We start from the raw sequence: 72089 nt of genomic DNA on the forward strand, positions 1-72089 counted from the left end.
TGTGGTGTTATCCACATCCATTTGTTGCTCGTCTCGAATTTCTTCGAGAACCACTTTACTCCCACTTGGCTTTCTAGACAGGAATTACTTTTCTAGAAAGACACCATCGCGAGCAACAAACACTTTGTTATCTTCGCGATTGTAGAAGTAATACCCTTTTGTTTCTTTTGGATAGCCCACAAAGAAACACTTGTCTGATTTAGGTTGTAGTTTATCACCTTGTAAACGTTTTACATAGGCTTCACATCCCCAAATCTTGAGAAAAGACAATTTTGGAGCTCTTCCATTCCACATCTCATATAGAGTCTTTTCAACTGCTTTGGACGGGCTTCTGTTTAGTATTCTAGCAGCTGCTTCTAATGCATATCCCCAAAATGATATGTGAAGATCAGTAAAGCTCATCATGGACCTCACCATATCAAGTAAAGTCCTGTTCCTCCTTTCTGACACACCATTCAACTGTGGCGTTCCTGGAGGAGTTAACTGTGAAAGTATTCCACAATTAATCAGATGTTCATCAAACTCTTGGGTTAAATATTCACCACCACGATCTGATCGTAATGCTTTAATTGTTTTCCCAAGTTGGTTTTGTACCTCATTCTGGAATTCTTTGAACTTTTCAAAGGATTCCGATTTGTTCTTCATTAAGTAGACATAACCATATCTACTTAAATCATCAGTAAAAGTAATGAAGTAGTTAAACCCACCCCTTGCTTTTGAACTCATTGGTCCACATATATCCGTATGTATGAGTCCCAAAAGATCACTAGCTCTTTCACCTATACCCGTGAAGGGTGACTTAGTCATTTTCCCAAGCAACCATGACTCACAATTTTCAAATGATTCATAATCAAATGAAGAAAGAAGTCCATCCTTGTGTAATTTCTGGATGCGCTTTTGGTTCATGTGACCAAGCCTACAATGCCATAGGTAACTTGGGTTTGAACCATCTGTTTTCTGCCTTTTATGATCAATATTGTAGACATGGGTTGTTTATTCTAATACATACAAACCATTTATTAATTTGGCATTAGCATATAACATATTTTCTTTCGAAATAAAACAACACTTGTCTCTAATTTCAAATGAAAATCCTTCAGAATCTAAAATAGGAACTGAAATAATGTTTTTAGTTATTGTTGGTACATAATAATAGTTATTAAGCACCAAAATAAGTCCAGAAGGAAGTCTTAAATGATAGCTTCCAATAGCAAGTGCAGCAACTTTTGCTCCATTTCCTACTCGAAGCGTTACTTCCCCTCTTGCTAACTTCTTACTTTCTTTCAAGCCCTGCACGTTATTAACGATATGAGCACCACATCCGGTATCAAATACCCAAGTGGAAGATGAAGTAAGATTAATTTCTACAACGAAAACATCAAGTAACTCTTTACCTTCAGTTTTCACTGGTGTATAGTGGGGACACCCTGGTGTATGGCATGGCAACCTACCGCAAAAGAAGCATCCGCTTCCTCTCCTCTTCAGGAACTCCTCAGCACGGTTAAGCAACAGATTGATCAATGTCACCGAAGATCCCTCATCATTATGAGTGAGCTTGACAATCTCAAAACCATCATGGAGTGAGAACAAAATAATATCATGAGCAGAGTCATCGTCGATCGGTTTCCCAAGGACATCCATTTGATTGAACATTTCAATCAATTCCCTTACATGGGCCCTTACTGACTGACCAGGCACGAGTCTTTTAGCCATTATTTTACAATGGACATTGTAAGCCTCATACCTTACACTGTCAGTCCAGGAATAGTAAATCTGAGGGATCGAGTTAACGACCTCTCTTACATTTTGATCATTTATGCCTCCACTTCCTAGTGCTCCTATGCCACCTCGACAGATAGCACGAAGACATTTGTACAATATGGTTAGCTCATAGTGCCTGAATCTTCTTTTCCAACAAGTTGGAATAGATTCTAAAATGAGCTCTCTTATTTTCTCTGCAGCTGAAACAATTTCAAATGCCTTTCAGCTCCATTCTTCTTTGTGTATTTGCTATCAACAGGAATGTATAAACGAGATTCAAGCCCATGGCTTGTGAGAACATTTCTCAACTCCTTTTCCCATTCCCTAAAGTTTCTGAGATTCAGCCTTAGGTTAAGTTTCATTGGTAAAATTGTGTTGTCGTATAAGTTATTCATCTACAAACAAAACAAACGAGGCAAAGTTCAATAATTATGTTTTATAAAATTTTAAAGTACCATAAGCGATTATAAAACTGGTAACTTTAAAACATTCATTCAATTTAATTGATCCCTATTGAATAGAATGATTCCAAGATCCTTTATTTGTGCGATAATTGACCGGACTGAGGCCCTACCATCAACTATTGCATTTTCAAGGTGAGTAAACTCTTTACTGATTACAACTCTTTGTAATTCTTGGTTGAATAATTAACCATCACATGTTTAATTATTACCCTTAGCTTCAAGGTTCTAAACTCTTTAGGTAACCTCGTTGAGTATAACCAATTAAAAGTGTAAAACGTGATTTACCCCCACTCCCTTAAGATATAGTATGACACCCAGCTGAGGCATGACTTGCCATAAATATCGAAGGTTTCATCGGGTTTTTAATTGGAAAAGCAACCTCAATATTACTAGGTCCTAGATTTATTATGTTGTGATTATTTAGTGAACTCTAGCGCATCATCAAACAACATAAATAAAATCTAACATGCATAATCTACTAATGCGTAAATAAAACATGACATAGTATGGCCCCTTAATCCTAAGAAAACTAACAAAGCAAAAGCTCCCACTTGAACCTTCATGGATCTCATCCATCTTGCTCCTTTGGGCCTCCACTCCATGGATTCTTGGATTAACTGCAACCTGTAATACTATTCTATTCTATCTACTACTTAAATAAAATAAAATAAATTACAAAAATACTTAACGGTACGCAGACCGTATTTAGATTACAAAAATACGAAACGATGCGCAGATCGTATTTAGAATCTATGGGCCATACTAGTCTATATAGTAATATATAACATCATATATTATAAAATGCCATATAATAAATCACTCATCATGCTTTCCTAAACTACAACATCGAATGTTCACAGTAAAGGAAACATGGCTCCTAAAATATCTCATATTTTAATTAATTACTGTAATTAGATAATATCATATATTATTCATAACCAATTATAAAATATCATATATTTTAATTTAGGTATGAGATAGAATCAAATCTTATTTTAATTATGGAAGATAAATCATATTTATTTTTCATGATTATCCTAACTTTTAGGAGATTCTATCCTAATTACTTGCCAATCACATATTTTAAATCAATTAATATCCTAAAATAATTATGGGATAATCACATTATTTAATCAATTATTATCCAAATAGAATCTTTTGCTCCATAATTATCCTATCTTTTAACAACTTTAACTTTGTTAATTATCTTTTCAAAATCAAAACTTATCTTTTAGGGTGTGTTTGGCATTGTTTTTTGTTTTTAGTTTTTTGTTTTTTTGAAAACAAAAAACCAAAAACAAGAAACAAGAAAAAGGTGTTTTCAATTTTTTGTTGTCAGTTTTCAATATTATCATGATTTTAATGGATTTGTCTAATTTTTGTTTTATTATATGATATATATCATATGAGTTTGAAAACCAAAAAACCAAAAAACAGAAAACCACAACGATGCCAAACGAACCCTTAATTTTTAATTTTGAAAACTGATTTTATTCAAAATAAAATAAAAATAATTTTTTTTTTTAAAAACCGCGTCAGCCACCGTGGTGTGGCCAGCCGAAGCCGGCCACAGTGGCCGCACACCTTGCGGTGTGCGCTGCCCCTGCAGCGACGCTCGAATAGCAGCAGCAGCACACACATCGGGGTGGTGCACTGCTGCGTTGCCCCTTTGACTGACCCGTGCCCAGCCCGCCCTCCCTCTTGGACCACCACCGGTGCGGCAGTTGCCGTGGCTGCGCCACCCAGCCGCGGCTGCCGCACCTCAATTCCCTTTTTTTTATATTTAATTTAAAACAAAACACTTTTATTAAAATTAAAATTAATGTGGTCCACCAAATTTTAAAATTAAATCATTTTCAATTTTAAAATTAGGGTTTTTCATGAATTTAATCCCAATTCAATTTAACTTTTAAATTAAATAGGTTGATCATGAAAAATTCATAATTTATCATGAAATCAATTAGATTAAATTCTTTAAACTTAAAATTTCGAATTAAATCAAAATCAAAAAACACAAATTTCACAAATTAGGGTTAATGATTTCGAAAATTTCGAAATTATTAAGGGGGGGGGGTTCGAATTTTCGAATATTGTAGGGCTATTTTCGGATCATTTGGGGCTAATATGGAGCAAATTAAACAACTTTAATGATTCTATATTGTTAAATCACATTTAATATAATAATTGATCCATAATTAAATTATTCTCCCTCCTAATTGAATTAAAATTGTGGATCAACAAAGGTTTAATACTCAATATATGTAATTGCAAGAGGCTAACTGATACCACTGTAGAGAATTATAGGTACTACGCAGCGGAAATAATCATGAATCATATTCATATAGCACCTAACCAAGGATCTCATGCATAACACATAAAGAGTAAGAATTATACCTTTGACGCGTGATTCCACTAGCAATCGAGCAAGAACAAGGGAGACAAAGAACCTCAAACGTGATTCCTCTACTTGGTCCACAGGCACAGATTAAGACCTCCACTAATGCTAGTTAGTCGCGATCGAACTCTTCAATCGACCTTGAACTGATGTTGGTGAGTAATGGGTTGCGTGAGGTGTGAGGATTCGGTGGTTGATGGTGTTGTGTTTGTTGTTGTAGCTGTTGGTGTTGGTGAGGAAAGCAGGGGTGGTGAATTGGTGGGTGCGTGAATTGGTGGGCTGATTTGTGTGAGGTTGATGTGATGGAGGATAAGGAAGGTGGGGTGTATGATAAGTTGGCAGCAAAAGGAGGTAAGGGGCAGCAGCTTGCTTGGCTCAAATTATGTGCCTTGAACCTCGGACCTTGAACTCGAATATGACTTTGAAACCCGGAACACCAAACTCGACCTACAACAAAAACACGAGGGTAATACCAAGAGATAAAATAAAATAAAATAAGATAAAATAAAATAAAATAACTTAAAAATAAAATCAAATGAAATTAAATAAAATAAAGAAAACAAATATGAAAATAAAATAAAATAAGAAAATGAGAGAAACTACGAATTATTAACTAAAAATACGAAAATAAACTAAAAACTATTAAAAATTACAAAAATACTCAAATTAAAGATCAAATAAGGAAAATAAGAAAGTGGGATAAATAAGCCTAAAACTAGGAAAATTATTAGAAACTAAACCCAAAAATAAGTATAAAAATACCCTAAAAGTGACATAAAAGTCACTTATCACTTATGGAAAAACTCACAAAGGTGTTTGTGGACCTCACATGAATGGTAAAATGCTTTCAAAAATAATTTCACGACAAGGGTACTATTGGTTCACTATGGAACATGATTGCATACAATATGTTAAAAAATGTCTAGAGTGCCAAATGTTCGCTAATTTACAACACCTTCCACCATCCGAACTATACAATCTCACTTCCCCTTGGCCTTTTTCAACTTGGGGAATTGACATAATTGGAAAAATCTCTCCAAAAGGAACAGGAGGGAACGAGTACGTATTAGTAGCCATCGACTACTTCACTAAGTGGAATGAGGCTGCTTCTTATGTGAATATCACTTCTAAACATGTCGCAAAGTTTCTCGAACGAAACATATTTTGTAGATATGGAGTTCCACATGAACTAATTAGTGATCAGGGATCTCAATTCAAAGCTGAAGTCGAGACCCTCTTAACTCGTTATAAAGTAAAACATCATCACTAATCCCCATACATACCTCAAATGAATGGAGCTGTAGAGTCGGCAAATAAAAATATAACAGTCATCATTAAGAAAATGGCAGAAAATATAAAGACTGGCCGAATAAACTACACTTTGCATTATGGGGTTATAGAACGTCTATACGAACATCAATAGGAGTAACTCCATACTCCTTAGTTTCCGGAATGGACGCAGTTCAACCAGTCGAACTGGAAATACCATCCCTACGCATCGTACTTGAAAGTAAGCTACCGGAAGCTGAATGGGTAAGAGCGAGGTATGAAGAGCTTTTATTCCTCGATGAACGACGATTAAGAGCTTTGCATCATGTACAAGTCTACCAAAGGCACATTTGCGCGTCATTTCAATAAGAGAGTCAAACCTAGAAATATAAAAGAAGGTGACTTTGTACTAAAGGAGGTTAGGGGTCCACCAACCGACCCAAGTGGTAAATTCAAACCTAATTGGATAGGTCCCTACTGCGTAATTGAAATCTTATCAGGAGGAGTCGCAAGATTAAGGGATATCAGAGGAGATGAAATTCGCAAATTAATGAACATTGATCGACTTAAGAAATATTACATAAAAAATTCGGATAAACTCGTTCACTCATACAACCAATCTTAATTAGCATTCAATTGAAAGATTCTAAGTGTTATGCATTTTGCCGAATAACACGGTAAAATACATAACACTTGGGGTCTAAGTGTTCAATTTTTTTCGAACATCAAGAGAAAATCTTCACACTTGGGGGGGTGTAATAATACAGAATTTTTAAAAAAATTCGAGACATTCGTAGCACAGGTGTCGCGCGCAACTGGAATAGTTGCGCGCGGATGTCACGCGCAAAAGATTTCGTTGCGCGTGCCACCTAATGACGAACTGCGAACCAGAATTTTTAAGTTTGAATGAAGTTGCGACTTCTACTTGCGGAAAAAAAGGGAGGTGTTTCTTAAATATAACATATACTCGAAAAATAAATTAAACTTTTATTTAATTCTTTTTTAGCAAGGTTTGATTAATTTTTCATTTAATTTCTACATAAGAGATTAAAGTAAAAAAAAAACATTATAAAAAAAACGTTAGAACTACGCAAAGACCTGATTTCGTAATGCGATATGTAGGCAATATTTATGATTCGGTCATATCAAAATATAAAAATATAAATCTCATTTTATTTCATTCAAATTTCAAAGAAAAGAGAGACATTGTTGAACTAGATTGTAAACGAAAAAAAAAACATAGTAGTGATTACACTTTATTCAATTTAAAACTAATAGCGAAACTATGTAACACTCTAAGGTTTTACTATATCCTCAATTGTCACGGACGATGGAGGAGTAGTTTGCATCCCAGTATTTTCAGAAACCTTAGAGATTTCTCCTACGCTCTTCTTCTTAGCCCATACATTGTTCTTCAATTTGGGAATTGGGGTCTTTTCAACCTTTTTTCCCTTTTCTGAAGCCTTCGTTAGCATCCTTTTTCGAGTTTGTTGAGAAGGTTCCTTGATTATCACACCTCGTTGCGCGGGTTTGGAGGGAGCTTTCCTTTTTATTTCCTTCGAACGCGCCTTAGGAAATGAGAAGTCTAACTTTCTTCTCACCCCTTTGTTTTGGCCACTAGGAGGAGTAGATGTGGCAGAATGCATTAAGGGCATAAGTTGATTGCGAGGCGTGACGGTTTGATATTAAGGTCGAGCCTTGTTTAATTCGCCCTTATCCGCTGCATTCATCCAAGCTTTGTAAAAGGAAGATAGTGCAATACTCGCAGTAGGATTTTTTACTACCTATCTAGGAAGACTTGACCAATAGTCCATCCAACGAAAAATTCGCTCGGGTCTAAAAGTCACATCTTTAGGGGCATCACAATCTTGCGGGGGAATAATTTGTTTCATCCCATATTGTCTCATTACCCTGCAAGGAAAAATATAAATAGTACTAGATAGGCCTAAAAGCCTAATGTAAGGGCAATTGAGACTATTCCCAATCATACTATTTATATTCCACTAAGGAATCACAAACCGTATGTTAGGAACTCCATGACAGAAAAACGACGTCCATTCCTCTTCATTCTTATGCTTATAAAAGATTCGACGTCCAGGTAATGTCCTTACTCCATTAGCCTCAAGGTTTTGTGGATGATCAACAATTCGCAAACGCTCCATGAGCCAAATCTACAAAAAAAAAAGAAGAGGAAAAAAAATCAGTTTGCGATTTTAACACAAGCAGGTGGCGCGCGCATCAAACCCTGTTGCGCGCGCCATCCGCGCGCAGCGCAGAAGATTGCACTGGTCATACCAGCGCAACTTCGTAACTTGCGCTAGTAAACGACGAAAAGAAAAAAAAAACGTAAGTGTAATAGGAGTGGACTTCCCGTTAAACCGTTTTCGTTAGGGTGTCCTCTAAGGCGATTCAAACATAGAACGGTTTCCACCAAAGCCAAAGGAGCGGGTGAATGACGTCCCTCTATTTGCTCTACTATGGACACCATGGAATAATCTCCTTATTCTTTGCCTGTCATAAGTAAACAATTAACAAAGAGACAATAACATAAAGCACCAATTTTTAAGCGTTGTTTGTCATGTTTTCACGAGGGGCGACAAAATGTTCAATAAATTGAATCAAGTTCACGCCTTCTTCAGTTCCAATATTGGTCATATCATTGTCGGACAAGCCAAAAAATCTTTGGAATATAGGTTTGGGATCCGACAAGGTAGGCGAATAGGTCACAGGGACAGTATTTGTAGGGAAACCTAGCAAGGCCTCGAAATCACCGTGTAGGGGGAGAATTTCGTCCCCTTTAAAAAAGAAAAGATGGTGGTTAGATTCCCAATGGTTGACTGCGGCATGAAGAAAATCAAAGTGAACCACTAGTTGCATATAATTCAATAGAGGGTCTAGGTGGTAAATTTTGAAAGCTAGTTTGTCCTCGGTTGAAAGGGAAGTGACCCATTGCTTCAAACGTTCACTACGTGAAAAATGAAATTGGCACCGGTTCAGACCGGTGCCTTAATGTGGAGGGTGCCAATTACCCCTCCTTTTGGCACCGGTTAAAAACCGGTGCCATAAACAGGTTTTGGCACCGGTTAACCGGTGCCTATAATACTAAAAAAAAATTATCCCTCCTTTTGGCATCGGTTAACCGGTGCCAAAAATGTCCATATTTTTTTTCACTTAACAATTAAATCAACTAAAAAAATAACATCACAATATAAATCGAATTGGTTTCAATATAATCCAAAATTTACAATTTATAATCAAATCCAAAATTAAAATATAGATCAATTACAACTAACATATAAATAAATAAAAAAATTACATTATAAATCATAAAAAAATTACAATATACTCGTAAATCAAAAAGAAAATTACAATATGAACATATCAATATTCTTGCATAATCTGTACCTGCACCAATTAAAACAGAAAAAAAAAATCAATTGGTAAAAATAAGCTTAAGAAAAAATAAAAAAACCTAGAATTCAATCCAAACAATTCAAACCCAGAAAAAAAACATTAATTCAAACCAAGGAAAAAAAAAACCAGAAATTGAAATCGAAATTAAAAAAAATATCAAAATCGAAAAAAAAAACCAAAATTGGAATCGAAAAAAAAACCAAAAAATCGAAAAAAACAAAATCAAAATCGAAAAAAAAAACCAATTAAAATTGAAACCCAAAAAATAAAATCAAAATTGAAACCCAAAAAACCAAAATCAAAAATCAAAATCAAAATCAAAATTGAAGCCCGAAAAACCAAAATCAAAAACAAAATCCCTGAAATCGAAAAATCAAAAACCAAAATCAAAATTGAAACCCAGAAAACCAAAATGGAAAAAAAATCCCAAAAATGGAAAAAAAAAACCAAATCCGAAAAAAAACCAAAATCGAAAAATTTGAATCGAAAAAAAAACAATTAAAAAAAATAGAACTTGAAAAAAAAAACCCATAAATTGTTGTTGATGTTGATGTCGGTGGGAATTGCGGCGGTGCTTGAACTTTGTGGTGGTGGTGGCGGCTGTTGTTGCGGTGGCAGCTTTGGTTGCTGCAGATCTAAGGGGAGATGAAAGAGGAACGAAGAGAGAGAGAAAGAGGAGATCGAAGGGAGATGAAAGAAGATGGAGATGGAGATGAAAAAAGAACGAAGAGAGAGAGGAAAGAGAAGGGAGAGGAGAGGAAATGGGGAATGGAGGCGGAGAGAGGAAAGTGATTAGGGGTTTAGGGTATAAAGCATCCGGTTTTTTTTTTTTTTAATGTTGGACCAGTTCAGTGGCACCGATTCAAACCGGTGCCCTATGTATTTTTGGCACCGGTTTGAGCTGAACCGGTGCCATTACTCTTGGTCTAAAATCCCGCCCATTTTTAGGATGGTTTTTGCCACCGGTTTGGTCTGAACCGGTGCCATTTGGGGGTTGCCTTTCTGTATTTTTCTACTAGTGGTTGTTCAAAGGTCTTCACCATTGTTTAAAAAAAAAAAAAGAGAGAATGATAATTTAGAGAGATTAATTTTTTTTAGTTTCTTATATTACTATGCGAATGAATGCGAGATGATCAAAAGCCTACACAAAACCACGTTTAAATAGACCCAAGAGGGGCAAATTTGACTTAAAGGAAAGTTCACCAACAGGTGGCGCGCACAACTCATGAGTTGCGCGCGACATCCGCTCGCAACTAATTCACATGCGCACGACAGCCGCGCGTAACTCACGCAGTTGCGCGCGTCTCTCCTGTCGCAGCATGTGAGTTGGATTTATTTCCGTATTTGGCTCACATAATGACGGAATCTTCACGAAATCTTCAGACGAATCATACGCTTGCCTTTTAACCCTTTGTGTCCCTTTTCTTGCCTACTTTATTTTTTTTCTTTTTATTTTCTTTTTCTTATTTATTTATTTTCCTACTTTCTTATTTTCTTTTAATTTTATTTTTTTATTATTTTCCTACTTCCTTATTTTCTTATTTATTATTTTCTTATTTTCTTATTTTCTCTTTTTTCTTCTAATTTGTTTTCTGTAGTCTCTACATAGCTAACTTTGTAAGATTAATGCTTTTCAAACTCTTCTTAGTTGCAGCTAACTTTTTGACCACCTGGAACATGGAAGTACCACTAACATCAACATTCCAAGCTTTTTTCACTGCATCTAAGAAACTAGGGGCATCTACCCTCATGTTAAAGAATCTAAATGGTTTCCTCATCTGCATCCCTCCCTGAAACCACCTTATAACATAGGGGCAATGATCCATTAACCTCTCAAGATAAAAAGTGGCCTACATATTTGGGAAAGCATCCAGCCATTCATTCTTAAGTAAAACCCTATCAATTCTAGTACTCACTCTATCCAATCCATTCTACTTATTGTTCCAAGTATAAAACATACCACAAGTCTGCCAATCAATCAGGTTTGCATCACTCAAACACTGTCTAAAAGGTTCCACCTCTGAAAAGGAAATGCTAGAACCTACCCTATCATTGAGATGGAGAACATTATGAAAATCTCGCCTAATCAACTAAGGATCATGAATACTAGCAGCCAACTCCCTGAAATGATTCTAAAGATCTCAAACTTGTTACCAGTTGCCTTATGAACAATCCTGCAATGAACTAACTAAACCTCCACTCTAATTACTGTCACCTCAAAAAACTAAGGTAGCCAAACCACCAAAATTCTGCCACTATTATACTTGCCATAATTGGAACATACAGACCAATCACTTCCCATTCTAGCAAATATCTTCCCAAAATTCTTACTCTTCACCTTAGTCTATAGGAGACCGAACAAGCCTATTCTATGTTGCCTGATGAACCATAGACATCACATAACTTGCTAGAAAAGTTCAGTCCCCTAACATTCTAAAATCCCACACTATCCATTAAACATGTGAGAGCATTCCCCCTCCTCAAATACACTAAATCTATCGCCACTACTTGATAAGTGACTTTTATGTCACTTTTAGTTTCAAATAATTTTCTTAGTTTTAGGCTTTATTTATCTTATTTTCTTATTTTCCTTATTTGATCTTTAATTAGAGTACTTTTTAGTTTTTAATAGTTTTTAGTTTATTTTCGTATTTTTAGTTAATAATATCTAGCTTTTCTCCTTTTCTTATTTATTTTAGTTTGGCATTTTATTTTATTTTGTTTTATTTTATTTTATTTCCGATTCTACCCTCGTTTTTTGTTTTGTTTGTAGGAACGTTCGGGTCTGAGGGGTTGGTTATAATCAAAGTCATATTCGAAAGTCCAAGATCAAATGTTTTAACAAGCAAAGTCGAACTCCCTCACATGCTCACACACCAACACTGCTGCCCACCTCTTATCCTTCACCACACAACCAACAATCCTACACCACAACTCAACCTCATCTCCCACTCCCCTGCTTTCCTCAACAACACCAACAACAATAGCAGCAAATCAACATCACTCACAATACCAACATTACCCACAAACCACACATTCCCACATCTAGACTCACGCAACCCCACAACCACCACCAATCTCAGCCTCCACAACCGCCGCAACCACCAACTCCACCTCACCAATCAAGGTCTCCCCTTCTCCAGCAAGAACCGCAGCAACCCACCTTCATTTACCACCGCAATAAACCACTTTCAGCCACCCAAATCAGTAGCAAACCCATCTCAACCACATCCACCCAATCACAACAACAACAACGCAACTAACACCACGCACCGTAGCCTCCGTCAGCCACCAAAACCAAAACAACAATTGCAGCCCGCAATTCGCCCAACACCGAAACCACTCACAGCCACTACAAAGTCCGAGCAGCTGTGGCATCAACACCAACATCGCACTCACCTGCTCCCATAAACCGCACCTGACCACCAACTCACCACTCGCATCTCAGCAACAACAAAACCAAGCAACCTCCACTCCCAACTAAATCCCAAACCACCAGCAATCACAACCTCACCAATTAAACCACCCAACATCACTAGCACTCACAATCCTAGATTCGCACCTACCTCAATCAAACACCACCTCCACGCAGCCACCACCAGCCGCCGTAAACAGTAGCGTTACAAGCCAAGCCAACGACCTCCATACAAAGCAACCCCCAATACGAAACAGCCCAATTTAGCCCCAATTCGATTGGAGCTACTCGCGCCCGCGCAACACTGTTAGAAGGCGCACAAATGGAGTTCAAAATTAGAGTTGAGGTAGTAGCATTTGCGCGACCTCTGCGCGATGTCTTCGCGGGCTCGCAAATTTGGGTTCAATCACGAGCTTCTCACGTGAGTTTAATGAAAATTGAACGGCCTTGATTGATGACGATGAGGATTAACGGTGGTGATTCTGTGATGATGCGTGGTGATGGTGTTAATGGAAGATCAGAGCAGCCATGAAATGAAGGGGGTTTGGGGATTTTTGTGGCATCTGATGGGATTTTGGGGGGTTTTTAGGGTTTTATTTTCCAATTTATTTTCTTTTTTATTTTATTTTATTTTATTTTAGTTTAGTTTTGTTATTTATTTATTTTAGTTAGTTTTCTTTATTTTATTGGAATAATTGAAATTAATAATCCTACCTTTCACCCATCTTCTTAAAATAGTCCCACTTTTAAGTTAACTTATAATAATCCCAACTTTTAAACCCATATTCTTTTAATGGTCCTTCATCAGTTTTCACTTATAGTAGCAGGTTTCCTAGCCTACGTGGCAGTCACCTATCTATGTGGCATTGACTGTTGGTTAATTTTTAATTTACCTTTATTTTTCTTTTTTCTCAAATTTATTTAAACCCCCTCTTCCCCTTCCCTGCTTCACCTTCTCTGTTATCTGTTAAGAATTCCCCATAACCTTTTCTCTTCTCATTCGAAATTCTCTCAACTTCTCACTTTAATCTATTGGAATATAACCTTGAAGGTCTTATCCACATATTTGCCCAACTATAATGGCGAAGGGTGTAGAAAATTCGTATGGGTCAGGGTCTTCTTCAAATTCTAGGGCTTCTAGTGTAAGATATAAATATGGCGTTGCAACTGCTGTGGGATGAAGTTTATAGGTTGTCCTTTTTGGCCGGTGAGTTTTAATTACTGCATTTAATATGCTTTTTTTTTCTTGAGGAATTTTAATTATTGATTTAATCATGCGTTGATTCTTAATTATAATCCTTAATCAATGCTTTGTGTGTAATAGGACAACGATTGTGGCTTTTTTAGATGGATGACTGTGATTAATGCAGTTGAAGACCTTCAACATCAACTATTGCAAAAGGAGACGAATGCATTTGAATTAGAGTATGAGAAAGGACTTATGGAAGGACCTTCTAGCATTGATGTTTTCCTGGCTATTTTTTGCATTTATGTTGTTTTATATGAAGTAGATTAGAGCATTGTATTGAGGTTGAGTAGCTGTATTAGTGAAATTTACTACAATGATGGATATCCAAATGTTGATGTATGTAATTGCAAGTTTGGAATGAAAATCAAATTAAAGTACTTTCTGAAAAAATATTATACAGAGAATTGCAATTTAATAATATAATCATTGTTTCATGCTGACATATATAGCAATGAGCAACTAATTATTCTAAAAAAAAAATACATATATAAGTCTAATGCTGTCAAAATGAATTGCAACGGCTCTGATGTAGTCCATTTAGCTACTGATGTGCTTGGTTGATTGTAGAAGCTTGACTAGATTGTGTGAGTGTATCACCCCTTGTCTGATCCATCTATAAATTATTGTAAAAAAACAAAAAAAGGAATTGACTTAGTTAAGTGGGGAAAGTGGCAGTAGTTACAAGAACAAACTAAACAAAAAAAAAAAAAGTAAATGGAAAAATACATCACCAAACACAACAAATCAATTCCAAATTGACAAAACCCAATCACAATTATATAAGGGTTTTGATAAGTTACCTGTAATTAGTACTAAGCAAGTCCACGAATTTCCAATTCCCAATTGAGAAAAATCAATCTACCACAATTCCCAATTCGCAATTGTTGTTGTTCGTACAGTACACCAAGTCCACGAATTTCCTCCTTTTCTCACAACAATTCAATTCACAACATTCAACTGCGCATCGAAGAAACCAGAAAATTAAAAAAAAAAAATTACAGAGAAAGAGCAGTCATTAATGGCGCTGGCAGAGGAGTAGTTGGAGAAGATTAAAGAAAGTCTTGATTAGGGAGGGAAATTAAGTCAGTAAAGAAATTAAGGCTTGATTTCCCGATTACCAGTCACAAGGTTTGTTAAAAGAATATGGGTTTAAAAGTTGGGATTATTATAAGTTAACTTAAAAGTGGGACTATTTTAAGAAGATGGGTGAAAGTTAGGATTATTAATTTCAATTATTCCTATTTTATTTTCTTTTCTTTTGTTTCTCTTTTCTTTTTTCTTTTATTTAGCTTAGTATAAATACCCATTTTTTGGGTAATTAAAGGGGAATTTTTTTGGGGAGGATGCTATTTTCTTAATTAGTTTAGGAGAGCTTCTCTCTCTTAGGGTTAGATTGGATAATTTTTAGAGAGATAAAGTAGATTATTGCTCAATTTTCTTCCAAGTATTCAACTTTGTTCAAGTTTAATTTTCAATCAAGCAAGATTTCAAGTTTTCATCTTTCATTAATCCTTTCTTTAGTAATCTCTTCTCCTTTCTTTTAGTATTATTTATTTGTTTTATTGTTACTTATTCTTGTTAAACTTATTAGTTCATCTAGTTGTTATTGATTTTAATCATGTTTTGTTTTGAGTTTCTTGAGTTTATTTTTAGTTTTGATATTATGTTTAATCTCCCTTATCTAGGCTAAACTTCTAGCTAGGGGAAGGGGGTGGAAGATATGATTTGATATTGGATGAATGATGATGGTTGGATTGAACTTATGCCATATATTGATGAAAGACATTATTTTTATTAGCTTGAGATTATTGTTGCACTCTATTTGATGTTTTCTAGTTTAAATGCATGAAAGTGATTTGAACTAGATTAGGATCATCTCTATTTTAATGATTGCATGAGAATGAGTTATTAAAGTAGAGTTTTTATGAATTGTGTTTCTTTATTCTCTTGATTTGATTGTAACTAATAGGATGCATGAGAATGATCCTTATTAGTGTAGACCTCTTTTATTGATTTGCATAGACTATTGCATGAGAATGAATTGTTTAGGTAGAATCTTGTGTTCTTCGGCATGTGTTTCATGATAATCACCATTATTCCCCTCTTTCTAATCATATTCGACACCTCCGTATCCCTAGCGTCATTTTCTATTGATTTTAATCATCATTTTCGTGATTATTTGTAGTTTTAGTGTCCTTACTCAACAAAACCAACAAAAACAATCCCCTTTTCACTCTTGCATTAGTGATTATTGATGTTGAATTAGCGTGCTTCCCTAGTGGTTCGACCCTTTACTTGCCACTAACTAGTTTGGTGTAGGTTTAGGTATTATAAGTGATTAATTTGGTTAGGGTAGTAGCTTAACGACCTATCTAACCCGTGATCACTACTGCTGATCATAAAAATTCCATTCTAACCCCTAGGAAGCTCCATCGCTTTCATCCCTACATTCAAACCACTTGCATTCACTTCCTTATCATTTGTCCTGTTCCCAAGCATATAATCCTTCTACTACTTAGGATCAGGTTGTTACATAGGTCTCCATTCTTTTCTTGACTGTGTTTTTTGTTTCTTTCTAGCCTGCACCTTATGATTAGGGAATTGAGGATCAACATGTCCCATACCCCCACACATTTTGCACACAATTGGCCTCCATTCATAATCCACATTTTGTCTCACATTATGTCTTTTCTCATCTAGAAACTCAATGAAATCTGGCAAAACACCATTAAATTTCACTTCCACCATTATTCTAGCAAAGTCCAACCTCTCTTTAGTGGCAGTTGCTTTATCAGTTTTAATAGGCTTACCCACAAGGGAAGCCAGCTTCATAAGAGAAGATTGACCCCATAATTTCAAATCCAAGCCAGCCAACCTAATCCAAACTAGCACCTTATCAATACTCTCCTCAGCAAGATTCAAATCAGCAGACATTTCTTCATGATTACAGGTTTCCTGTAAAAAAGAATAGGTCCAGCTCCCATTGCCTTATATCTCCCACTAATAGATTTAAATCGCACCAGGAACACCCTATTAGACATTAAAGAGACGTTATCCACACCATATTTAACCCACACCCTTCTCACAAACCCATTAATGATCAACAATGGAAGTTTAGCTCAAACAATATAGCAAACAATTGCAGAGCTCCAGAACTCAAATTCAGGTTGCACATCATCAAGGGTTATCTGAATCTTACCCTTATCCCCCTAAAAATTAGACCCTCTCCCTCCAAATAGGTTCAATCCCTCATCCCTATTATTCCTAAATAAGCTATCATTCCAATTTAATCGAATAGGACAAAATTCATGCAATACGGGGATTGTAAATCTGGGTTCACATCTAGGGTCACAGAATTCGGAATTGGAGTATTCATAGTACGATTAGTGTTCTCAATCATCAATAAGGGGTTGGGTTATCATAATCAAGCACACTATCACAACATGCATCATTCCTAAGCTCATCATCAATGGCGGAAGCAGAGGAATATATTACTTGAAGCCACTGATTAAACTCAACCTGGTGCAGCTGAAGATCCTGTAAAGTTATCTCTTCCACCTAAATGGTGCTCTATATTACTTCATCAAGCCATCTTTGAACAGAAACATCATCCGATACCACACTCTGTTCCTTCCTCTTTGTGAAATTGCGCGTTTTGAGTAAAAAAATCTACTTTGCCTTTTGCTTTTTCTTTGATTTTGATCCCAAATTCATACTTCCCTTTCCCTTTTTTCTCATCGCCATGAAAAGAGGTCATAATCGATGATCAAAATCGAGGGTTGCTTGAGCTCTAAGCTTTCTCTCTCTACTATCATTTAACTTTTATCTACTTCCATGTGATTCACTTTCATTTGATTCAACAAGCTTTGTTGAATGCATTTGACTTTCATCAAATTTAAAAAGCTCTGTCTGAATGTGTTTGATTTTTATTTGATTCAAAAGGCTTTGTTTGAATGCGTTTAACTTTCGTTTGATTCATAAAGATTTGTTTGAATGTGTTTGACTTTCATTGGATTCAATAAGCTTTTGTTGAATGCATTTCACTTTTATTTAATTTACAAAGCTCCGTTTTAATGTGTTCGACGTTCATTTGAATCAAAAAATTTTGTTGGAATTTATTTGACTTTCAATTGAATTAAAAATCTTTGTTTGATTGTGTTTGACTTTCATTTTATTAAATTAGCTTTGTTGAATACATTTGACTTTCCTTTAATTTAAAAATCTCAGTTTAAACTTGTTTGACTTTCATTTGATTGTAATAGCTTCGTTTGACTATGTTTGACTTTTATTTGATTCAAAAAGCTTTGTTTAAATGTGTTTGACTTTCATTTTATTCAAAAATCTTTGTTTGAAGGTGTATGACTTTCATTGGATCTGATAAGCTTTGTTTGAAGGTGTATGACTTTCATTCGATTAGATAAGCTTTGTGGAATGCATTTAACTTTCATTTAACTTTTGATAAGCTTTGTTGAATGCATTTCACTTTCATTTAACTTTCATTTAGCTTTGTTGAATGCATTTAACGTTCATTTAATTTTAAAAGCTTTGTTGTTGTGTTGATTTCTATGATGATGATGCATGTTGTTTGCTCCCGTGAATCTAAAGCCCTAATATCTAAAACCCTTGAATCCAAATCCCTTCAATCCTAATATTTTAGTTTAGCTGATTAGTTGCTAGTTTAGTGTATAGTTACTTTAGATTTATTTGCTTATTCTTACTTTATTTTTGGTAGTTTCACTTGATTTTTTTTTTTTTGTAGTTTCTTTTTGTTTAAGTTATGCTTTCTTTTACTTTATTTTGAAGTTATTAACCGTTTTCTTTGTTTTTTTAGCTCTATTTTCTATTTTTTTTTTCTCACTTGGGTTTGATGATGATGCTATTGATTCTTGGAGCTTAATGAATGTGGTTGATCTATCGCTTTATTTCTATTAGCATTGCTTAGAAGCCCGGTGAGATCATTCTTTTTTTCTTTCTTTATTTATTTCCTTTACTTGGATGCATAGATTAGGATTAGTTTTAGGCGAAGTGAATGGTTCGAGGATGTATTCTTGTAACACCTTAGAGTGGTTGGGGCATTGACGTTGTTGTCGAATGACCAAGTGTTTGACGATTGGGAATTATGTCTTATACTTGCGTTATTGTTCCTTTCTTTATTTTCCTTTATATTTGTTTTCCTATTTTCTTTATTTTTCTTTACTTTTCCTTTCTTTTCTTTTCTTTTTTTTTTCTTCTTGTTTTGAATAAAGGTTTTGAGGCTTTATTTTTCTTTTTGTTGTTTTTCTTGTTAATTAGACTATATACCAACGAATTTTTACTTTTGAATGAACATCTTCCTAATTGGTAGTGGTATGCATGGTTTGAGAATATGCTTGGTTGATTCTAGGATGGTGTATGCTAAGGTAGCATGTCTAAGAACTAGGGGGATCATGAAACCCGTTCTACTTGTTTGTGGCATGCTTGGTAGTTGTTTCCTATGGTTGATTTACACCTATAGTGAGTTTTTTGCTACATCCATGTAAGGTTTACAATTTTTCAAGCCTTCTACAATTAAATGCATGAGCGACATGGATCCTTGACTATTGTGGACCTAATCCTGAATCTTGACTCATAATTCTCAAACACGAGACCGAACCATCTAGGGAGGACAAAGACATCTTTTCGGGGTGGTAATTATTCTTTTCTGGTATAATCTTCTTTATTTTTTGTTCTTGGGTTTACATTTTCCTACTTGCTAAACATTTGAGCCTTTTTCCTTCTTTTCAAGCCACATCTTTAGAACTTTGAGCCTTTTGTTTCTTTTTATTCCATTTTTGGTTTTTGTGAAGCAATTGATCATGTTATTGGAGATTGTGGTATATGAGTTTGTATATTGGTTCTTATTTGTAAGCAAGCTTTTGTTTTGTATATCTTGTGAATATTGGCAAGTGAATAAATAAAAAAGCCATCCAAAGTTAAAAAGGCAAGGACATTCAAATGCAAAGTTGTAAAATTCGTCCATAATTAAAAGAGGCGAGGACAATAAATAATGTGAAAACATGAAAAGATGAGAAAAAGCAAAGCTCATTCAAACGCTTTGGCAAAAATTGAAAAAAATAGAAAAAAACGAGAAATTTCAAAAATAATTGTATGTGATTCTTTTCTCCTTTTCAAGCATTGAGGAAAATGCTTCCTTTAAGCTTGGGGGAGAAGCGTTTATATATGCTTTTTTTATATATGATTGTGGATATTGCTTTGAATAAGCTTGGAGGTGTTAGTTTGTTTTTGTTTGGTGATTACTTAATTATGAGGAGAAGGTTTGATCACCCTTTTGCTTGACTAATTAGGAATACCAGTAATTTCTAAATTTTAAGCCTACCCTCACCCTTTTTCCCTTACATTACAACCTTTAGGAAAGCCATTTTTGACCTAGACATTGAGTCACATATCGGGGGAGGGGATTATGAGTTAAAGCCTAAGGAGAGGGGATTACTTACTTTTCTTTTGATTTCTTTTACTTTTGTGATTTGCCTCATGATGTTTGTTAAGAGTTATGGGTTAACCTCTTAGGAAACCCTTATGAGAGCATCACACGTCCTCTAAAGCGACTTAGAGGTTCAAATGGCTTGTCTTTAGTTGCTAAAATTTACCGTGATTCCCAGAAAGTGAGGCTTAGTGTAAAATCTCTTCTTATGTCTTTCTTTTTCATTTTTGAATAAGTCTTTCATCCTTTTTCTTGCTTCCTTGGTTTTGCTCGAGGACAAGCAAAAGTTTAGCTTGGGGAAATTTGATGAGTGTCATTCATGGCACTCATTTGTTCTTTTTGGGATGATTTTAGATTGCCTTTATATCTCTTTTCTTTCTTTTTTACTTAGTTTTGCTCTTTATTTCTTTTGTTTGCTCTCTACTTAGTTGATTTTCAATTTTCATGCATTTCTTGGTTTTTCTTGTCTTTTTCCCTATTATTTGTTTATTTTCATTCGTTTTTCAAGTTAAGATCGTTGTCCAAGGATTCCCGAGATTTTTTCCCGAGTTTTACATTAATTAGGATGCCTATTGTTCTCCATTTAAAGCTTAAGTTTTGAGATGTGCAAGTTCCTATTGACCTTAAGCCGTGCATTCAAGCCGTGGGGGCACCTAATCTCGTGTTAAACCCACCGTCGAGTTGTTATAGGGTCTGCCATGCTCCGTGTTCATCAAGCACACGAAGTGGAGTGCACGAGGAGCATCAAGATGAAGAAGGAAGGAGGCTTCCCTGTTCCCAAGCGTAGGCGTGCACGACTAAGGCGTGGGTGCGCGTGGCCCAGGCGTGGCCGCGCATCCTGCTCCCTCTGCTCCGTACCCATTTTTGCGTGGTGGCGCATCCTGTTGAAGAAGGTCGCGCCTATACGGGTCTATTTTGGACGATCCAACTAACTTCTCTTTGTTAGTTTTACTATATATAGACTTTTCTTCTATTTTTAGAGACAGAATTGTTATTAGAGATTTCATTTCTAGAGAATTGTTATTAGAGAATTCAATTTTTTAGAAAAGGAATTAGAGAATTAGAATTAGAGTTTGTAGAGAGAGAAGTTTAGAGAGAAAAACACTCGTTCTTAGATTTTAGAGAGAGAAATTTCATGGTTGATGATTGATGATTCTAAGCACAATTTCCTTTGATTTCACCAAAGTTTGTAAGGATTTCTTTTACTTTAATGTAATCTTTAGTTTTTTATTGCAATTGTTTATTGATTGTTCAAATTTGTTGATTAGTTGATTGAATTTGGTTTGATTGAAATAATGATGATGAATTTGTTGATTAGCTTAGTTTTGATTTTGATTTCTTCCATGGATTGTGAGTAGTTTACTTGCTAGGGATGTGCAGAAGCATGTTTGAGTGATGGATCATAGCTAATTGGGAGTTTTTATTGATTTACCATTGTGATAAAATTGGTTGATTGATTTTGTGCATGTGTGTGATTAGTTTAAGAGTAGCTAACTTTAATTGCCATGCTAGATTGCACTGTGTACCTACATTGATACGGACCATTGATTTGTAGCTCACATTTATCGATTGAGCTTGGTTTGTGACGTTCCTAGTAGAGTCATTCGTAGTTGGCGCTAGTTAGACCCCTAGGAGATAGCTTTTTGAGCTCTTTTGATTGCATTATCTATCATCCCTCGTAATACTCGAATTGATCAATCTCCAACCCGATTATTTTGTGTTCATTGCAAGAATATGTGGATCCTAAATCCCTAGTGTTTGGTATATTGATTTAATTTATGTTTCCTTATTTGTTTAGTTTAACTTAGACAACCTACATTCTGTTTACGCTTAAAGATAGCTTGACTTATGCAATAGCTAACTTCCCCCCATTCCTGGGTTCGACCCTTAACTTTCCTCTATACTTGTATTTAGGTTTGTTAAGTGTATACAAATTTAGTTTGACCGAGGGAGGATTAGTTAACGATCTAGTCTCACCCCTCGTAAAAAATGGCGCCGTTGCCGGGGAGTGACGTAGTTGTTTGCTATTGTTGTCGAGTCTATTTCATTTTATTTAAAAAATGCAAAACGATTTTTCTCTTTTAGGCTACACTTGAAGCCGTGCTATTGAGAGAACAAGAGGAAGAGTAAATTGTATGCATAGGACAAGAGGAAGGACTTTAGTACCTTTTTATCTGGCGATTAAGAGAACAATCGCAAGGATAAGATTTTCTACACGATCCTTGAGTTCTAGGTCTTCAAGTGAAGAAGAATTTCAAGAAGAAGAACAAAGATGCATGGGTAAAGTACCAAGAGTTTATTTGAAGGAGTTGGGAACTCCCGGTGCTTCTAGATTCGAGAGTGGCATTGCTCCACCAACAACACCGGCTAATGACTTTGAGATACGGCCGGCAGTTTTAACAATGATTGAACGAAGGAAATTTAGTGGTGTCAAGCACGAAAGCTCACTAAATCATCTCAAAGAGTTCGAGAAGTATTTCAATACAATCAAGTTCAATGGGCTTTCTCAAGAATTCATAAGACTCAAGCTATTCCCTCTTTCTCTAATCGAAAGAGCTTTAGAGTGGTTAGACAAGGAAGTAAAGCCTAATTCCTTGAGAACTTTGGATGAGGTCACTAAAGAGTTTCTTTCTTGTTTTTACCTTCAAAAGAAGAATGCCAAGGCAAGAAATCTAATCGAAAGTTTCAAGCAAAAGACTAGTGAGAGTTTGTATGAGGCTTGGGAATGATACAAGGAGTATCAACGAGAATGTCCTCACTATGGAATCCCGACCTACCAAATCATACAAATCTTCTATGGAGGATTGAGTCCTCAAGGGAATTAATGTCTTGATGCCGGAGCCGAAGGTCCAATTATGAGCAAGACCAAGGATGAAGTTATCGATACAATTGAGGATGTAGTTCGTCACTACATGGATTGGCAAGAGGAAGAGAGAGAGTCTACAAGCAAGAGTGGCTCAACGGTCTATTCGATTGATCATCTCAATGCAATTAATAACTTGTCTTTCTAAATTTCAAACTTGGGGAAGGAGATGACATTGATCAAGGCCAAGCTAGAGAGTGCCTCTTCAATTGCACCAAGTCTTCCCTCCCACATTAAGGGGAGAGGTACATCTTATAACTCTACTCCTCCTTCTACTTCAAGTAATATGCCAAGTGGTTGTGTCTTTTGAGGATTCTCTAGTTTTACTTGTATTTTCTGTACTTTGAATTTTCTCTAGTTACTTTCATACTGTAGACACCCATTTGTGTCTCCCCAAAACTAAACCCAGTGATGAGTACCTTTCGCGTCGAATCATAGTCGAAAAAAGTGAAAGTGTGGAAAGTCTAGTGTTGCGGATAGTTTATTTCTTTTCTTTTTCTCTGTTTTTGAAAACCTATTTTAAGAAAACAGACAATCTAGTTTAGTTTGGTCTATAGCAAGGGTCCAATAATGGTATAGTTGGATGTGGCTTGAAAAGAGCTTTCCAACGATATATTATAAGCCCAATTCCGATGAATAATGAGGAAGTTATGGCCAAATTACTAAATTGGGCTCGATATGATCTTTATATGCGGCCCAATGATCTAGAGGAGGGCCTAATATGGATTTATTATTCCTTATGCAATTAGAATTGATTCAAGTCTTCTAGATTCTTCTAGAAGGTTCTTTTCATTCCACATTCAATTAGCATTGATAAATTGACTTTGGTTGACTTTTTGAAGTTTTAATCAGAATAAAAGAGTGTTTTTAAGGAAAATACGATTTTTCCCTTCTATACGGCTAAAATTTATCATAATTAAGAAAACGCGTAAATTTAATGATTAGCGCCTTGCGCTAATGTCCAACGTCTGCCGCTAACTTGTTTTATTCTCATCAAAACTCTGATTTATTTTTCTATTCGTCCGGCTGATTTTCTCTATAAATAGCCTCCTAAAATCTCTGTTTCCCATCATCAAATATCATCAATTCTTATTCTCTCTAGCTTTCAAGAATTCTTCTCTCTCTCTAGCTTTTTCTACAAAATTCCGCATTCACAAGACCAAGAAGCACCTAAACAAGTTTGAAGTTGCCTTCGCCCTAGACGTGAAAGGTTGTAATTTCTGAGGGTTTGGTCCCAAATCTCTATTTCAATTATTTAATTTAATGGTTTGTTTATTATTTTCCTTGAAGTTACTAACGCATGTATTTTGTTATTAGAAAGAGATAAGAAGCATCTAAGTAAGTACTTTAATTGATTTATTGATATTATGATATAGAAATCATGCTTAGGTTGTTATTATGATTCCTAATGTCATGTTAGGGTGTTTTGATCTTCCTAGTATCATGTTTAGGGTAACAATTATAATTTCTTATATCAAATATGCTTATTGTGATTCCTATGATGCTTCCTATTCTTTCTAATATATTCATGTTAGTATCATGTTAGGGCTAAAGCTCTAATTTTTATTGTTTAGTGACATGCTAGGGTTTGTAATTAATCTTGTTAGTATCATTCCTAGGATCTTGCTATTATTATGCTTTAACATGATTAATTTAATTATTATGATAATTATAATTATTTGGATTATTATGATTGTTATGATGAATATTATTATGTTGCTTGATATTATATTATTGTTATTGATTGATCACGCCTTTTATGCATTTTTACAGGGAATTGGTACTTGTAATCATGCTTTATAAGATCATTAATAATCTTGTTTAGGGTTAATATGATTAGAATTCAAGTGATCGCCAATAATAGTTTTATTTGTGAATTAATATTCAACCAACATAGATTAAACAGGTTTAGGGTTAATCCTATTAATTGCATGTTAGTCAGAAAGCGCACATGAATATGATCAGAATAAAGTAGAGGCCTATTATTAGGGCAGGTTCAATCTCTTTTAGGTTGGATTTGTAACTTCATCCCCGAACTACCAGTCATGGTTCCAAACCTATTGGAGTTGACGATCTCCTAGATCGTTAAGGGGTGTAACCTTCACCTCGTGAACGGTTTACAAGTTCCTAAAACTTGTTGGCGACTCTTTTGCTCTATCTTCTTTCCCTTTGGACGCCACCGTACTTTAGTGTATGATCACAATGGGGTTAAAGTTTCGGGTAATTCTTGAAATATTCCCTACAGTTTTTGGTGACTCCACTAGGGAGGATTTCTATTTTAATTCCTGAAATTCATTTCGGCAATGATTTAGAATGAGTGGATGAGACTCGAAAAGTTCTAAGTATTTCATGTGCATAATTTTGATTAACATTATTGTCATATGCATAAAAAAGATCTCATTGGAAAGACCATCCGTAATGAGTTAAAACATAGGATTTTTACACGTAGGAAATTTGAGGAATATCTTTCACAACAAGGATCGAAATAATGCTGCGCGAAACTGGAAAATTTTATCGAGCACAGAAAGCTGCTGAGGCATGTAGGAACTAGCGTCAGAAAATAGAGTCTAGTGCCACTTATTTGACTCTGGCGCCAGGCGACAGTCTCTGTCGCAAGGCGCCAAAGCCAAATTGTGGCGCCGGCCTCTGTTCGCTGGCGCCAAGTTCTTCCAATACCGAGCAAGAAATATGCGTTCTAATTTTGACCAGTTTTTAGCACTGTTTGCTCGATCCTACTTCTTGATTGAGTTTTTCTCACTTTTCTGAAACCCATACGTGTTCTAGATATGGACATAACCCTCTGGGAATTCATGCTCCATCTACCTGATTGAACGCTCTGTGCAACAAAGGGTACATCCGAGAATGTTGAATTCACCAAACCATGAAAGCGAATTTTTGTTTAAACTACCGGTGTCCCATCCACTCGCGCCAACCCTTCACGATTAGGCTTCCGCGCAATGCATGCAGACAATTAACCATGGACCCTCTTTGACTAACCTATATCCCAAACTTTAAAGAACTACAACCATGGTTAGGTTACGAACTCATTGCATCATATCGTGCCTACTTGACTAATTGTGCATTATTTCTTGTGCATACTCTATGTTCTTTTCCTATTCGTTTGTTTGACTTGTGTTAAAACTAAATAAACTGATTAATGACTAAAAGAACTTTTCCTAATTAATTAATTAATTAATTTAAGTAATGAAAGTCTAGTAATTTAATTAGAGTTGACTTAGTACGACTTTAGGCACACCTGTAGAGTAGTAATACCGAAAGCAGTTCCATATCGACGTTCCAGCAATGACGTCGAGATTTAAGCTGCAACGCCACTCTGTGGAGCGTAGCGCCGGGCGACAATATTGTCATCTGGCGCTACACCGCAAAGAGAGGCGCCAGTCCTGTTATTTTGGTGACAGTACGGTTTATTGCTCGAGCCATCACCTTGTGTCTAATTGAACAATTTGCTAATGAATTCGGTTAATTTTTACTGATGATAATACCGTGTCAAGTCATTAATCGAGTCTAGGCACTAAGTCCCATGGTCTTACACAAAAGTCAAAGCATGTCACTTGCACTCACCAAGTAAAGCACACACTAATATGTATGCACACTTTGACTATGTCTAAGAGAGTCTTGTATGCGTGTATTTTCCTTTATTTTTTAGGGGGGTAAGTCGGATATTAATCCTCCAATTTAAACCACTTGAGTGAACCCTATACTTGATTCCTAAAAATATAAAAACCTTATTTTCGTCAAAAATATGCACCCTATTTTTGCTTTTTTCTTTTTTAAAACCTGTAAAGTCAAAGTCAATTTGAGTCAAGTCATTAAAACAAAAATAGTTTTATTTACAGCGCGTGGTCAAGAAAGGAAGGGCGTTTGATCAAAGAAAACCTTTTTATTCAAATTCAACTTTTCGATAAATCAATCGCTCGAAAAAGGAAGGCTAAAAAGATAATGGCAACTCAAGAGGAAGTTAATGAGCTCAGAAACCAATTGATTACTGTGACTGAGGCGTTAAAGGTTTTAACCCTCAATATCGATGATCCTGTGAAGCAACAACACATGGACGTCATTCAAGAAAGTTTGAGCAAGTTGTCTAGTGACTACAAGTTTCAAGGAATTAGCTCACAAGGGGTCTCAGTGGACAAGGATCTTCTTCCGCAGAATTTCAATGCTAACAACATCTCGAAACTCAAAGCGACTGACAACCCTTACTTTTACCTAAGAGCTTTCGAAACAATAATAAGCATCAAGGGTATTGACAAGAAGGTGTTTCCCTCCTTGTTTTCTCTATCTCTTGAAACCGTTTACCAATAATGGTTTTTCTCTCTTGAGAAAGAAAGAACCTCTACTTGGGAGTCCATAGTAAACGCTTTCATTGATATGTAAAAGTGCAACATTCAAGTTGAAACTGACTGTAGGGAACTTGAAATTCTCAAGCAGAAGGAGAATGAAGGTTTCACTTCTTTCTTCAACAAATGGAGAGAAACCTTTTCTAAGATGATTGAAGTACCAAGCGAGAAAGAATCTGTGAGGTTGTTCATCAAGAACCTTCAAGAGAAGTACTCCAAGCATCTCAAATACAAGAATAATCTCCATACCTTCAAGGCCGTCTATAACATTGAAATTAATATTGAAGACGACCTGGATAAGTTGAAACCTGCTAACAGTAACTCCAACAGTGGCTGGAAAGGCAAGAAGAATGACAATCCTTCTTCTTCCAAAACCACCAACTCAAACATTGTTAGCACCTTTAATTTAAGTGAAGTCCTTGCTATGAATAACCAAGGGCAAAAGAAACCATTTAGGAGGAACTTTACTCATATAGGTATGAGTTATGACACCGCATTTGACCGACTAAATGCAAAAGGTCTTATAACTCCTATTGGACCATTTGGGAACCCACCAGTTAAGCAGAGGAAAGCTAACTAGAACACTAATGCACATTGCAAATATCACCAATGTTGGGGTCATCTTACCAAAAATTTTTGGAAGCTTAAGGAAGCTATCCAAGATTTAATCGATAACAACAAACTGCCATTGCCTCCTGCCAGTAAAAAGCCAAGCATTGACAATACACCTCTCGCTCATTACTTGGCCATCTCTGATGAAGAAAACGAGATTGATCCCTCATCTTTCATCAAACCTATTGAAGAAATTCATGCTATCGAAGAAGAGGAGGAAATCTTTTTTGATGCCATGGATAACTTTCTTGAACCAGCAAGCAAAGAGGATGTACGGTTGCTTACATTGTCCATGTGGAAGGGATAAAGCTTGATACGTGAAGCTCTCAAAGTCGCAAAGAAAAAATTAGAGGAGCTTCAGAAAAAGTGTAAAAAGGTTCCACCCACGAAGAAGAAACCCTTTTCCTTACAAGTAATTGACAGACCCAAGAAGAGTAATAAACTCTATACTCCAATTGGGACTTCCTACGCTAAAATGTTCAACATGCTCTCCGAGAAGGGTAAGGTCAAACCTCTCGAACCGAGACAATTTGAATCGCTAAAGAGGACAGATAGGTTCTACTGTCAATACCATCAATCAGGGGGTCACACTATTGAAAACTGTTTTAAATTTAAAGATTTAATTCAAAAAATGATTGATGATAAAAACTTAGTCCAAATCCCACAAGAGGAAGATATTAGCATCAATGGGGCTTGGGACAGTGACGATGAAGACGTCTATCTTAAGGATATGGAAGAACCTCCACTTTCAGTCATATACCTAATAAGCGATTTTTGGGTTGAAGAAGATTCATCTATAGACGTCCTCAAAAGATATGGTAGAATGCAATCTCCCATTTCAACATAACCTATGCAAACTACGCAGCAAGTTCCCATACCTATCATAGAAGACAATGATATTGTCAAGCAGTTCAAGAAAACCAAGGTTGATATGAACGTATGGAAGCTTCTAGCAACATCTCGAGAACATAAGTTGGCAATGATGAATACCTTGGATAAGAAAGGGATAGATTCTTACACCACTTCTGAGAGGTTGGCTAACTTCCTTACGAGTGATCTCCCTAGTCCTATAAACTTGATCACCTTTTATGACAAGGATTCACCTCTAGAAGGTGACAAACATTATAATGAAAGGAATGGTGTCCTTCGAACAAGTGTACTATTCCGTTAGTGGGTTCAGAATTATTAGAAAGCTAATATATTCAGTAAGGTCAAGTGATCGGAATGCCTGGGTGGAGGCCGCTTTCGATCAGTAATATAAATGCATAATTAATATTACAGCTTAATCTTGACTGAACCCTTCGGGTCACACCAAAGCAACTAACGAACCGAAGCGACTACTTAATTATGAATTAATTAATAAGTCAACTGAGTAATTAATATATAGACGTCGGGAATTCGAGCTTAGAGCGTTGAAACCGAACGTCGGAAGTCGAGTCAAAAAATGGTAAAAGACGAGACATAAAAATAATAAAAAATCAACAATGACCCAAATACCCCTAGCATCAGAATGCCCCAAGCAAACTGAGTGCTAGGGGTATATGACCTAACATGGTTGCTAGCATGCGCACCAAGCCGAGCCTAGGCTGGCTGGTGCGTGCTAGCGGATCAATGCTAGCATAGCAAGGCTAGGTGCGCCAACCGCAGAAATGTTGGGCCAAGTCACAAGGCCAGCAGCAGCCCGCATCGTTGGTGCGTGGCTCACTGGCTGAGAGCACGAGCAACCCGCATAAGTTGCTAGGCTTTCTGGCTGGCGGTACTAGCGGCCCGCACGCTTGTGGTGGGCCTGCCGGGCAACCGCGGCAAGGCAGCCCACCTTGGGTGCCTTGGTGCCCAAGTGTGGGTGTCACGTGGCGCGAATTGAGAGGAGGTTAAAGGGGTGTGTTGGCTGGTTTTTTTAGAGGGAGTGGGGAGCAAGTTTTGTCCCCCCTCCTCCAAATGGTCCTCACCTAACCTCTAACATGAGCTTGCCACTTGTTGATTTATTATTAGTTTGATTATTAATTTTATTTTAGCTTTAAAATAAAATGGAAAAATCGAATTCTCCCACATTGATGGGAAATCTTTTCTCTCTCTTATTTTCCCTATAAATACCCAAGTTGGGGTATTGGGAAAATCACTTGAGTGAGAGTTAAGAAAGGCATAACCATTGTTAAAACCTTTGAACTCATTAATCACTCGGGTTTTGGTCGGGCCTTGCTAACTCCAAGGCATTGGACCATTTTCGGTGATCGGGTTGTGGGTGGATTATCGTAGGAGGCCGTTGTATTTTTGAGGCTTGCTTTCGAAGTAAGAGTCCATTCCATTTGGGCGAAGCACGCTCCAAAGGTAATTATCTTGTCTTAATCTTGAAATTCAGTTATTTATGCTTATGGTTTAATTTATTGCGAGTGTGGTCTTGGGTCGGGGTTGTTTCTGCGGTAAGTTGGACTTACCAAACCCCAACAGCGGTATCGCAACCTCACTCGTTTATTTTTAAAATCATAATATTTTTTTCAAGGTGTTATATGGCTTAATTTTTCTGGTCTTGAAGTGCTAATTAGATTAGTAGCTCGTTTTATTTATTTTAACCTCGCATTTAAGCTATCATCAGCCCCGAACCCAGATTTCGACCCAAAATAGTGAATTTTGGGTGGAAAATGTGTTCTTGAAATGGTTTCAACCTCCCAGGGGACGGTTTTTAGCCAAATAACGACCAGAAATGCACTTTTTAAGGGATTTTTCGTTTTTACGAAAATTTTTAAGTCTTTATAACCTTGAAAATTAATTGCATATTTATGGTGGTTATGTAATTGGTTCAGTACATATTTTATATGCAATTTTAAACCTCTTTAGGCATGATTACTTGGTAGTAATTTGTGCTTGAAAGCTTAGTTTTATTTTTTCACATAATTGCACACTAATTGCATTAAGTGTGAAATTATTGTTCTTTGAGGCTTCCAAGTATTAAAGATTCAATCTTTAATTATGTAAAGTGATTGAAACTTTATGTTACTAAATTTCATGAATTTTTGTTAAACTTTGTTGATTTAATCATTTTTTAGTTGATTGGAATCATAAAGTTTGAAACTTTGTGATAGAAAATTGTTTATCTTCAAGACTGGAAGATATAATTTTTCAAGGATTCACAAGTATTAAAGTTGGAATCTTTAATTGAACTTAAATTCATTTTTTCCAACTCCCTCTAATTTTGTCAAAAAAACTCAAGATTAATTTAGATTAATTAAAGTAATAGTGAGTAATTGCCCTCTTATTCTTGTTGCACCAAGTTAAACCAATTTAATTAAAGAATGCTTCTTGGAAATTATTTTGGTTACATGCACTTTGAAAATTTTATTATAAGTTAGACTTGTTTAAATTTTTATTTTGCTTAATGAATTAGTTCTAAAATTAATTTAGAATTAATAATTATGTCACGCAAAATTGGGATCAAAATCCCGAGGCTATGGCACGCAAAACGAGGTAAGAACATCACTTGGCTAGCCGGGCTGCATAGCAGCCCGCATGTGGCTGCCAAGGATGCTGCCCGCGCTTGCGCGCAAGCCATGTGCATGGCGGCTGCTTGCTGCCATCAGCATGGCGTGCCATCAAACACCAAGCAGCAGCATAGGCCGCAGCAGCATGGTGTTGTGCGCGCTGCCTTGCTTGGCTGGCCACGGCTGGTGCAAGCACGAGCATATTGATGCGTGGCTTGGGACTTGGTGCATGCGTCGTGTAATAGGGAATATGCGTAGACGTTGCTTGTGAAGCAATGTGGTGCAATGAGTTTGTACAACATGGCCATCAAGGGCCACGTTATTGATGTGTGAAAGTTCGCTGATGTGGGCGATGTAACGCTTAGCGACATCGGGCCCACTCCCACGTTCATTGAGCATCAAAAGGTTGTGCGGAATGTGAGCACTCCATGGCTTAGTTCTAGGCACTTAGACATTTTGGACTACATAATTTTTTGCTTAAATTGTCGTTTTAATTATTTTATTAAATCTAATTTGTTTTAATTATTTTAATAAATTTTGGAGGTTAGGCCTCGGTTTTGAGCGGCATTGGCAAAATTTATTTTGACAAATTTTGGGTTTTACTGGCTTAATTAATTGGATTAATTAAGTTGGATGCGGAATTTAGTGGGAGCTTCAAATTTTAATTGCGCTTATTTACATAACCGGTTAAAACAACTTTGAGTAGTTTTAATTAGGCGTGTTCATTGGATTAACCTCCTAGATTAGTTACTGGTTCACGCGTGTTTATGCATTGTTACTTGTTTATCGTTGTAAAATGCAAGGGCCCTTCACAGATAGTGAATGGATGAATGGAATGTATATTCTCTCACAGGTTTTATGAAATGGCAACTAGTGGGGCCCGATTAGGATAGAAAATATGGACCGTGATCCGTGATGTATTTTTTGTAAATCTAAATACGGTTTGCGAACCGTTAGGTATTTTTGTACCTTAATATTTAGATTAGTCCAAATCGTAGATACTAGTAGTTGCATTTAATTATCGTCAAGTCTTGAAGATGGAGGTTCTTGGAAGACGTAGCCATGATGTTGCAAATGAAGACCTTTTGAAGATTTGAAGATCTCAAGGGGTCATGCTAGTATCCAAGTGCATCTATATTTATGTTTTTCGATAAATATATATGTTTATATATATGTATTATATGTTAGATTCATGTTTAGGATTTCGAATGTTGTGATGATTAATTAAGTTCACTTAAACCAACCAACATAGAAACCCTAGGTCCCTAAATATTGAGTAAAACATACCATTCCAAAACAACACATACCAACCGAACGAGGGTAGTGGTGGGCTACGCCAAAGCAAGGCATCACAACCTCTTCTAGGAGCGTAAGGCATACCGGGTATGCAAGTTGGTTTTGGTTATACTCAACGACATGAGTGATGGAGTCCTAACATGTCGTGGCAAAGTGAATAAATTGTTGAGAGAGCATTAGATGCGACGATTTATTCAACCAAGAGTGGCTTTGAGCCATTATCAAAGCGTTGCTTACCTTAAGAGATTGAGTTTTAAGACAATCCAAAGCATGCTTAACCACTCTTTGTTTCTTTGGATCTTGGAATCGACTTATTCTCACCCAAAATGGGGACAACTTTAAATGTGTGAATAAGACGTTTTAAATAAGTTTGATTAAAATGCATGAATGCAATCTTATTTAAATATTATGAATGGTTTTTCATTTCAAAATTCTTTCAAATTTAGAATCATGTCTTCAACTACCGACAACAATCTTATGTTCCCAGAACTTCCAGAGAAGTTATCATTTAGCTTGAATTTGGTAAACTTCAAGGAAAGGGAAGACGAACTCCATTTGACCCTCCGCAATTGCTACCTAGGGCATATCTTGGATACTCCCATCCCAAGTTACTACTCAAAAAGGGATTATGAGCGATATGGCTCATGAGGAGTGGAGTTATGATTGCAAGAGAGTCTCTTGACAAATGGCAAACTCCATTTCGGAACAGTGGAAGAAGAAATTCTCCAACTACCTTACGGATGTACTTCTCAAGGCTCTAGAAGATGTAGTCAATTTGAGGGTCACAAAGAGCGATAAGGGCAACTATGATGGACTCATGGAAGAAGTGACTAGGTCATTGTCTAACATGAGGATCAAGCCACCGCAAGATGGATGTCTTAGCAAAGAAAGGCAAGAAGTGTGGGCTAGGGTCTACAGTGCAAGACTTAGACCCCGGATGCCACTTCAAGCCAATGTGCAAAAGATGACAAGGTTATTTAACCATTTGGAACTGATTGGTAAACTGGTGGAGGATGAGCAAGCGACTCATATGTTTTTAAGCTCACACCACTTGGGATACGTTGCAATTAAGATGTGACTTACCAACAATCGGAACAAATTATCCTACAAGGAAGTTGTCCAAGAGCTCTAGAAAACCTATTCTTGCAAGGCGGCTAAGTTTGCTCTAAGGCTCAAGAAAAAGGAGTTCAAAAACAAGGCAAAGATGCGCTGCTTCTATTGTAGTAAGCAAGGCCACTACAAAAGAGAATGTAGCGAGTATCTGGAAGATGAGGCGAGAGGAAAGAAAGCCTCAATCTCAGGTATCATCTACACACTTGAAAATAAGCAATTTATAAGGTACTAGATACCGGAAAATTGACTCATTTTATGCTCTTATTTCAGGAACGAAATGAGCGGTGTTTTTCAAGTGGACATGAGTACATAAGAGGAATATGAAGAAAATCTATCCAAAGAAAGTTTGTAATCTCATGTATTTTGTCTAAATTCTAAAACTTGTTAAGTTTTATCTACCATACTTTGATCTTGCGACGTTGGACATCAATTTAACCTTGATCACAAGACCTTTTGTTTAAATGTCCTGTTTATATGGAAATTATACCTTTTGTGCGTTTAGACAAAATTGTTTATGATACTAACAAAAGAGCTAAGACCATGGAGTCAAACCAAACTTACTTGTGGCATTATCGTCTTGGTCACATTAACATCAAACGCATCAAGAGACTTCTATAGGAAGGTGTTCTTGACTCTTTCGATTTAGAATCGTTTGAGAACTGCGAGGGATGTTTATTAGGCAAGATGATTAAGCAGCCATTCTCCAAGCTGGGAGAAAGGGCAGGAGACTTATTAGGTCTAATACACACTGATGTATGTGGACCAATGAGCTCCACCACAAGAAATAGACACCGATATTTTATCACCTTCACTGATGACTATAGTAGATATGGTTATGTCTACCTAATGTCGCATAAATCTAAATTGTTTGAAAAGTTCAAAGAATTTCATAGTGAAGTTGAAAATCAACTTGGCAAGAAAATCAAAGCCCTTCGATCAGATCAAGGTGGTGAATACTTGAGCCAAGAATTCGATGACCATCTGAAAGAAAAGGGTATACTTTTAGAATTAACACCTCCAGGAACTCCACAATGGAACAGAGTATCCGAAAGAAGAAATCGGACCTTGTTATACATGGTACGATCAACAATGGGTCTTAGTGATCTTCCTATCTCTTTCTAGGGACACACACTTCTAACTGCGGCACTAACACTGAACCGTGCACCATAAAAAGCTGTAGAAAAGACTCCATATGAATTATGGACAAAGAAACCTCCTAGGTTGTCTTTTCTAAAGATATTGGGATGCGAAGCATATGTCAAGAAATTGATCTCTGACAAACTTCATCCCAAATCTCAAGGTTTACTTTGTGGGCTACCCAAAAGAAACCAAAGGGTATTACTTCTACAACAAATCGGAGAACAAAGTTTTTCTTGCCCGCAATGGTGTCTTTTGGAGAAGGAACACCTTTCCAAAATGACAAGTGGGAGGAAAATCAAACTCGACGAAGTTCGTGAGGATGATCAACAAAATCAGAATGACAGTCAAAGTGCTCAAACAGCATCTGTTGACGTAGGTCAAAATGATCGAAATGTGCAAAGTCAAACCGATAATCCAAATGCTCAATCCATTACCCTACGTAGTTCTCAGAGGCCGAGATCTCAACCTGATAGATATCTTGGTTTAGTATTAACCGAGATCTGAGAGGACATCCTGATTATGGATAGAGATGAACCGACAACCTACAAGCAAGCGATGGCAAGCACCGACTCTGCTAAATGGCATGAGGCCATGAGATTTGAAATGGATTTCGTGTTTGAAAATCAAGTCTAAGACTTGGTTGACTTACCCGATGGTTATACACCTATCGGATGTAAGTGGATTTTCAAGATGAAAACCGACAAAGATGGAAATGTATTCATTTACAAAGCTAGATTGGTGGAAAAAGGTTACATACAAGTTCATGGTATTGATAACGATGAAACCTTTTCACCAATCGCAATACTTAAATCCGTTCGGATCCTCCAAGCGATTGCTGCATATTATAACAATGAAATATGGAAGATGGACGTCAAAACTGCCTTCCTAAATGGTATTTTGGAAGAAACTGTGTACATGACACAACCTGAAGATTTTTTCGACCAAAAAAATGCTGGGAAGGTTTGTAAGCTTAAGAAGTCCATTTATGGACTAAAGCAAGCTAGCAGAAGTTGGAATATGCGATTCGATGAAGCCATCGGTAAGTTTGGTTTTATCAAGAATCTAAATGAATCTTGTGTCTACAAGAAGGTTAGTGGGAGTTACATCGCCTTCCTAGTCTTAATGTTGATGACATATTGCTCATTGGAAACAACATTCCGTTGTTAGAGTCAGTAAAGTCCTAGCTTGGAAAATGCTTCTCAATGAAAGACTTAGGAGAGGCTCAGTACATACTAGGCATCAAGATCTTAGGGATAGATCAAAAAGGATGATTTGATTGAGTCAAAGTACATATATTGATAGGGTACTTGCTCAATTTGGCATGGAGGAGGCCAAGAGAGGTCACCTGCCAATGTCACATGGCATAACCCTAAGCAAGAAGCAGTGTCCACAAACACCTAATGAGCAGGAAAGAAGGAATCTAATTCCATGTGCTTCGCTTATTGGATCGATAATGTATGCCAAGATATGTACTAGGCCAGATGTATCGTACGCCTTGAGTGCTACGAGCCGTTACCAATCAGATCTAGGAGAGGCCCATTGGAATGCATCCAAGAGTATCCTAAAGTACTTGAAAAGGAACAAGGATAAATTCCTGGTGTATGGTGATTCAAAGGAATTAGTTGTGGAAGGTTATACCGACGCAAGTGATAAGTCAATATTTTATATACTTTATTATATCATTTTAATGCTATTTTAGAGTATAAATTTATAAAATTATAATGCTTTGTTGTCTTATTATGATATTTTATATTGTAATACTCGATTAATTATATTTAGTGAATTATACTCATAATAAGCTCGTTTTAAGAATTAATCAATGAATTTGATTTCCCTTGTATTTTAATATGTTTTCCAATTGATAATTATAATGAGCATAATCTATTTTTATTATTTTAGGGAAAGGAGCTCAAGTCAATGTTCATTAGTTAAGTGAAATGGAGCAAAAGGAAATAATTAAACAAAGAAAGCCCACTTGACTTCCTAACGTGATACACTTCACCAAAGAAAGAATGAAAGTGGGTTGAAAACCCACGAACTCAATACTCCCAAAAAGAAAGGAGCAGCGGCGGAGAAGAGGAAAAACAGAGAGGAAGAAATCCTAAACCCTCAATATACTCCATTGTACTTAAGGAGACGAGGAGTAGAGGAGAGGGAGAGACACGGACGGACGAAGAGGAGAAGACGAAGGAGGCAAACAGCAGCCCGAGATTGAGGACGGAACAGCAGCACCTCGCGAGAGCTGTGACTGGACCGAGCTTGGAGCAGCGTTATTTCTTCCCTTAATTTTATGCAATTGACTGGTTTTTGCTTGATTTGATATGTTTTATATTGACTCTTCATTAATTAGTTGTGTCCTCTTGATTTCTATGTCTAGCTAATTTCGTTTGTTCTAGGTTAGGGATGTAGTCCTTTATTTTCTATCAATAAATTGAATTACTTTGTTTGGGTTTTATTTATATGATTGCAATTTGATAATCTTGTTTTAATTCGTACTTTTAATCTGGCCAATTGATTGTATGTTTAAGGTATTGGATTATTAGCGGATGTGAAATTTTAATACTAGTTCGTGGGATTATCAAACGTTAAGTAGTATAATTTTAGGAATAGTTATACACTTGGGGTGGTCTTATTGAATTCCTATTCTTAATGAGTTTATTTCAATTGTTGTGATCACGGAAGTAGACATAATTTTGATTTAAATATACGTTTTCTACCTTGGGAGAGGAGATTACATGCTATTGGTAATTCGATCATTGCTACATTATATATGTTCAACCCTACAACTACTTTAATTTCATTATAGAGAGTAATTGATGAAACCCGAAACCTAGAACTATTTCTTATACTTGTTTGCAACTTTAATCAAATCGTTTATAGTTTTAGTAGTACTTTTCTCATATTTTCGTCGTCTAAATAATATTCTAGTTTCTTAATTTGGTACTTGAGTAGACCTCCTTGTGGATACGATACCTTGCTCACCCTATATTTACTGTAATTGACCCGTACACTTGCGGTAGATTTAGATTCGACCAGCAAGCTTACAGATAGACAAAGATGATTTCAAATCACAATCTGGATATGTGATCTGTCTAAATGGAGGAGCGTTCAGTTGGAAGAGTGTCAAGCAGAGTACAACTGCAGATTCTACAACTGAAGCCGAGTACTTAGCAACTGCTGAAGTGGCTAAGGAGGCTGTTTGGATTCGTAAGTTCATTGGTGAACTTGATGTTGTACCCTACATAAAGGGTTTATTAACCCTCTATTGTGACAACAATGGAGCTATTGCTCCGGCCAGAGAGCCAAGGGAACATCAGAAAGTCAAACATGTCAAACGGCGGTTTAACATGATTCGAGAATGGAAATCAGAAGGTGAAATAAGAATTCGCAAAGTTGGAACGGATGACAATGTATCCGATCCACTTACTAAACCTTTGCCTCAAGTGAAGCACAACAAGCACGTTGAGGCAATGGGAATCAAGCATGTAGGAGACTGGTTGTAATTTCCTTATTTAGAGTTTTAGTTAAATTTTGAACATTTAATGTACGACACTAAGAAAAACCGTTCAAGTTTTGGAGTAATATAGATTTCATGCAATATTTTATCACTCCATTTGCTATTTAATTGTGGTTTAGGATTAAATAATGAGTCCATTAGATTCTTGGAATATTCAAAATAGGGTATCAAGACCAGTTGACAAGGGAATAAACGCGTCGTCAATTGTCTATCCCCAGATCAAATACAATTTATACAACCTAAACAAACCTAATACGAGTATAAGGCAAGCATAGGGGTCGAACCACAGAGAACGGTAAACACCACCAAATGTTATCAACAATTAAGCTAGTCCGGAATAGGGGATAAATGAACTAAAGTCTAAAAATGCTAAAACAAGAAATAAAACATTAAGGGAAATGGTTTAGGTATAGCATTCACTTGAACATAAACAAAGGCATAGAAATTGAATTAATTATGAACTAAACATGCTCGAATATCGAAATTAAGAATCCAATCTAGCCGCCTTCCGGGGTCAATTGGCTTCTCCTAACATAGCCTCTATGCTTCCACATTAGAACCATATACTAGGAGGTACTATTAAATAACAATCAATAGTAATGAACCTTAACTAAGTCAACTTCCGTTTCTTGTTAGCAAAGATTCACCTTTAATCAACCAACAATGTGCACTTGCAAGAAGATTAAAGAATATCAAGCATATAAAGACTTTAATCACAAATAAATCAATTTTAAACCCTAGAACATGCTCAAGGTCCAACTACACCACAACCATCCCCTTAATGGGGAAATTACTCACTAATCATGATAATAACAAGATTAATCAACAAATAATCAAGAATCAACATGATCAACAAGCAATACCAACAACTAAAATAATAATCAAAATAAACAAATAAAAATAGAGGAGAGAGAGTAAGAAATTGCTCATTAATTGAAGATGAAGGTCTACAAAGGATTGAACAAGCTCCTTCTTCAAAATCCAAGTTCATTAATGAAGAAAACCTCACTTTCTCTCTCTACCAAAGAAGACTAATCCTAACCTAACCTAAAACTAATTAGAGAGTAGAATAGATAGTTATTCCACCCCCCCCCCCCCCAAAACGTTCTAAAAAAAGGGACTTATATAGTCCGTATAGAGTCAGCTGAGAAAAGGAGAGGTCCGACTGAACAAATGGGAAGGTTCGGCCGGACTACAGGGTAGGTTCGGCCGGACTACAGGGTAGGTTCGGCCGAACCATGGGTTGGTTCGGTCGAACCATGGGTAGGTTCGGTCGAACCTCCCTGATCCTGGTCTGGTCGAACTTCTGTGGTTCGGCCATTCCTGCAAAACTGCCAATTTTCATCTTGCCCCTGCCTCGAAGTTCGGCCGAACCACTGAGCAGGTTCGGCCACACCTTGGTTTGGCCACACCATCAGGAGGTTCGGGCGAACCTCTTCTGAATCATGCTTCCTCTAGCTTCCTTTGAGCTTCCTTTGAGCTTAGCTTCCTCCTCTTGAAAATCTCGATGGTTCCTACAAAGCATAAGCATGAAAAGAACAATAAGAACAAAGCGGGAAAACTAAGAAAAGGGAGGATAAAGGAGAAAGAAAAGAGAAAGCAAAGCTAAGTAAAAATGCTTAGAAAGAGGGCCAAACAAGTGCAAACGAGGGGAGAATCCTTAGAGAAAAAGGATAAAAGAGTGGCATAAATGCCACTCATCAAAATAAAGAACGAAATATAACAAATCAAAAGCAAATAAAATACGAAAATAAACTAAAAACTACGAAAAGAATTAAAACACGACAAAATTACCAAAATAAACTAGAAACTTTATTAAAGAGAAAGAAAGGAAAATAAGATAAAATAAACACGAAAATGACTTTAAAACTACTCCCTAAGAGTGACATAAATGTCACTCATCACCAGTCTTGGTAAGGAAAAACCTATTAAGTGAACGTTGAATATTATAATAAAAAATTATCCCTAATCAAGGTCATTAAAACAATGGACGATTAATGACCAATTGAGATTAGTGTGTAGTCTGATTTATAGCACCGTTTCTTGTGCTACGAGGACATGATTGTCATAACTCAGTTGCAAAGTTATTGGTTTAGAACCATACTGGATCGACCTATGATAATACTTTAAGAGATTAAAAATCGTCATAAGTATACTTCTCATTATGGCTATCGGAACCTATTTCCTCGACCGTGAGTGTTGTGAGTTCTCTTGTATGAGTACTAGTCCGCTTTGATGTTGTCAAACGTCTGCCGTAATATGGGATTATATAACGGCAACACTCGGGCGGCTAAGTCCTCTCGGTAAGAGGAGCTACATTACAAGAATGAAAATGTCCCCCTATTGAAATAGGGAAGATGTATTTGTTGTATACAAGGCCTCTCATAGAGCGAGACTGTAAAAATGCATGGCCGTGCTCGGATGGATTTTAGAAATCATCTGTTTATTGAAAGTCAGATTCGGAATCGATAAAAACTTTTGGACGTAATAAAGATGACGAAATAATCTTACCTTATAGTTCATGAAGAGACATTAAGTGACATAGGCAAAAGGTTGTGCACTAAATGCGCATTTGTCCGAAAGGACAAGTGGGAGATTGAAAGGAATGGTGTCCTTCGAACAAGTGTACTATTCCGTTAGTGGGTTCAAAATTATTAGAAAGCTAATATATTCAGTAAGGTCAAGTGATCAGAATGCTTAGGTGGAGGCCGCTTCTGATCAGTAATATTAATGCATAATTAATATTACAGCTTAATCTTGACTGAACCCTTCGGGTCACACCCAAGCAACTAACGAACCGAAGCGACTAATTAATTATGAATTAATTAATAAGTCAACCGAGTAATTAATATTTAGACGTCGGGAATTCGAGCTTAGAGCGTCGAAACCGAACGTCGGAAGTCGATGGTAAAAGACGAGACATGAAAATAATAATAAATCAACAATAACCAAAATACCTCTTGCATCGGAATGCCCCGAGCAAATCGAGTGTTAGGGGCATATGACCTAGCATGGTGGCTAGCATGCGCACCAAGCCGAGCCTAGGCTGGCTGGTGCGTGCTAGTGCACCAATGCTAGCATCGCAAGGCTAGGTGCGCCAACTGCCGCAATGCTGGGTCATGGCGCAAGGCCAGCAGCAGCCCGCATTTTTGGTGCCTGGCTCGCTGGCTTAGAGCACGAGCAGCCCGCACAAGCAATTGGGCTTGCTTGCTGGCAGCGTTAGCAGTAGCCGCGGCAAGGCATCCCACCTTGGGTGCCTTGGTGCCCAAGTGTGGGTGCCACATGGCGCGAATTGAGAGGAGGTTGAAGGGGTGTGTTAGCCGGTTTTTGGAGAGGGAGTGGGGAGCAAGTTTGGTCCCCCCTCCTCCAAATGGTCCTCACCTAACCTCTCACATGAGCTTGCCACTTGTTGATTTATTACTAGTTTGATTATTAATTTTATTTTAGCTTTAAAATAAAAAGGAAAAATCAAATTCTCACACATTGATGGGAGAGCTTTTCTCTCTCTTATTTTCCCTATAAATATCTAAGTTGAGGTATTGGGAAAATCACTTGACTGAGAGTTGAAAAAGGCATCACCATTGGGAAAACCTTGGAACTCATTAATCACTCGGGTTTTTGGTGGGGCGTTGCTAACCCCAAGGCATAGGACCATTTTCGGTGGTCGGGTTGTGGGTGGACTATCGTAGGAGGCCGTCGTATTTTCGAGGCTTGCTTTTGAAGTAAGAGCTCGTTCCGTTTGGGCAAAGCACGCTCCAAAGGTAATTATCTCTTCTTAATCTTGTGATTAATTTATTTATGCTTATGGTTTTATTTATTGCGAGTGTGGTCTTGGGTCGGATTTATTTCCGCGGTAAGTTGGACTTACCAAACCCCAACATATAAGGCACTAAACCTCACAGTAGTTTGCAAAAGGATGAACGTCCCTATGACTCTTGTAGACAATGGACCGGCAATTAATGTCCGTCCACTCAGAACTGCGAGGATGCTAGGCAAAAGGGATGAAGACTTAACTCCGTCAACACAAGGAATAAGAGCTTATGATAACACTCGTCGTCAAGCTCTTGGTAAGATTACCATGAATATAACGGCGGGAGTGATAGAACACGCTACTACATTTCAAGTGGTAGATATAAAAGCTTCATTCAATTTATTGTTGGGACGCCCTTGGCTTCATGACCTAAAGGTCGTCCCTTCATCTCTCCACCAACATGTAAAAGCCATAGTTGGAGGAATTCCCATTACGATCGATGCTTCACCCATGAGGATTAAAGCTATAGAAAATCCAATCATTAATGTGGAGCACGATGAAGACGATGAAGACTTGTGTTGATTTAATGAAGAGGTCTCCTGATTCGAAGAGGATGAAATGACCCCTCTCGACCACGACCCCCACTCCAATATGACAGTGAACACTATTTTGAAGAAACAAGGGCATTTTCCTGGAATGACTCTAGTAAAGAAGACAGGAATAGCAAAATCGCTGGAATTACCTAGCCTCCCTAAGTTAGACACTTTCGGACTTGGTTTCGAACCAACTTGGGGAGATCTCAAGCGAGCCTTTGAAAAGTCAAAGGCGCGTAGGAACGCTCGAATCCAAAAGAAAGCAATCCCAATGGATTAGTATCCTCTTACTCTCAATGGATAATTCATAAAAGAAGGAGAGGACTATCTATGCCACGAATTTCCCAAACCTTTTGTTTTAAATGGCATAAGGCAACCGGGATTCGAAATTTTCCTAGATTCCTATTTTCTATATGAAATCCCAACTCCTATCCTCAAGGAGAAAGCACCCCGATGCTTTGATTTAAATGTCATGGGATTATTATTTGGGCGATAAAAAGATGAGTCAAAGTACATAGAGGATAACTCCTTGCTCATCCAAACGGTCCTATAAAGCGAAAGCTTTGACCCCTCAAAACTCATCACTCCAACAGAAGGATCACTACAAGGATAGCGTAACACAGTCAAGGTGACTACTCCAAGTGGAAGGAGAATCTCCATTACTACAGGGCAAGGACTGATGTTCGAAGAGTCGTCTGAGTCAGAGTCAAAGTCAAAGTCCTTTCCTGTAGAGTCATCTAAGTCCTTAGTTGTAGCACCCCCTTCTTCTATCTCTTCCCCTAGGATAGTTAGCAATCAAGTCCCTGATGACATATCTCTTTTCGATGTAATAATTTTTGAGTTTAATAATATGTCTTCTTCCTCTTACTCCTCGTGCTTTTCTTTAACCCAAGATGACGAGCATTGCTTAAAAAAATGAAAATAACAAAGAAATTATTAAAGCAATGGAAACACTTGAAAAGAAAACACCGATAATTAACGAAACTAAGACGGTTGACATCTCAAATGATTCAACCATTAAAAGAGAAGTTAAAATCGGATTAACAGTTATTGAACAACAAAGAACCAATTTAATCAACCTACTTAAAGAATTTATCGATGTATTTGCTTGGTCATATGAAGATATGCCAGGCGTTAATAGAGAAATAGCTCAACACACCATACCACTAATTCCAGGAATGAAACCTGTAAAACAAAAGTTACGTCGAATGAAACCCGACGTAGCTCTTAAAATAAAAGAAGAAGTTCAAAAACAAATAACTACAGGTTTTATCAAGGTATCCAAATACCCCGAATGGGTGGCCAACGTCGTCCCAGTTCCGAAAAAGGATGGAAGGGTAAGAATGTGTGTCAATTATCGAGATCTAAATAAGGCAAGTCCAAAGGACGACTTCCCTTTACCACACATCGATATTTTGGTAGATAATACAACAAATCATGCACTTCTCTCATTCATGGATGGATACGCGGGGTACAAAAAAATTCTCATCGCAGAAGAAGACATGGAGAAAACAACCTTCATAACACCATGGGGCACTTACCGCTACACGGTAATGTAATTCGGGTTGAAAAACGCGGGTGCTACTTACCAATGAGCAGCGACTGCCTTACTCCATGACATGATGCACAAATAAGTTGAAGTATATGTGGACGATATGATTGTGAAGTCAAAAGATCGCCCAGGCCATCAAGTAACCTTGAGAAAATTCTTTGAAAGGCTAAGAAAATACAACATGAGGTTGAACCCATCTAATTGTGCTTTTGGAGTCACCGCAAGCAAGCTTTTGGGTTATGTCATAAGCTCTATAAGAATAGAGATATACCCAACCAAGATCAAGGCAATCATGTCAATTCCACCGCCCAGAACCGAGAAGCAAATTCGAGGATTTATTGGCCAGTTGCAATATATAAGCAGGTTCATATCAAAATTGACAACAATATGTGAACCAATATTCAAGAAGCTTAAAAGGATTGTACCAGTAATATGGGATGATGAGTGTCAAAAAGCCTTTGAAAAGATCAAAGTCTATCTCGCAAATCCTCCCGTATTAGCACCAGCACTTCCAAGAATACCTCTTAGGTGTTACTTAACAGTCACCAAAGAAACAATAAGAGCCATGCTTGCACAAGAAGTAGAAGGTAAAGAAAATGCAATATACTATCTAAGTAAAAAGATGCTTGAGTATGAAGTACGCTATACACCACTTGAGAAATTGTGCCTCGCATTGGTGTGGGCCACAACCAAGTTAAGACATTACATGCTCGTTCATACAGTCTTTGTAGTTTCCCGAATGAATCCACTCAAGTATTTATTTGAGAAGTCTACACTCAATGGGCGCATATCAAGATGGATAGCCAACATAGTCCAGTTCGATGTAAGATTCATACCTCAAAAGGCTATCAAAGGATCTGTGGTCTCAGATTTTCTAGCGGACTTTCCAATAGAAGATTCAACGCCAACACACGATAATAAATTTTCGGACGAAGACTTGATGGTTTTCGGACGAAGACCATCAAGTCTTTCAAAAGAAATATTATTTGCCGATATGGAGTCCCACATGAAATGATAAGTGACAATGGAACTCACTTTCAAGCTGAATGTGAAGAATTGTTACAAAAATATGGCATTCAACACCATCATTCTTCTCGTTATAGACCTCAAGCAAATGGAGCAGTTGAAGCGGCTAATAAAAATCTAAAGACTATCATTGAGAAAATGACGGAAAATTACAAGGATTGGCCTGACAAACTCCATTTTGCATTGTGGGGTTATCGCACGTCAATTCATTTTCCTTGGTTTATGGAATGGATGTCATACAACCTGTAGAGCTAGAGATACCATCACTACGCATTGCATTAGAAAGCAAACTCGATGAAGTTGAATGGACAAGGGCGAGATATGAGGAGCTAATTCCACTAAATGAAAAACGACTAGAAGCTCTACATCATAATCAATGCTATCAAACTCGTATGGCTAGGCATTTTAATAAGAAGGTCAAGACAAGAAACATAAAAGTGGGAGACTTGGTGTTAAAAGCATTAAGGAAGAATGTTTTAGATCCAAGGGGTAAATTTAGGCCTAATTGGTCTGGACCCTATATTGTCAAAACAATCCTATCAGGAGGTGCAGCAAAATTAACTGATATGGATGGCAATAATGAGTTCTTGAACATGACAAATCTTGACCAACTTAAAAAATACTACCCATAATTACTTGAGTAGGATACTCAAGAGAGCTACGTTTGGCCTAATTCCTTAAGAAAGGATACATAGGCAACCCTTTACGGGTGCGGCCACTTTACTATTTGCAAGCCTCGCATCCTAGACTTAAAAATAACTTCGACAGAAATTCGACGAAGCATCAGCGTCACAGAAAACGTTCTGTCGCCAGACGACAGTGTTTGTCGCCTGACGCCAGACTATCGCAGCTGGCGCCAGTCGTGAAGAAGCGACGCCCTTTTTCTGGGAGTACTTGGGAATATTTCGGTGATTTTTGGAAAATTTTCAACTTCCGTACTCGAAAAAATTTCTAGAAAATTAAATTTTCAGTTTTCATTGCTTTAATAAATTAAAGGAAAAATGTAAACTAATAATCCCACCTTTAGTCAGTCTTCCACAAACAATCCCACCTTTTGAAATTTCGGAAACAATCCCACCTTTGATAGGGATCTTCCACTAACAATCCCTGACCGGTTGGATTGTTTTGCTAACCGGTTTTATTAGGTTACAAGACACGTGTTGACTATTGATTGGTTTATTCTATTTTTTAATAATTAAAAAATAAAATAAAAAAAACAAACTCAGCCACCTAACAACCCCCTTTCCCTTCCTCATCCTGCCCCTGCCTTCCTCAACAACTCAATCAGCCAATCGGAAGCTTGACAAAGGGGTTTTTTTAGGGTGGTTAGGGCGTTTTCGGGGGGAGTTTTCAGGGCTAGGTGGGGATTTTGGGATTGGGATGGAGTTTTTCGTGGTTGGGGGTTGATTTTTCAGGGATGGGTCTGGTTTTTCGGGGATTGAGACGAAGTTTGCAGGTTCCAAAGCCCATAATCGACCCCAATTATTCCTTCTTAATTTAATTTTGGGGCTGATTTTACCCATTTTAGGGCTGATTTGTGGGTGTGAATTGATGTTGTAGTTGTTGGATATGGAGGATCGGCGGCCTGCAAGTGGGCGCTGCAGTGGTGGCGCGTTGTGCGACGTTGCGTTTGAGGATCGATGATGTGTGGGATTTTTATTTGGTGGGTGGGTTTGTTGAATCGCGGCGGAAGAAGTCGTGGATGGTGGGTGTGGGGTTTTCGGCCTTTAGCCTTTAGGTGCTGCTAGAGGTTGCGTGGGTGTTAGGGGGCTTGCTGGTGGAGAAGTGGAAAGGTGTTTATGGTTGGTGGTGTTGTGTGAGGGTTGCGATTGGTGATGGCTGGGTGAGTGGTGGCCGATGACGAGTGAGGAGTTGAGGAGGTGGTGGACTGGTGATAACTTTGGTGGCAGTTCATAGAAGGAACTCAAGGAAGGTGGGAGAAGATGAATTTTTTAAAAAATAAAAATAAAAGTTTGACTGGTTTAACCGCTTATAGGTAATAGGGATCGTTTATGGAAGATCCATGTTAAAGGTGGGATTATTTCTGGAATTTCAAAATGTGGGATTGTTTATGGAAGACCGACTAAAGGTGGGATTATTAGTTTACATTTTTCCTAAATTAAATTTAAAGGATATATTAGAAAGCTAAAATTTCATTAATAAAATAAACTAACAAATTACATTATTGTTGGAATTTAAATAAAGCTTAAATAAAACAAATTAACTTTAAATTGAAAACTAAGTCTAATAATTGAAAGTTAAGCAATGCTTTAATCTTTTTTCTCTTTCTTTTCTCTCTTCCAATTTTTGTCTGCATGCTCTTCATCATCTATAAATTTATCTAGTAGGCATCATTTAGAGGACCTACATTCAATTTTGGAGTAAATAGTTTCTCCCTTAGCTAGGACTCCATGTTTCTTCTCTACCCAAGCCTTCTCTGAAGTGCCAGCTTTTCTTTTCCCTTTATCCTTTGTAGAGCTCTTCTTCTTAGGCATCGTAGGTGTTTTGAATTCAACCTTTTCACCCACTCGTTCCTTAACGGGAATCACTTTGTCACCTAGACGACTCTTCACATCGGTTTTACTCCAATTTTTCTTCATGTCCTTTGAAGGTTTCTTGAGAAGCCACCTCTTCACATCATTGGGCAAGGTAGGAGAAACATTTTGGTAATCACTTCCCATAAAGGTCTAGCACTCCAATAAGCATCAAATTTTCCTACTTAATGAGAAACAGGGAATTCATAGGGACGACGAAGATCCCAAGAAGGAATTGTTTGAAGTAGGTCGTACTGTCTTTTTACCCTGTAGGGATAATGAAAAGTCAGCTTGGATAAGCTTGGAAGACGGCAGAAGGGTTGCTTGTTGACACCAACCATCTTCTCTATTTTCCACAAAGGGATGATGATATGTCTATTTTATATAGTATTTTACCCCCGTCCCTTGGTCATAATTAGTAGTGTTTTTGGCTCTTTAGAGCCACTTTTATTACTAATTGGTGTTTTCTAGTGTTTTCGTATATTTGGTTGACTTTTGTAGGGATTTGCACTTTTGGAGTATTTTCCCGATATATTATGGAGCAATTATGAGCATTGGAGAAGCATGACCAAATTCTATAGCCTAGTGCCGGTTAGAGCCATAGAAACGATGATTAAGGGATCAGTATATGTGATACCAGGGCATTTGGACCGAATATTCAAGACCCGAAGAGGAAATCCGGATTGGCCCGAAGAATTAGAGCCCAATCGAAATCCAAATAGTGGTCCAAGAGTGTCGCCAAGCCAAAGAAGCTACCGCTCGAAGGCGCGCCCGGCCGGGCGGGGGAAGCAAGGCCGGCGACCGAACTCGCGCCCGGCCGGGCGCGAGGAACGTACTAGATGAGAAAAGGCGCGCCCGATCGGGCGGTGCCTTGCCCGATTGGGCGCGTGTTATTGTTAGGAGACGATTAGCGTCGTTTAAAGTTTGTTTTAGTTTAGGATTCTTACTTAATATAAATACTTTTCCGTTAAGCGAGTTTAGTATCTTCTTTTTCACTCTTTCTTAATTCCTCTCTTAGGTTCTCTTTCTCTACTTAGCTTTTCGATTAGTTTCTCTCTCTCTTATACTTTGTTCTTAATTTTATTCTTAATTCCAGATTTCTTTGGTAACGATATCTCTTCTCTTAATCTTAGTTATTTATTTTATTCCTTTGATCATGTCTTGTTCTATTACTTTGATTAGTTTAGATTTAATTATGTGTCAGTAGTTTTATTTCTAGGGTTTGTGGGGATCCATAAATAATATGAAGGGGTAATTTATTGTTGTTGATTATCAATGCTAGATTAATTTCCTATTGATTGATTTAATTCTCTGTGAATAGATTAGGCCTGATCTTTTATGCATGAGTTTGACAATATTGATTCGAGATTCGAGAGATGAGAATTGATGTTTAGGTCTAGTTTTAATAGGCAGGTTAATTTACAAATGGTTAAGTCGAGATTCGAGAGATGAGATTTAATACCAGTAGATTAATTCTGTGATTGTAATACGTAGCAAAAGTCCTTTATGATCTGATTAATTTATGCATTGATGATTGATTATTATGTTTTACCCTGGGATATTATTTATTGGTGAACCTATCCCTAGGCCTTTTATGCATTGTTTTCTCCTTATTCTTAATCTTCGTAGTTTTGTTTCCGTTAATTATAATATGTTGGTTACTTGATAAGTTAGATTACTTTAATTAATTAGGAATAGAAAGACCAATTTACCTGTGGCTTCGACCCTACTTTCCTATCTATTATTAGTTAGTGCTTTTAGGAATTACTTTTTATTAGGTGATACTACTTTAGCATGTCAAAATTTGGCGCCGTTGCCGGGGAAACGGTTCTATTTTTATTTCTGAATTTTTTTGTAGTCTAGGTTATCTCTTTTTGTCTCAGAGAACGTTAGTTCTTTGAGGCAAGTCTCATATTTGCTTTTAGTTTTCTTTGTTTATGCCCAGGTGTTCCAGATCAGGTTACATCCCATTCGATCCTGAGATCGAACGATCCTTCCATAGATAGAAGAAATTTACAAGCAAATTCTGGCGGATTCTGGTGATAATAATAATCACCGAGACCCTCTAACTCATTCTAGCAATTCAGAGGTATCTTCATATCAAGAATCAGAGATGACGTCTCCAAAGAAGCTTAGTGATTACTCACAACCAAAGCTTACAGATTTTCCACACCTTACTCCCACTCCAGCTCTTGATGGGGTACAGTTTGAGATTAAACCCCAATTTATAACGATAATAGAAAGGAAGCAATTTAGTGGAGCTAAGGGTGAAGACCTAAATCTTCATATTGCAGACTTTTGTCAGTAATGTAATACCATCAAGCAAGCTGGGTCACACAAGACCATATCAGGGAGATTCTCTTTCCTTTGTTTTTACTAGAAAAGCCAAATTATGGTTTAATGGATTAAATAGAACTGCACTTGGTATAACTGATTGGGAAACTCTTGTTTTGAATTTTTATAACAAATATTATCCTGTAGAGGGAACAACTGTACTACGGAGTGCAATTCAGAACTTTGCCCAAGAAGCCGATGAAACCTTTTATGAGGCTTGGGAGAGGTTCAAGGACCTACAAAGAGAATGCCCCCACCATAATCTGGCACAATGGCAGTTAATCCAAGCCTTTTACAATAGGATTGGAAATTCATCTAGAATAATATTGGATTCTGCAGCTAGTGGGAGGTTTATGAACCTTAATGTTGATGATGCAGATCAAGTTATCGAAGATATGGCGATACATAATTCCTAATATGGGAATCCTATAGGCTTTGTTAACAAGGGGAAGCATAATGTTGATTCTGTATCCTTTTGGCAAGCTCAATTAACCTCTATCTGCTAGAAATTAGATAATCTTAGTACTGCAAATGTAGCTAATGTTTCTGCAATTAATAATAATGCTAATGAGGCTTTGTATTAAAATTGTGGAATTTTAGGTCATTGGGAACAAGATTGCAGGAGTTCCGTGGAGCAAGTCAATGTCTTTCAAGCTTATAGGCAGAATAACCCATACTCCAACACCTACAATCTTGGGTACCGGAATCATCCGTACTTTTCCTACCGGAGTGCCAATGTTCAAAATCCACCACCACCACAAGAACCACAGGCGCCACAACAACAACAGCAGAAATATTACCACCCCAATGCTAGCCAGAAGAACCAACCACAACAACCCTCCTCATCTTCCGACCTTGCTTTGGTAGAAATTAGAGCGATGCTGGTCAATATGCAGAAGCACATGGAGAGTAGAGATGCCCAAATTGGTTCCATCCTAGCACTCAATAAAATTGTAAATAATCAAATTGCGCAACTTTTCGCTACTCCGCAGCCCGTCAACAAGGAGCCCTGCCAGCACAGCCGACAAGGCCTACGGATCAAGCCTATGCAATTAATCTAAGGAGTGGTTCAAACTATGAAGGGCCCCCAATGCCCAGATATGATGAACCTGTTTTAATAAATAATGCTAATCTTGATTCCGTCAAACCTGACAATGTAGCTAATAGCCCTGCAGGGCTAAAGAATAGTACTAATATATCTGATTTTACATTGCAGAGTACGAGTCCAAGGAAGGTAGTAGCTCCAAATAAGAGCAGTAATGTTCCAAAGCCAGTTATCAAACTCCCATTTCCCAATCGTCACTTGAAAACAAACTTGGATAAGCAGTTTGGTAAGTTTCTGGAGATGGTTAAAGATTTGCGGGTAACAGTTCCCTTCACTGAATTAATTACACAAATTCCTGCATATGCAAAATTCATAAAGGAAATATTGACAAGAAAAAGGTCTATTAGTGAGGTAGAGACAACAGCTTTTACTGTAGAGTGTAGTGTTTTACTTCAAAATAAATCCCCACCTAAACTGAAAGATCCGGGTAGTTTTTCTATCCCTTGTCATATTGGCAATCTAATGATTAATAATGCATTATGTGATTTGGGCGCTAGTGTTAGTGTCATTCCCTTCTTTGTGTGTTCCAAGTTAAATATGGGTAAATTAAAAGCTACCAATATTACTCTACAAACGGCCGACCGTTCTTTTAAATACCCCTTAGGTGTTTTAGAGGATGTTCCTACTAGAGTAGGTAAATTTTACATACCTGTTGATTTTGTTGTTCTTGATATGGCCGAGGATATGCAAACTCCAATTATTTTGGGTAGACCATTCCTTAACACTACAGAAGCAATTATAGATGTGTGATGTGGCAAATTAACACTATCAGTAGGGGACGATAAAATTATTTTTAATCTTAATAATACCCCTAAAAGCCCCATGACAGAGGAGAAGTGCTTTAGTGTTAATGTGGTTCAAAGTTATTCTAACAAGCCCTAAGCTCTTGTAAAAGATCCCTTGGAGGCGATATCTTGTGTTGCATCCTTTTCAGATGAGATAGACAAATGGCAGAAGGAAGTTGATGCAATATAAAGAGCCCTCTACACTGTCGGTCTTAAATTTGAGGATGAGAATGTGGAATCAAACAAGCAAGTTGTGGAAACTGAGCCTACAATAAGTGTTCCGCCAGATCGAGTTGAAAGTGCTAAATGTAATGACAAATTGAAGCAACCCTCGATCAAAGAGGGATCTTTAGTGCGTAGCATTGAAGAGCCCCCAATCCAAGTCAAGGAGGATCCACCAGATAAAGTGAATTGGCGTACCACAGGGTATGTTAGGAAGCCGCGTTATGGCCTAAACACCGATCGACCGGGTGAGAAACCACCCGACCAAGCGTTAGGTCAAGGTTCCTAGTTCTTGTACTTGGTAAGAAGGTTGTGCGGGACCTAGATAAACCAGCGCTTTGCGGGAGGCAACCCGTATTATAATGCTTTTTCATACTAGTTTTTCTTTCTTTTTCTTATGTGAGGAGAGATGAGGGAATTTTGATGTGTTTTATGAGTTTTTGTACAGGTTTGAAGGAAAAGAGGTAACAAAAAATTGAAGAGAAGAAGAAAACATAATAATCGCTCAATTAGCCTCAGGCCCGATCAGGAGAAGCTCACCCAATCGGGCACGAGAGCGAGGTAAGAAAATCGAGTGTTTTCGCCCGATCGGGCGAATCCTGCCCGACCTGGCGCAAAACTTGACGTATATAGACATCTTCGATCGACGTATACAGACATCTTCGATCGCCCGACCGGGCGCGTGAGTAGAAGAAAAATCGGGCATCAGATCTCCCAACCGGGCGCGAGAGTAGCTAATAATAATCAGTCAAATCGCCCGATCGGGCGATAGCCCACCGGACCGGGCGCGACAGCCCCTACGTCTTACTTCTTCTTCTTTCTTTTTTCTTTTCTCATTCTTATCTCTTTCCTCCATAACTTTCTCTCTCTAAAACCTTAAAACCTCTACCTTCTCTCTAAGATCAACTCTTCATTTCTCAATCGAATCTAATAATTTTTACATATTCTCAATCCTCTCTTCATCCTCTACAATCCTATATAAAAATTTTCAAATTTCATTCAAATATTTTCATACCCATTTTTATACTATGGCTTCAAAAAGGGCTCGATCAATTTTCGGTAGCAGTTCTAGCTCGAGGGAGGAGTACGATCCGGATTTGCAACTCTCCTACTGGCCAACGATCCGTATTGCTAGCCAGGAGCAAAAGGAACGGCTAGAACACCTTGCCGGGCGTGAGGTAATTCCTTCACGGTGGTTACACCGCCCTACTCTAGAAACTTATGGTTTGTATGATTTTGTTAAACGATTTTTGAATGATATAGGAATGAGAAAATTCGTTAATATGCACTATCCTACATACCGTGAATTAACATGTGAATTCTTATCTTCTTTGAAAGTTGTAAATAGTAGAAATGGACCGAATTTATTTTTTAGGTTTAAGAATAGGAATATTAGTTTGACATATGTTGAACTTTGTAAATTATTTGAATTGAATTATGAATTACCATTCCAATGGCATGCTGATTACAAAATGGGTGATACTTATCATGCTCTGACCCGTTTACCTACCCCTGACCCCAACATGCTAGTACGAAACCTATCCATCACCCTATCCCAAAAATCTGGCAAAGATTTGCGGGTTTGTGTTTTCTTGGTATGAACGAGCCTGATAACGCCCAAACCAACGAACTAGCTGTTATAGGACACTATGTGTATGGGTTTGGTAAACTGAAAATTGGTAGATACATCATCCACCACCTGAGTAGACATGCCACAGCCAGTACCCAGTCTCGTACCCCTATTCGTATAGGAGGCCTTATCACTAGAATAGCGGTTAAAAAGGCCGGTTTTGTTGAGAGTGGACCACACCATATGACTAACTGCGGACCGAATACCTATATGACTGCTAGGTATTTTGAGGAGTTGGGTTGGGTACGACTGGATAGTGAGCAGACACCCCACAGGTTTATTAAGTACTGGGACCGAGCAACCATTACCCATATTTTCCCTACCTAGTCTTGATTTGACCGTTTTTCCCCCCGGGCAAGCGTCCTACACGTACGACCTTTTAGTTGCCAACGCTAGGGAGCAAGCACCACTAGTACCACCACCAGTTCCACCACCCCATCCTGGTCCCGAGGCAGCGTTTTCTCCACCTCGCATGTCTCATTTTTTCCCCCATGTTGACTCTGACCCAGTTTGGGACCTTCAAAATATAGGTCAGGCTTTAGGCCGTATTGAGCATTCCCACACTAATCTTAGGAGGATGGTAGGCTCTATTGAACATAGGTTAGGGTACCTTGGGAGGAATTAGGGTAGAGCTCTCTACCCTATGTATGATGATTATGCTCGTCGGGGTAACATTCCCGACGATGCTATCTACCCTGACTGGTTTTAGCCTCCACCCAGATATACGATAGGGATCCCACTGCCCATGGTATTTATACTGATTATTCCGCCTTCCATGGGTACGGCCAAGACATTCCTTTCGGGGGACCGGCGGGGGGGAGTTTTCATGCTGACTATTTTGGTAGTAGCTCTTCTGGTGCAGGTGGCAGCGGAGGTGGAGGTTTCGGCTCCATGGATGAGGATGATGAGGACTAGCTATGTTGGGCTAGTTCCCGAGCCAATGAGGACATTGTCTGATTCTGGCTTGGGAAAGATTTTGGATTTGGTATCTTTCTTTTTCTCTTTTCTTTTGTTTTGGTGTGTTTTCTTAGTTTAGATTTATTGCCTTCTAGGTTAGTTTCATTGTTTTCTTATATATGAAAAATTACAAAAAAAAAATTGAAAAATAAAAAAAATACAAATATACGTTCCAATGAATTATAAATCATGCTTCCCTGTGCCCCATACTTGGAAAATATTGTTTTGATTCTTGGTATATGATGATAAGCATTGTGGATTAGTTGATCATGATTTGAAGTTTGATTGCTTAGATGTCCTAACATGCGTCAATTTTGCAAACTGCTTGTGAATATAGTGCTTGACTAGTTGATTTGGTAAGGAATGTGTGATAGTCCCTGGTATGTCAATGAATTTGTGTATTTATTTGCAACTATTAGTAATGTTTATATGACCCAATATTATGCACATTGTGGAGGATGAATGCATTTGTTCTTTTAGGTGGCCTTCAGATGATTATGGATACATTTGTTCCCTTCTTGCTACCCATGTTGTTGCCTTGACTTTTTGTTTTTTATTAGCCACATTACAAGCCGATTTGCCCCATTGGTTACTAGTCCCAAGCTTGGCTTGGGGGGGCTATTAGTGAGTGAGGTGAGGGAGTTGTAGTGTGCTTATTATTAGCACAATTTGGGTTTGGAGAAGTTATTTTGTTCTTGATCATGTTTATTTTTGATGAGTTTGAAAGTTATATTTTCTTGAAAAAAATAAAGTATGATGTTATGAAAAAAATAAGAAGTTCAAGGAAAAAAAAGTGAAAAAAATATAAGTGAACTTCAAGAGAAGAAAAAAATTGTTCAATGTTCAATTGTTCTAGTTGGAGGTTGATCAAGAGAAAGAAAAAAATTTGAGCTTTAATGAAAAAATTCAAGTTTGGAAAATAAAGTTTGTTTATTCACTCCAGTTCTTCATTATTATATCTTATGAGTGAAATTTGTAAGTGTTGGGATTGTTGTTTAAGATTGGAGTACATTTGGTGGATTTTTGTTAGAGTTGGTTATGTAGGAGATGTTGATCATTATTTATTTTTTATCATGGGTTTTACTAGGATTTGCTCCCTTAAGCATAGCTTTTCTCTCACTTGTTCCCAAATGATTCCTACCCTTTACCCTAGCCTTACATTACAAGCTTTAAAGACCTTTCGACCTTTGTGCACAGAGTTGTATAAAAGTGAAAGTGTTGTTTATCAATGCAAGTTATGATTTGATATATTTCGAGTCGACTAGTAGGTTGAGCGTACATCTTTTTATAAACACGAGAGTGAAAGTTGGGAGGGCATTGTTCACATTAAAGGGGTTGGTTGGAGAGAGATCGAGTACATATTTTACTCGCCACATAAATAAGAGTTGAGTGTGTGAGCACTAGTCTAGAATTCTATATGCTCTTGTGGTTTGGTCTATTTGACAATTGTTAGGAAGGAAGGGTAATTGGACGGATTTGATTGGTTGATTTTGAAGCATATTTATTGGATTTACCTTGAATTGTTTGTGCTTGATTTTTACTTTTTGGGGTGAAGCATATTTATTTATTCATTAATGAGATCTTTGCTTAGGGACAAGCAAAGGTTTGGCTTGGGGGAGTTTGATATGTCTATTTTATATAGTATTTTACCCCCGTCCCTTGGTCATAATTAGTAGTGTTTTTGGCTCTTTAGAGCCACATTTATTACTAATTGGTGTTTTCTAGTGTTTTCATAGATTTGGTTGACTTTTATAGGGATTTGCACTTTAAAGCATTTTCCCGAGATATTATGGAGCAATTACGAGCATTGGAGAAGCACGACCGGTTTCTATAGCCCGGGGCCGGTTAGAGCCATCGAACCGGTGATTAAGGGCTCGGTATATGTGATACCGGGGCATTTGGACCGAGTATTCAAGACCCGAATAGGAAATCCGAATTGGCCCGAAGAATTGGATCCCAATCGAAGTCCAAATAGTGGCCCAAGAGTGTCGCCCGGCCAAAGAAGCTACCGCCCGAAGGCGCGCTCGGTCGGGCGAGGGAAGCAAGGTCGGTGACCGAACTCGCGCCCGGCTGGGCGCGAGGAACGTACCAGATGAGATAAGGCGCACCAGATCGGGCGGTGTCTCGCCCGATTGGGCGCGTGTTATTGTTATGAGACAATTAGCGTCGTTTAAAGTTTGTTTTAGTTTAGGATTCTTGCTTAATATAAATACTTCTCCGTTCAGCGAGTTTAGTATCTTCTTTTTCATTCTTTCTTAATTCTTCTCTTAGGTTCTCTTTCTCTACTTAGCTTTTAGATTAGTTCCTCTCTCTCTTATATTTTGTTCTTCACTCTATTCTTAATTCCAGATTTCTTTGGTAACAATTTCTCTTCTCTTAATCTTAGTTATTTATTTTATTCCTTTGATCATGTCTTGTTCTATTACTTTGATTAGTTTAGATTTTATTATGTGTGAGTAGTTTTATTTCTAGGGTTTGTGGGGATCCATGAATAATATGAAGAGGTAATTTATTGTTGTTGATTATCAATGATAGATTAATTTCCTATTGATTGATTTAATGCTTTGTGACTAGATTTGGCCTGATCTTTTATGCATGAGTTTGACAATATTGATTCGAGATTCGAGAGATGAGAATTGATATTTAGGTCTAGTTTCAATAGGCAGGTTAATTTATAAATGGTTAAGTCGAGATTCGAGAGATGAGATTTAATACCGGTAGATTAATTCTATGATTGTAATACGTAGCGAAAGCCCTTTATGATCTGATTAATTTATGCATTGATGATTGATTATTATGTTTTACCCTGGAATATTACTTATTGGTGAACCTATGCCCTAGGCCTTTTATTCATTGTTTTCTCCTTATTCTTAATCTTCGTAGTTTAGTTTTCGTTAATTATAATATATTGGTTACTTGATAACTTAGATTACTTTAATTAATTAGGAATAGAAAGATTAGTTTCCCTGTGGATTCGACCCTACTTCCCTATCTATTATTAGTTAGTGGTTTTCGGAATTACTTTTGATTAGGTATATGACTTTAGCCTGTCATATGACCCACTTGATGGCAAAGTTGTAAGAGGCAAAAACTTTCTTCCATTCATGGCGCCCCATCTTAGTGAAGCGTTTGTTCCTTCTCACAAAGCAATTTGGAGTGTATTTGTCAACGTTGTCGGGAGGACTAATTAACTCTAGTCCCTCCATTAGCCACATATGTAAAAAAATTCAATGCAAATAAATTAATAGTACTATACAAAAATATGTTTTTGATTTCTGTAATTAAAAATATTATTTTTCTACTTGTAAAAAAATTGGAGAGCCCCGAAAAGGTGCTTTTGGATTTCTCTTCAATTCATCAAGACTAAGCATAGTCTCTCCAAGAATTAATGGCATTGGATTTCTCCTAAATTCAATCTTCTCTAAAACAGTTGATATAATCACTTGACCCTCATTAGTTCTACCACTAGTGAGAAGATATTGGTTCAGCATGCAAAAGAGAAAAGCCCGTCTTCCATAAACATGAAAACACTTAGAATAAGGTCTATCAAAATAATGGCTTGCAAATTCTTTCAATTTAACTATGCTAGCATCTATTATATTTATTAGATCTTTGTCTTTTAAATTAAAGAAGCGCTCAAAATTCTTATAATAATATTCATTTATTCTAGGGATGACTACAAGATCTAATGCAGGGACGCCTAAGATAGCACCAAATTCTTCCGGCAAAGGGATAATTTCATCACACCCTAGTCTAAAACAATGAGTATCCACATCCGAATATTCTATGGCGGAATGAATGAAATTTATATCAAGATCTACCTCCTTGACACCATAAATACCCCCCATATGAAAAAAGTCTACTTTTTTTCTCTCCTTGGCAGTTAGAGACCGACACCATTCATGATTGAAGTTGGTAAAACTCTTGGTGATTAAAGACATGATTATTTATTTTTTAAAAACCTAAGACTATATTTAATCTTCTGAAATTATGATAAAAATAGGCTGATCAGGGGGCTATTTATACACAACATCGGCACAGTTTCAATCCGGAAAAGATTCGGAGTCAGCGCTCATCAGCGCCAAACGCCAGACTCCGGCGCCTGACGCCAGAACCTGGCGCCAAGCGCTAAGAATTAGCGTCTAGCGCTACCGCGGAACGCATGGCGCCAGGTGGCGCTTACGTGTCTTATCATACGAGCTTTTCAAAAACCGCGTTTTTTTGGCTGATTCGAGTCTGAACAATGACTTTACGATTTTTTTATCCTTTTTATATCCTTTTAATTCAATATATTAATTATATTTTTTGGATTTTATTTAGACTTAATTTTAAAGTTTTTTTGGAAATCCAATATTTTTATTTTTCATTTTCTTTATTTAGGGGAGAGAGTCGGATACCCTCCATCAATAATAAAATTGATAGAATTTTTGCGCAAAATTATTAGTTATCACAATTCTTTGCACACACAAATATGCATATCAAAAGATGAAACATAATAAATATATGTTAAATAAATAAACTCATAGTGGTATGTATATACAAATGTGTCTAATAAATCAGTCTAATAAAGGCAAAGTTCTATACAAGTCAAAAATAAAATAAACACAGACATAAACTACGACGCCGGAGGGCGCAGATGATGAGAGACGCCCATCATATCATAAAACTGCGCAATACGAGGAGTAACCTCTCCTCCAGCTCCAGCTCCAGTCTCCTCGGGAGGTGGAAAACTCAGCTTAGGACCCGTCCACCCAAGATCACCCTGAGGCTGAGGCTGCGGAGGCTGCTGCGATGACGAGCCGACCTCGTACATCCCACTACCTCTAAGAGCCGAGGTAGCCTTCCCTGGCCTACCGGCCCAGCATGTGCACCCTCAGATGAAGAGCTCGAGCCTTCCACCGCCTCGGTCCGAGCAGCCTCAGAACGACCACCCCGACCGCCAGAACCAGCATGGCGACGTCTCGAGCGAGACCTCGCCGGGTCTCTCCGGACCTCAGTCTCGTCCGGGTACGAGAAGGAATGGGATGACCTTGCAAGAAGAAATTAAGTCAGAAACAATCAAAATAGAAGCAATAATGCAAAAATAAGAAGGAAGGCTAACTCCTGAACGGCGTCATCGCGATGACACGTAGCCACATTCCTCATCCGAACGAGCTGGCTCTAGAAGGCATCTATACACCGTGCCATCGCCGAGACCACCTCGCGCGAGAACTGTCAGAGAAATAAAGTCAATAATACTACATAACATACATGAACAAAATTGCAAATAAATAACGCATACCCAAGTCTGGTGACGAGGAATCGACCGCTCCACAAAGCGCTCATCCTTAGGAGCCAGAGGAATCATCTCCTCAATCGGCCCGTATGTCCCTTGATAATGGATGGACATACGAGGTGGCACTAACTTAGTAGGTCCAGCCTGACGAAAGCAAATCAAAGTCAGTAAAATATCACTAGGGGGCTACTTAATGAAAGGTAAAAAATGAAAATCATACCGCCACCTCTTTAGCCATAACAGTGGCTGGAGCTAACATCGGCAGCAGCTCCTCCTCACAGCACCTCCCAAGGATTGCATAAGATCGCTAAGGGGTACAAGATCTCTCTAACATGCTCACCAGTCTCGCGCCATTGAACATATGACGTGGCGGAGGAGCAGGAACAACAAAAGTGTCTGAGGAATGCTGAATAGCAACCCTCTCTCCAACGTATGCAATCGCTCCATATGTCCCTAAGAAATAGCGACGCTCAGCGGTGTACTGCACAGCTAACCCAGGGACAACCAAGCCGATTTACAACCGGTACTACACGTTAGGCTCCTGCGAAGAACGCCTATCAGTTAAAAATCTACCAAAGGTAATACGAAAGTGTTCAACTATACAAAGAACCATACCGAGATGATCTGATCTCAGACATAAGCAATAGACATCCCAGCGCGGCGGCCTCCCCAACAAGCGCTCACTAGAAACCTGCGCAGCGACGGTCTCGCCGACGCAACTAATTCACATCTAAAAAAGGCAAAAAGCATCATCAAGTGCTAACCAAAGCTTAGAGCTAAACTTTATGGTATATAAAGTATACCTCTACGACTCTCCAAAAGCTGGACAGAGCGACGTTCCCCGTGAAGGACCGGTGTCGACACGAGTCTCGTAACGCTCGACCAAAGTCAGCATAGGCCAAGCTGGCCCAGTCATAAGTACCCATAGCGCTAAACTGAGTCGACTCTACCTCAGCACGAGCCCTAACAGCAATCGGACCCAACAGCTCCTCAACCTCAGGAGAGAAGACACTGATGTCACTGTCGAACGGCAGCGCAGTAGAACTAAACTACAGTCCCGTAATGAGACTGAAGTCGGTCGGAGTGACCATCATCTCACTCCAAGGGAAGTGGAAAGTGTTGATGGTGTCCCAAAAGAACTCCATCAGGGCGCGAGCCACGTGGTGACCCCTGTTAGAGGCAATCATAGCCTTCAAGGTCTCGAACAGTGCAGTCAACCCGCAAGACTCCCAGAGAAGTCTCACATCTCCATCGACGCCGATGTGCATCTTGTACAGATCGCCCAGGGTATCACAACTCGAGCCATGGTAGCGCTTCCTACCAATCTTGATCCCACGTCGCATTCTCTCATATATATGGTGGACGGGGGAGAAGTATAGAGTCCGCTCATCCCACTTAGGGAGGGGACCAAGAGAAGTGGACGGGTCGGCGTCTTCCTCTACGGGCTCATGCTCCCATCGCGTGTCTCTTGACCGTGAACCCGAACCTCGCTGTCTAGCCATTCTACATTGTGCAAAATCATCATAAACTAAGGTTCTATAGTATCTAAGGTTCGCCTAGCCGCATAACACTATGTTCGCAAAAAACAGAGTACGTAGTACTAAAATACAGCACAATTTCAAATTTAGCATACACAGCATTTTTCAAGCATCCAAACAATTTCTTGCAATATTATAGTAAATATTGTGACAAATTGGACAAGAATTACTAGCAAAAACATCAAGAACAAGCCACATTGTATTCCCGACCTTAAGAGGTCTAACAATGGTGATTTGTTCGTTTCTTCACCAAATTGAGCCAAACAAGTCTCAAATTACTCCCAAGGCAGTATATAAACATAATACAGAAATTTCATGGCGTAAAATTTCATAAACAAAGTGAATTAAGCATTATAAATTTCGAATTTTCAATTAATTCGTGAATAAACATGTGCAAAATTCATCAAACCGGAGTGAGTTTGGAGAAAACTTACATAGATCGGGAAAGTAGATGAAAAAAGCTTTGATTTGCAACTAACTTGAGCTAATTCGGTTGAGAAACGAGCAAGAACGAGTGAATTGAGCTCAACGGCGATTTTCGAACAAAAAATGAGCAGCAGCAGCGGAAATGATGAAGAAAGGGATATATACGGAAATCCCGACTCTAGCGCCAAGCCACAGGACTTGTCGCCAGACGATAAGTTTTAGCGCCTGGTGCTAATTCCAGCGTCTGGCGCTAGAGCTAAAGTTATGGCGCCAACAGAATTTCTATGGCGACAAAATGCTCAGCCACTCAGTGCGGTTATTTCAATCTCTTACAGTAATTTTGGGTTCCTTGGTAGGCCAGTTAGCCCCTCTAAGCAATTTAACATGATTTAGTAATCGGCTTGGTTACAATTTCATAAAGTGATCGACTTGATGAATGATCGTCTCACTTAACTTAAAGCCCCTAAGCATTGGCTCATCGCAAAGCACCGACATAATGGTTCATACAGCAAAGGCACCGACATAATGGTTCATACAGAAAAGGCACCCACATACTAGTTCACAATTCAAAAGGAACCGACGTACAAGTTCAAAAGTAGCAAAAACGCTGACGTACTGGCATAGCGGAAGCAAAGTTCAAGCGAGCTTTAAAGATCGACAAGCGTGGGTCTTCGGTCCATAGGATATTTGTCGAAGATTGAAATTTTGTTTTCTCGAAATATCGTAAGTATTTGCCCCAACTTCCCACAACTGTTTCAACTCGTGTATGAGCGGCTGCATGTAAACATCCAAGTTGCCCTTAGGGTTTTTAGGACCAGGAACGAGTAACGAAAGAAACATGAACTGCCTTTTCATACACATTGACGGAGGCAAGTTATAAGGGGTCAAAATGACAGGCCAACATGAATACTGTCCCCCAAACTGACCATGTGGAGCAAATCCATCCGTACATAGGCCAAGTCGAACATTACGAGGTTCAGAGGCAAACTCAGGAAAGCAACTATCTAGGTGTTTCCACGCTTCACTATCGCTAGGGTGTGCCATTTTTCCTTGAACTCGAGGATTTTTAGCATGCCATGTCATTTCCTCAGAAATGTTTTTAGTTGCAAAAATCCTTTGCAACCTAGGTGTGATAGGGAAATAAAATAGAACATTCAAAGGCACTAAGCTACCTTTAGAAGTCTTCTTGTATCGGTCGCTGCCACACACCCTACATGTAGATAATTGAGCATCATCTTTCCAAAACAACATACATCCTTTCGGGCATGCATGAATCTTTTCATGGGGCAGCTCTAACCCCTTAACAATTTTCTTGACCTCATAGAATGTCTCGGCCATGTGGTTGTTGTTAGGAATCGCTTCATTAATCAAAGAAGCAAATCCATCAACACATCTGTGCGGCAAATTATACTCACACTTTAGTTTAGTTATTCTAGAAGCCATCTCTAACACAGACAATGAACTCCCTTCGTATAACGGTTGTTCAGAAGCCCTTAACAAATCAAAAAATGGCTTGGCTTGTGCATTAGGCTCTTCCTCTAATGAAACAGGTGGCTCCTCGAAATGGCCTTGATCTTGATACTGACCAAAGGCATCCAAAACCATTTCACGATATTCATTTGACTCCCTTCTACGAGTTCCTGGAAACCCTTCCCCATGACACATCCACTCGTAGTAATTAGGTAAAAAACCGCTGCGATACAAATGAAGTTTGACCGTATCTGGATCCCAGAGACGTTTGTTTTTGCATTTAAAACATGGACACCTAACTTCATTCGGGTTGCTACTCTCGGGATGATCTTCCACATATTTAAGGAATTCATCTACCCCCTTCAAGAACTCAGGATTAATAGAATTCCCAACCTTCCTTTCGTACATCCAGCTACGTTCTTTTCGTTTCATGATTACAAGTTCTACACAACTAACACATATGCCATTAATCACATTAGTCATAAAGCACAATATATATTCATTATAGATCAAACTGTTATGGAAATGCAAATGAGAAGAGAAATGATTTCCAAGGGTCCTTATCACTCCAACCTAACCCATCCTTGTACGTTCAATCTCACTAGTGAATGTATGCCAGAATTTCAATTCTATGGAAAATCCGGCAGCATCTCCCTACAGTTCCCCGAGTACACAATATAGGCGATTAGAAACACCTATATATGTACCTAGAGAACATTGTAGAGAAATGACAAGAAAGGATCTTCCTTAGAATTAAAACAAAGGAATACATTCACCAACTAAGTGAGAATAAACGTACAAGGACAGTCCCAACCGGGGACTATTCAAGACATACTCCTAATGTGTATGCCTTGAACGGGTATCTAGGCATATGATTATGCAAATGATTTTTTTAAAAAATATATATACTTAACTAACATACATAATATTAAACAAATATATCAAGATTAAACTAAACAAGAGAAACAAATCAAACCAAACCAAAGTAAACTAATATATCATATTAAACTAAACCAAACCAAACTACCGTTTTATATATTAAATTAAACTAACATATTTCTAAAAAAACTAAACTAAATTAAGATACTTTATATTAAAATAAATTAAACTACAACACATTATATTAACATAATATTAACTAAACTACATTATGTTAAACTAAACTAAACCAAACTAACATTGTTTATTTTAAAGATCAAGGGAGCAATTAATTAATTATAAGATTTATTTAAAAATATATATACTTAACTAACATACATAATATTAAACAAATATATCAAGATTAAACTAAACAAGAGAAACATATCATAACACCATACTATTAATATAAACCAAATCAAACCAAACCAAAGTAAACTAATATATTATATTAAACTAAACCAAACCAAACTACCGTTTTATATATTAAATTAAACTAACATATTTCTAAAAAAAACTAAACTACAATAAGGTACTTTATATTAAAATAAATTAAACTAAAACACATTATATTAACATAAACTTAACTAAACTACATTATGTTAAACTAAACTAAACCAAACTAACATTATATTGTTTTTTTAAAGAGAAGGGAGCAATTAATTACTTATAAGAGATCACCAATGTCACTAAATTAACCAAACTAAAAGTTATTTAATATCTAACAACCAAAGTAAGATACACATATACATTATATTAGGGTTTGTAATGTAACTAACCTTTAGATCTGCACTTCTTTTTAACAATTAAACCAACAAAATTGTACAAATCCTACAACAAAATTAAAAAAAAAAAATAATTAAGGGTTTGTAAGTAAACAAAATTAAATTGAAAAAAAGAAGGGGGGAAAGCAAAGGCAACTTACTGTCAGGCGGAGGTGGGGCGTCGCCGGAAACAACCAAGGGCCGGTGGGTTCAGTCACGGCTAGGGGACGGAGGTGCGGCTGCGTTGTGGTGGTTATATGTTAGCCGTTGGTTGATTTTTTGCAAAAAAAAAAAATTAATTGACAATTGCACACACTTACCTAGACGCGGCGGCTCGCCGGAAACCACCAGGGCTCGACAGCTCTCCCTTCCTCCCTTCCTCCTTATCTTTCTCTTTCCCGTTCTCTTTCTCCTCTCTCTTTCTTTCCCGTTCTTTTTCTCCTCTCTGTTTCCCATTCTCTTTCTCGGCGGCTGATGTGCGTCGTCTGCAGGCGTCGCCGGCGTAAAGGGAAACCACCGCCGCCGCGACTTTCTCCTCTCTCCTTCTCTCTCTCCTTCTCTTTCTCTCTCTCCTCGCACTGCTTCAGTTCTCTCTCTGCGTTTCAATTATTTCCCCCTTTTTTTTAGGGCAAGGTCGCAATTTTAATTTTCAAAAAATGACAGTAAACTTTACGACGGAATATTCCGTCGCAAGTTTTAAATTACGACGGAAATAAATTCCGTCGTAAATTTTACGAGGGAAAATGCCTCGTAATCGAAATTTTCCGTCGCTAAATTGCGACGAAATGTTTTCCGTCGAAAATAACCACCTTAACGACAGAAAAACATGTCCGTCGTAAGCATTCCGTCGCAATTTAGCCTATTTCTAGTAGTGATTATCGCAACAAATGAGGATAGCTTCAGGCGAGGATATCTTTGACAGCGTTCCCTAGCTTGCGGAGAGTTCTCACAAACAACTGGAGGTGATTTCAAACAAAGTTATCTTCGATCATGTTCCTTGGCTTGCGAAAGATGGTCACAAAGCGCTAGAAGGTTGTTTCAAGCAAAGCAATCTTCGATGGGGTTCTCTAGCTTGCAGAAGTCTATCACGGCAAAATTGGAGGCAATTGCAGGCGTAACAGTCTTCAGGCGGCATTCTCTAGCTTGCAGAAGGTCGTCAAAACAAACAGCGCGATGGCGTTCCCTGGCTTGCTGAAGGTTATAAAAAATACAACAATGCAGCAACAAATCGGTTACCCGAGAGACGTGTGCTCGATGGTGCAAAATACGTGTTTCTTAACTCTTTTATCTGTTTTAACTAACACTAGTTTGCAGGTATCGGCGTTACAAGAATGATTTAGAATCGCAGAACGTTCTGAATCATTCTCCGTCCCTATCGATACTTTGACTTTTGTTTCGAAACTTGCGTTTCTCCAAATTCACTCAAAGTGGGGGCTTTGTAGACATCCATTTGTGTCTCCCAAAAACCAAACCCGGTGAAGAGTACCTTGCGCGTCGAATCATAGTCGAATGAAGTGAAAGTGTGAAAAGTCTAGTGTTGCGATTAGTTTTATTTCTTTTCTTTCTCTCTGTTTTTAAAAACCTATTTTAAGAAAACAGTCAATCCAGTTTAGTTTGGTCCATAGCAAGGGTCCAATAATGGTATAGTTAGATGGGGTTTGAAAAGAGCTTTCCAACGATATATTATAAGCCCAATTCCGATGAATAATGAGGAAGTTATGGTCAAATTACTAAACTGGGCCCGGTTTGATCTTTATATGCGGCCCAATGATCTAGAGGAGGGCCTAATATGGATTTGTCATTCCTAATGCAATTAGAATTGATTTTAGTTTTCTAGATTCTTCTAGAAGGTTCTTTTCATTCCTAATTCAATTAGCATTGATAAATTGACTTTGGTTGACTTTTTAGAGTTTTAATTAGAATAAAAGATTGTTTTTAAGAAAAATACAATTTTGCCCTTCTGTACGGCTAAATTTTATCAGAATTAAGAAAACGCGTAAAATTAATGATTAGCACTTAACGAAAGGGATTAGCGCCTGGCGCTAATGCTTTGCGCCTGGCAGGCGCTGACGCTAGCCTTAGCGCCTGGCGCTAATGTCCAGCGTCTGGCGCTAACCTGTTTTATTCTCGTCGAAACTCTAATTTGTTTTTCTATCCGTCCGGCTGATTTTCTCTATAAATAGCCTCCTAAAATCTCCGTTTTCCATCATCAAATATCATCAATTCTTATTCTTTCTAGCTTTCAAGAATTCTTCTCTCTCTCTAGTTTTTTCTACAAAATTCCGCATTCAAATGACCAAGAAGCACCTAGCCAAGTTCGAAGTTGCCTTCGCCCTAGACATGAAAGGTTTTAATTTATGAGGTTTTGGTCCCAAATCTCTATTTCAATTATTTAATTTAATTGTTTGTTTATTATTTTCCTTGACGTTACTAGCGCGTTTATTTTGTTATTAGAAAGAGATACGAGGCATCCAAGTAAGTTCTTTAATTGATTCATTGATATTATGATATAGAAATCATGCTTAGGTTGTTATTATGATTCCTAATGTCATGTTAGGGCGTTTTGATCTTCCTAGTATCATGTTTAGGGTAACCACTATAATTTCTAATTTCAAATATGTTCATTGTGATTCCTATGATGCTTCCTATTCTTTCTAATATATTCATGTTAGTATTATGTTAGGGCTAAAGCTTTTATTTTTATTGTTTAGTGACATTCTAGGGTTTGTTATTAATCTTGTTAGTATCATGCCTAGGATTTTGCTATTATTATGCTTTTACATGATTAATTAATTATTATGATGATTATAATTATTTGGATTATTATGATTGTTATGATGATTATTATTATGTTGCTTGGTATTATATTATTGTTATTGCTTGATCACGCCTTTTATGCATGTTTAAAGGGAATTGGTACTTGTAATCACGCTTAATAAGATAATTAATAATCTTGTTTAGGGTTAATATGATTATAATTCAAGTGATCGCCAATAATAGTTTTATTTGTGCATTAATATTCAACCAACATAGATTAAACAGGTTTAGGGTTAATCCTATTGATTGCATGTTAGTCAGAAAGCGCACATGAATACGATCAGAATAAAGTAGAGGCCTATTATTAAGGCAGGTTCAATCTCTTTTAGGTTGGATTTGTACCTTCATCCCCGAACTAACAGTCATGGTTCCAGACCTATTGGAGTTGACGATCTCCTGGATCGTTAAGGGGTGTAACTTCACCTCGTGAACGGTTTACAAGTTCCTAAAACTTGTTGACGACTCTTTTGCTCTATCTTCTTTCCCTTTGGACGCCACCGTACTTTAGTATATGATCACTGTGGGGTTCATGTTTGGGGTAATGCTTGAAATATTCCCTACACATACTTTCTTGCTATTCTTAGTTTTTTTTTTCCTCTTTACTTGTTTGTTTTCCTTTGATTTTAGGAAGTTGATGATGTTCGAGAAACTCTTAGGCATTCTCTTTGGGTATTCAAGGCCGAAGATGCATCTCAATTCCCCTTCTTAAAGCTCAAAAGCAAAGGAGTGCAAGAGTCAAGTCTACAAGGCCGCGCTCTCATGTCGCGGGGACATAAAAAGACGGTGTTGAACCCACCGTAATAGATTCAAGAAACTGCCTTAGCAACATGCATCATCTGGATCGCACGAGGGCATCTTCGAGCGCACCAAAGGCACATGCCCTGCTCTAAGGGTACGACCGCGCACGCGGGAGGAGCAGCCGCATAGGTGGATGGCGCGGCCGCACGCGAGCCTGGAGCGGCCGTGCACTCTCTCTCCCCTGTTTCCATACCTATTTTGTTGTGGTCCCGCTTAGTGGTGAGAGGCCGCACCTTTTGAGGTCTCTTTTAGACATCTAACTAACTTCTTCTTAGTTAGTTTTACTATATATAGATTTCCTTCATTTTTAGAGAGAGAATTTCATAGAATTAAGTTTTAGATTTTGTTTTTGATGAAATTTTAAAGGGAGAAGCTCTTGATTTTGATGATTTGTACTTAGATTTTAGAGAGAGAAACTTGGTCATGTTCAGGAATGGTACTTTCAATCTTCTTCCTCTTTTATTTTGATCAAAGATTTGTAAGAATTTTTTTACTCTTTAATGCAATTTCCACTACTACATTTTTTATCTAATGCAACGACTAAATTAGGGCTAATGCAACGGCTACAGATATAGCCGTTGCATCTGCATAGTCTAATGCAACGGAAGCTTTTAACATGGCAATAAATAGGCCTATTACAACGGCTATGAGAAAGCCGTGGCAATAGGGTAGTCTAACGCAACGGCCGAATTTGAGATGGATGAAAAATTCACATAGGCGCGTATAATAATCCATTTAACTTCCCTCCTATTTTTTTTCCCTAAACCCTTCATTATTCCAAATGAATCGTCGTCATTTATCTCTCTCCTCCTCTGCCTCCAGTTTCTTCACCTCCGCCTCTCCTCCTTGACTTCTCTATGCCGATTTAGAAGCATAATAAGTCCCACTCCCTGTCTCTCGCTCCATGGATGCCCCTCACACGATGGCTCCATCGCCAATGTTAAAGATCCTGACCACACGATGGCTCTTTACTCATCTATCAATTATTAATGAGTATTGACAATCTCTGACGGAGTTACCAAGAAGCTTGTCGGTTCTCATGAAGTTTGTTAAATGTTTCTCTCATTTACCCTTCTTGATTTTATTAACTCGGGTTGTTAAATTGTATGGGTTTTTGAATTTGCAATTTTCTTCAAGTTTTGCTCTGCTGATGGTTCAATTTAACTTTGGTAATTGTTTTTTTTTTTATTAATTTGGAGCGTTTGTTGCAGGTATTTCTCTTCATTCTATTCAATGCACTAGAGGCGTGCCACTGTTTGCAAGAAGAAGGCTTGGAGAAATTGATTGAATATGTTATTGCGAGAATTATGTTGGTGACATTAGAATTAAGTAGTGTGCTAAAATACTTTGATTTATGGAGTTAAACCTCTTTTGATTAATAGTAAAGCTGTTTAGTTTTAGGGAAATTAGATTAGGGTGCTCCAAAGCTTTCAATTTCTGTAATCTACTTATCAATATATATGTCATGATTGTCATATATAGATTAGTAGTTTATCAATTTGAATTCTGCAAAATTAATGTGCTTATGAAACCGTCCATTGCTGATTAGTCATTCCCTTAACTCACAATATAATCATAAGCTACCTAAAAGACCAAGTGTGCTTAATAGAAGTTCTTTTTTCACACTAACTAACCGTCTGTTGTCAAATTACTTGGTTGGTGATTGCATTTTTTAATTTTCAAGGAGTTTTTTTCCAGTTCATATACAATCAAAATATAGTGCTGGATCCATTATTAGCTTATCTATGAATAACACAAGATAATGATTTTTTTTAATTGCCTGTATGTTTATTTGCAGGATGCATGGCTTGATAGCCTTGAAGTGGACCCAAAGCTTGCTAATAGAATTTCCACTATTCCTAATAATGATGAAGAAGAGCAGGAGATGCCTTCTGATGATATATGAAAGATAAAGCTTTGTATAGCTGATGTTCTTGAGCCTAGTGAAGCGATATCGTACTCTTGGTCTTTTCTCTTTTATTTGTTCTGAATCGGTTTGGCTAGTCCTTGGTTTGGCCATTCCAACCTTAAGGTTCAATGGAGCCTCTATGATTTTGTTCTAAGCTCTATATCTCTATGCATCAAGCTATGCTAGCCTCAGCAATTTGTCATGTTTAACTGTTGGTTATGTTTATCTCACTGCTTTTTCCAAAAGCCATGCAATTTTAGGAGTCATATAGTGCATACAAGGTGCTTAATATCCTATACCAGGAATCAATCTATTACACTGCTGCTTATGTTCCTGGTTTGTCTATATTATATTACATGTGTTCATATAGATGTTTTTCTTGTTGTATGTTGTGGATAACTGTGATAAATTTGTGTCTTGCAAGTGTTACAATTTGTTAATCATATAAGTTATTTTCTTACAGATTGGTTAGCTTGTTTTGCAATAACTGGTCGTTGATGACCTTAGATCTCATGAAATCAATACATCATTATCAATTTTAAACAATATTAAAAATAATGAGGTTGTTCCTTACATGTTGATCTCAATTAGTGGCATCCCTACATGTGGAGTAATATGGTCTAAAAGCCTTGCATAGTTAACAATAATATATATAAGATTATTATTACTAAACTTTGGACCAATTTCCTTATCTTTTCTACACACAACTTGCTACAATTTTTTTTTTTTTTTTTTTTTTGTAAAGTCACGGTTCATTAATTTTGAGTGTAAATTTCGATTAATATACGTATAGTATTAAAAAAAGTCCTATTGATACGTAGTAAAAAATTCTTATTGTTACGGAGTATAAAATAGAACACAGTCACCGTGAAATCTAGTAATA

At 37.6% G+C, this 72089-nt stretch overlaps 1 long non-coding RNA gene and 2 other non-coding genes across 4 annotated transcripts in view; 1 reads left to right on the top strand and 2 right to left on the bottom strand.

The window, feature by feature from the left end:
• Window positions 1–23088: 23088 nt before the first annotated feature.
• Window positions 23089–23194, bottom strand: LOC145637421 (small nucleolar RNA R71). Its single transcript, XR_014114207.1, has one exon. It is a non-coding gene; the product is annotated as a small nucleolar RNA R71 (small nucleolar RNA).
• Window positions 23195–50750: 27556 nt separating this feature from the next.
• Window positions 50751–50857, bottom strand: LOC145637471 (small nucleolar RNA R71). The gene has a single exon (XR_014114252.1). It is a non-coding gene; the product is annotated as a small nucleolar RNA R71 (small nucleolar RNA).
• An 18986-nt stretch (window positions 50858–69843) lies between these two features.
• LOC145634857 (uncharacterized) overlaps window positions 69844–72089 on the top strand; it is a 4019-nt gene continuing 1773 nt past the window's right edge. For both annotated transcript variants that reach the window (XR_014113636.1, XR_014113637.1), the window contains exons 1-2: window positions 69844–70352; window positions 70509–72089. The exon at window positions 70509–72089 is cut by the window's right edge. This is a non-coding gene — a long non-coding RNA (uncharacterized LOC145634857). The remainder of the gene's footprint in view (window positions 70353–70508) is intronic.

Source organism: Chenopodium album, chromosome 6, assembly GCF_948465745.1.
Source record: "Chenopodium album chromosome 6, dcCheAlbu1.1, whole genome shotgun sequence".
Classification (NCBI taxonomy): domain Eukaryota; kingdom Viridiplantae; phylum Streptophyta; class Magnoliopsida; order Caryophyllales; family Amaranthaceae; genus Chenopodium; species Chenopodium album.